General features: G+C 43.5%; 6 protein-coding genes across 7 annotated transcripts; 2 read left to right on the top strand and 4 right to left on the bottom strand.

Annotated features, from left to right (window-relative positions):
- The first annotated feature begins 10296 nt into the window (after positions 1-10296).
- On the top strand, positions 10297-34897 carry LOC129591437 (RNA-binding protein 25-like). 2 transcript variants are annotated; one of them, XR_008690837.1, is made up of 3 exons: positions 10297-11165; positions 30543-33344; positions 33435-34897. XR_008690837.1 is itself a non-coding variant. In XM_055487091.1 (2 exons), exon 2 carries the CDS (start codon positions 30722-30724, stop codon positions 31898-31900), a length of 1179 nt encoding a protein of 392 aa, XP_055343066.1. In that variant the 5' UTR covers positions 10297-11165; positions 30543-30721; the 3' UTR covers positions 31901-34897. The 2 variants fall into 2 exon arrangements, 1 of the variants encoding a protein (XP_055343066.1); XM_055487091.1 differs by having other exon boundaries at positions 30543-34897.
- A 3190-nt stretch (positions 34898-38087) lies between these two features.
- On the bottom strand, positions 38088-40016 carry LOC129591515 (uncharacterized). Its single transcript, XM_055487184.1, has 2 exons — positions 39998-40016; positions 38088-39447 (listed from the first exon to the last, which is right to left on the bottom strand). Exon 2 carries the CDS (start codon positions 39415-39417, stop codon positions 38380-38382), a length of 1038 nt encoding a protein of 345 aa, XP_055343159.1. The 5' UTR covers positions 39418-39447; positions 39998-40016; the 3' UTR covers positions 38088-38379.
- Positions 40017-42133: 2117 nt separating this feature from the next.
- Positions 42134-43183, bottom strand: LOC129591449 (DNA-dependent metalloprotease SPRTN-like). Its single transcript, XM_055487108.1, has 3 exons — positions 42924-43183; positions 42520-42790; positions 42134-42229 (listed from the first exon to the last, which is right to left on the bottom strand). Exons 1-3 carry the CDS (start codon positions 43181-43183, stop codon positions 42134-42136), a joined length of 627 nt encoding a protein of 208 aa, XP_055343083.1.
- Positions 43184-50915: 7732 nt separating this feature from the next.
- LOC129591418 (echinoderm microtubule-associated protein-like 2) lies at positions 50916-62186 on the bottom strand. The gene is given in 17 exon segments (XM_055487053.1): positions 50916-51445; positions 51847-52058; positions 52505-52690; positions 53216-53381; positions 53448-53579; positions 54041-54166; positions 54230-54384; positions 55051-55150; positions 55227-55297; positions 55300-55366; positions 55967-56179; positions 56864-56911; positions 57284-57350; positions 57781-57930; positions 57997-58126; positions 59306-59547; positions 62011-62186. Coding segments are annotated over 17 exon segments (2256 nt in total). The 5' UTR covers positions 62049-62186; the 3' UTR covers positions 50916-51292.
- Positions 62187-67204: 5018 nt separating this feature from the next.
- On the bottom strand, positions 67205-69004 carry LOC129591480 (uncharacterized). The gene is made up of 2 exons (XM_055487149.1): positions 68624-69004; positions 67205-68146 (listed from the first exon to the last, which is right to left on the bottom strand). The coding sequence occupies exons 1-2, from the start codon at positions 68705-68707 to the stop codon at positions 67484-67486; spliced, it is 747 nt and encodes a 248-aa protein (XP_055343124.1). The 5' UTR covers positions 68708-69004; the 3' UTR covers positions 67205-67483.
- Positions 69005-69897: 893 nt separating this feature from the next.
- Positions 69898-71420, top strand: LOC129591467 (uncharacterized). The gene is made up of 2 exons (XM_055487130.1): positions 69898-71170; positions 71274-71420. The coding sequence occupies exon 1, from the start codon at positions 70019-70021 to the stop codon at positions 70964-70966; it is 948 nt and encodes a 315-aa protein (XP_055343105.1). The 5' UTR covers positions 69898-70018; the 3' UTR covers positions 70967-71170; positions 71274-71420.
- Positions 71421-72089: the final 669 nt, after the last annotated feature.

The raw sequence follows: 72089 nt of genomic DNA, 5'->3' as shown, positions 1-72089 counted from the left end.
AGGTTGACAATGTAATGTATGTATGTATCTCTTCCAACATGTACTTAGATATGATACAGAAATGTGTTTTTTTAACGATTTCATTATTACTGACCACTAATCGTCTCGATGACCACCGCGCTGTCGAAAAAATGAAGCGCTTTTTGATACCTTTCGTTTAAGTAGTCGCCCCTCACCGTGGGCAGTACTACCCTCCATAAGCCTTTATAAATTTCGGCGTGTTACCTGCCGAAGGGCACGATGCCCATTTCTGTCAGTCTGGCAGGCTACCGCCCTTCTTAATCTATGGTTAAAAAGTTTCCCAAAAAATAATAATTTTCCTCCCTTGAATTATCTTATTATAATGAACCAATTTTACGTAGGCGCTGCACGGTTGAAACCGGCAAGCCTATGAAGTACAAGATCTATACTACGCGCGGCGCCCCATGGTTTTCAGATCTCGCTAACCACAGAACTTCAGAAAAAAACGGACAACGCCATTAGATCGAGTATAGTCCGAAAGTGGCTCACATGATATTTTTTTTCGACAACGTTCGATCAGAATCGTGCCGGCACGATGCCGCAAACGATCCAACCCTGTTTCAAGGCGACCTTGAAACTTATAAAAATTTTGCCTGGATACAATACTAACTTGAATTATTAAATACGCTAATTGAACGGAATAAATTGCCTTATTTTCGAATAACACCGGTCTGTCACCAACGCAAAATCTAATAAGTAATCTCAACTCTCAAGTTAGTTTCTCGGCTATTGTTGTCGGCGAATTTAATTTTGTAGAAAATTGAGAGGTTCTAACTGCATACCGTATCTGTACGTATTACGAAATATACGCACGGACCGTTACAAATACTGTAAGTTTATCGAGCTCTTGGATTTTCCTAGAAGTTAGAACTGCTCGTCTAAACACTTACCATAAGCTTATAGCCACTGTAAGTGACAGAGAGACCAAGCTACCACCACTGTCCGGTAAGCAAAATCTTTACGTTAATGAGTGACCAAGCTACCACCACTGCGACTGCCTAGTGAGCAAAATCTCTATGCGAATGGGTAAATAAGCTACCACTGCCGAATAAACAAATTAATACACTTTGAGAGTGACGAGTGACCTCTGGATGAGTGAGTGCTAGAGCTACCACCACTGTCTAATGAGCAAAATCTCTAGAACAGTGAGTGACCGAGCTATAGTTACTGTCCATTACGAAAAAGCACTAGATGATTGAGTGCCCCAGCGATCACCAGTGTCCAATGAGCAGAATCTCTAGGTGAGCGAGAAACAGCGCTACGACCACTGACCAGCAAGAAAAATCACTAGACGAATGAGTTACTGAGCTACCATCACTATCCAGTGAGAAGATTCTCTACAAGATGAAAGAGTGACCGAACTTCCACCACTGTCCAGTCAACTGGTTCAATTTATAATTTTTTGGTAAGAGACATCAGCAACCAATCTAGAGTTTTTCCTGAAGACGTTTTGCAATAACTGCTAAGGCTGTTAACACATTTACTGTACGAATGAACCAAACTCTCCATTCAAACCGGCCGCGGATCCCAAGAAACGCGGAGGCGAAGCCGAAGCTTTTTCTTGGATAACATATGGCAGACGTAGTCTGTCTATCAAGGGAAATAGATCTATATTATGATCGGCCGCCCCGTGGAACGTGGCTAGAAAAAACCGCTAAGCAAATCAAAAAACTGATTTCACCAATAAACTCAGCATGTTCCAAAAGGGACCCACATGCATTTATTTTCCAAAAAATTCTTCCCTGAGACCATCGTTCGGATGCCGATACCGGTACAGACATGAGTTCAAGGTGACCTTGAAAGACTTTCTAATAAAATACTGATGCGTGGAGCAATTAATATTCCAATACAAAGTAGTGTAGTAAGTAATAAAAACTGAATTTTTTTAAAAACTGAAAAACTAGTGAGAATTAAGCTCGGTGAAATATTCTGCGTCATTTAATCGCATCGTTCGAAAATTTCCAAGACGAATTGTTCGCGACTAGACGTCCTGCGTCGAAATGTCGCAAAGGTAAAATGTCTCAAAGCACAATGTCCCAAACCGAAGCGTCCCAGCGTCCGAAAGTCCGGCGGCGAAATGTCTTCGCGGCGAAAAGTCGCGCGTCGAGTTGAGTGCGGTGTCAGCGGTGAAATGTCACACTCCCAATTGTCCGGGTGCGGACCGAAAGTTGTATTTCCTGGTCTGATTTTCTTGATACTAAATAAGTATGGTTCCAAAAATTCTGATACGAGTGGACCAGATTTTAATCAATTAAGCGGAGTTTGCTTGACGACTGATATGGAAAAAACCCGAAGGATGTTTTATGAAACGGCAAATACAAAAAACGGCAATTTTTCAGGGCTATAAAGGTTATGCCTGCAGCGCACTGAACGGAAAAATGTTAATAAAAAATGATCAGAATAAACGATCGGTAGACTGTGAACTCAGCTACGTGCTTCACTCTGCTCGACGAGTGCTCGTAGCGTTAAGTGCGCTGACTTTTTAATTAGCTTAATAATTATTTTATCTGATAGGCGAATTGTCGCTTCGTCGAGATATTTTTACGGCGAAATTTCCTTGCGTCGGGACGGCTATGCGACGGAAAGTTTCGCGGCGTAAATTCCTAGCGACGAATTCTCCTGCGACGAAACGTCGCGCGGCGAGATAGCCTTGCGGTGAAATGTCCGCGACCAAAAGTCCTGCGACTAGATGTCCGCGGCGAAATGTCGCGGTGCCCTTCCTGTCAGGACGGCGAGTTTGCTACAGTGTCGATTTCGAAACAATCGGTAGCTTGGGTACACCGGCGAAAAGGAATGGTAACGAGATCGGAACGGGAATTCGGTACAAACAGCCAAGTGTAGTTGTCTTGAGTGTTTGAAGCAGAATATTCGACATGGTAACGCGGCTTCTGTGATTGGTACCGTTGAAAATGTTGTTTTGTTAAATCGTTTCTAGACCTCGTTATGCGCACGCCGCTATGCGCATGCCCCATTTAACTTCATTATTTATTTTGTCCGATACAGTGTCCGATCATTCTGTCCGATCCACGAGCTCCGCTCGCGCCGCAGCTCGGCGTCGCCCGCGAGTTCGCCTTTAAATACGACGGGTGTGAACCCTGTTCGAATTTCATAAAAACCTCGTTGCAAATACTGAAGCATTCCAGCATTTGTGTAGTACCCTGTCTATGTACGTACATCGTACACGTACAAAGGTTGTACGAGTATCTCGTGAAGCTGGATGTTCTACGGATAATGCGCCGTAACAACGGGGTAGCTATGTCCAGTGTTGTTGTTTTGTTTAGAGTTTAGTTGTATGGTTGGCTCGGTAACGAGCAGTCGTATTAACAGCGAACAGTAAAGGTCTCATTAAAAAAAATCTGGTAAAAAGTGTATAAAAGGTTATAAAAGGGATGCTCGTCGGTAGTGTCACAACATAGGCATAAAACATTCACCCAGACGTAGAGGGAAAAGAAACAGCGGCGTTTTGTAAAATTAACCACCCCCACGACTGTCTCAATTTCCCTAGGTTTTTGGTTTTAGCTTTTCTTCACGTTTTCTCTCGAACTGCAGATTTTTCCTCAAAACTGGTTCTTGTTGCGGTACAAAAGTGAGATGTAACATATAATGATGCACAAAAGTGCTACGGAATTTCGGAGTGTGCGAAAGTGGTTATCGTACATGTGCACGAATTTGGCACCGGCACACTTCCCTTAACTCGTTGCCTGCAATCCCTGTCACGTAACATGGTGTGAGACTTTTTTTCTACAACTGCGCGTAATGCATTCAGAGATGGTACCTTTATTCGTAATATCTGTAAAGGGGAGCATCGCTCACAGCAGTACCTATAGCATTACTGCGCACAATCTCCAAGTTAGTCAAAGGTTATCCATATTTCACAGTAGAGATGTTAAGGATCATTCAAAAAATTCGGCTTTCAGATACGGTGTGGCCGCGGCTTACAACAAGTGACCAAATGTACCAGAATCAAGAATTCTGAGTTCGGGTAGGTCTTCCCTTGCAGCCTTCCAGCATAAAAAAATTCGAAAATAAATTAGCCAAGGCAACCTAGCGGACCTTATTGCAAAATCATTAAATTAACAGATAACTTAGACAGCGGACAAGCAGTTCATTCTAATATTTCCTGTCATGTTTGGCAGGGATGGACATGGTGCTACTTGTTCGTATTTGCTGTCTGTCATCTGATGCTTAAACTCAAATGTTGTGGGATTTTTATTGGTCAAATCAAACTCATACAGAACTGTTAGAGAAAAAACACAAAACTACAACAGCAAAAGTTCATGCAGTTTATCCTGCCCTTCCATCGTGCCAGCACTGACGCTGCATTCCCCCTTTGGATTTCTATCGACAACCGCTGCCGCAGAAATTCATGCGAACGTCCTTCTCCCGTTTGATGTTTAAGTCTTTTCCCTAGCTCTTTGATGAACTCAAATTAAAGGGCGTTTGCTGCTTCCGACTAACAATAAGTTCGAAGCATGTACTGTACTGTACTGCCAAGTCGAGTAATATTATGTTGGTGGATAGATAAATAAGTAACTGCCTCCTGATCCCGTATGATTAACTTATACGTAACAATCCGTCCATGGGATAGGACAGTGCCAACTGTTGTAGTATCTGACTGCTACACACGAAAACAGCTGTGTTCTGTGAGCGTGAGGTTACCGTGAACGAAGTTCTGTGGAAAAATCAAAACTATGAAATTCTGTACGAGTTTCTCAGCATCGAAGCCAGGTGTATGGCACAATATTGTGATACTGCACATATTTAATGCAACCATACAGTTTGGACTGTACAACATTTATTCCGAAGTAAAATTTCGCATTCATTGTAAAAATTAGGTGTATTATAGAATTTGCTCAAAAAAAACCTTGAACAGATAGTTCTTAAATCACGGAAGCAAGGTAAAGCCTTCCACGTGTCTCACTTCTTCCGCGCGGTTAAACTTCCTCACAAGCGCAGAACTTTCTCATTTGTTGAGTGGTAATTAAGTAGCTACGATGTACGTTTTGCAATTTTCTTTATCAATACAATCTCACAAGCAATTCCCACCACAAAAACAAACAAACCTAAACATGCAAAGCCGGCCTTCAGCGTTTTCTCCTCCCATTCTTTAGTTCGATCAGGGTGCATTTTTTTGAGCCTGCGGTAATAAAAGACGGCGCATGCGAAACCTGTAAAACAAAAAATTTTTACTAATGCACAGTATAAGAGCTACGTAATTTATATATATTTTATGGATCGAGGTAATTTACAGTTTCCATGCGAAAACAAATAATTCGGTTATGATCGATCGGTCGATTCACCCATGATATTTATTACTTGCACATTATCGACCGAAGAGAATCTGTGTCACGCATTGATCACGCATTGACTGTGACCGTCGAACACGCTGCTTTGCTGTATTGGTTGCATTACATTACATTACAAAATTTTCTTACCGATTGCGGCCAGGACAAAGCCTCCAACAACGATTCCAATAGTTATCTGCCCAACGTCCGAGGACGATGATTCCTGGGCACTTGCCGCAGTCGTTGCACTACGGTAAGTTTCTCGGTTTTCATCTAAGATCCATTCGTTTTTCTACAATACAACGACAACACACAATACAATACAATACAATACAATACAATACAATACAATACAATACAATACAATACAATACAATACAATACAATACAATCTACAATTTTCTACAATACAATACAATACAGTTTTTCTACAATACTATACAATATTCGTTTTTCTACAATATTCAACACAGAACAGTTGGGAATACTGTAAGCAATTTTCCCAGTAACATGCCTAAATTAAGAGAAGCTGATTAAAGCTGTTTTGGCTACTAATGACAATATTAATGCTATCACCATAAAATCACATGGTTGCAAGTTGAACAATAATATTGATGAAAAAAAATTTATATATATTTTAATGTTGTTCCACACGGTACCTGGCCAGGGCGAGTTAACATGTTCCTGCATAAGAGGGCTATTTCGTAAGCGCAGATTCTGTCAGTCTCTGGGGACAAATCACGGGTGATAACCCGCCAATGCATCTTTTCACGGATGTTGCAGTCGCACTGCACACACAAAACAATATTAGCAGTGTACCACTCCACAACACCGCACGACCGGCAGTTATATACGCATCACCTCGAATTCTGTATTGTCTGGTGATACTTTAGTTTGATCCGAGCCGTGGATAACTGCGCGCCGAAATAGACACTTTACCAGGGGAACGGCAGCCGACACCTGCCACCGATTTCCATCCGGTAGCGTCAGCAGATCATCTTTTAAGCCGCACGCCCTTTTATTGAAATCATTACAGTCGAATGATAGTTCATCCTCCAAACCGATGTCCCGCGACCAAGATTCTTGCAGTTCTTGCAGATGCTGCTCGCAGTCCATCGTAATTTCTTGGGCACTTTTGTTTTCGATCAGACAATAAATTACACTACGACAGGTACATAAACTATTATGCAATTCATCATTCGTGAAAAGGCTGACTCACTTTCCAGTTGGCGCTTGCTTGATTCCTCCGCACCGGCTGTGGACTATGTTGGCACACGCCTACGATAATCAGGGTGAATCTCGGCTGACATGACAAAATTTTCAATGGAACAACAAATGCACATGTATTATAAATGAGCCTTTTCCCCACAATGAAACCAATTGTTGTAAATGCGTTACTGGTACTATATTGTGTAAGCATAAACTACTTGGTGCCGCGCTAAACAGCCATTTACGGTACAAAAAAATCCGCGCAAATGTTATGGTTGCCAAATTTGCCAAATTTACCTGATATAACAGCGGATCTACTTTCTTGTCTTTTACTCGCTGGCAGACAGGGCCTCACTGGCTATGATAAATATGTTGACCGGCGCCTTGGATATACACCGGCGTTGGCCCTACACATATCTGCACGACCAGCCAGAAAAATATCATACCATCCACTGTCCGCGGTAAGAAGGGCGACTTCATAAATAAAGACAGCATTATTGAAATATTCCCGTTATACTGTAGAACTACTAATAAATGCGGGTTAATTTATTGTCGTGCGACAGAGCAGTAGTGCCCTGCAACGGAGTCGAAAACTTCGTCCAGTCCGACCCGAACTAATAAATTTTTCTCCGAACCCAGTCCGACTCCGAATTTTCAAAATCATACTCCGACCACTCCGATCCGTAAATGTTTTTTACAAATCCGAATCCAGTCCGATCCGCTCCGAAAATTTTTGTGATATTTATTTTTTATTTCATTCCAGAAAAATCCATAATACCTATACTATCCGCTGCAACAATTAAAGATAGCGCACGCCAAGTTATCATCGAAATTTTCAATTTTTAAAATCTTCGGAACGTTTGATTTGATTTTTATACAATCTCCGTTTAAATTTTGCGTCGTCTTAGCCATAGATTGCTCATACCTGAGCGTTTTTCGAGTTGCGAATTCCGAAAATTTTGATCTTTTTGCCATCGCAAAAACCACAGTTTCTGACTGGTGCTTTCACGTGTTAGTGGCATCTCTTTTAGTTCTCAACAAAAGAACTCATAAAAGTTGTAATTCGGATTTTTTTTTTATTGAACAAGCTTCGCTTCTAACAAAGGGCACAGAGTAAGTAACTGAAGTTAACGTAAGTAATAGAAGTAGCTACGTTTAGTGCTTTACCGAATCACACAGAAGCCTCGCGCGGAGCGCGAAGCTGGCGGTGCTTTTTGTCCTAAAAATTATGGAAATTCTATAAAAATCAGTTGAAAATATAATTTTATTTCGGATAATTCGGAGTCATAATTACATCCGAATCCGATCCATTCAGGCAAGCCTAAACTCCGAAACCACTCCGATCCGAATTTTTTTAAAACAACTCCGTCCAATCCGCTCCGAAAATCGGAGTGGATTCGGAGCGGTTCGGATTTACCAGTCCGTTGCAGGGCTCTACAGAGCAGAGCCCGTTTAGCAGCAGTGGACAACGGTCAAAAATTACAAAGTAAGAATTGCCACGGAAATATGCACAATATGCTGCAAAATTCACAATATGCTGCTATTTAAGTACTACAAAGCTAACAGAAACACGAGCAACATGCAGGCATGAATAAGAAAAATAGCAACTACTCTGTCCTGAACAGCTTTATTTTTCGACTGTCGAAGCAAGAAATATGGTAATGTACGAGTACATTCTGCTGGGAGCACTAAGCACGCTACAGGAATTAAAGTGCTTTCTGTATGAAACTCATTTACTTAGCCCAGTGTTTCAGCCGATTAATAAGTTAATGGTGTCAAGAAATAGGCCACAGCATCTTACCTTTTCTTGCTCATCCGCACAGCAGTTAATTTCGCTGTATGGACGCAAAGTGATGTCAAATTTGAGCGGGGTGATTGATGTCAAATCTGAGCGGAGGCGCTAGTCAAAAATAGGTGAACCCTCCATACATACTCAACAGTTTCTGATTTCCGTTGAGTGATTTCTGCCAAGCCGAGTGGTTAAGTAAATTTTGGCTAAATCTCGTCTTATTACACATAAAGGCAGTCTTGACAATACATACCCATTGGCATCGCACTACGGTTTCTTAATGTGAACCCGCTACGATAATGTTTGCCAAATGCCAGGTATGATATCGCAGTCGCTGGTAGATTCGCGCAAATGCGCGGAATACATGAACAGCGGAAAAAATTAAGAAACAATACAAAATGTTACAGAAACTGTTGTCAGTTGTGAACTGTGTACGTAGTTTGCAGTTTTTTTATTATTTTATGGCTTACTGTCTGCTTAAGTATGTTTAAAAATTCCAACGTAATTTACGAGTACACATAAATGATTTTTTGAGATAATCTCAATTAAGAGTGAAATCTGGGACAGTGATCGCGTAGCTCGGTGGTGCATTCAGTATGATTCAGCCAACGCCCACCAGCGTTCTACGACCATAGCGCCACATGCTTCTCATGCCAGCGCTTTTCGGCGTCATAACAACGGAACGGTGAAAACTTGTGCAGCATGGGCAGGGCACCAATTTGCCTACGCAAAATTCCATACGCATTGCTCGGTGTACGAGGCAGCGTGTGCAATGCCCAGCAGGGAGAAGACAGCGTCCGGATCCGTCTGTGGTCTAACTTGCAAGCGCCGCTTAGCACCTGTCAGTAACGTAACAAGAAAGTTGGTCCGCTGTTACAACAGTCTGATACAACCCCAGGCCGCCTTTCTTGTCACTGGCTCGCTTGCAAAACGGGCTTCCATTGGCTCACATATCCATGCAGACCGGCGGGCGTCTCCTGGTTATAAACCGGCGTAATCCACGCACTTAACACCAGCCAGGGAAAAAATCGTATTTTCCAGTGTGACACTGGATAATATAATTCTCCCTGGATGGCACTGGTAGTGTCCATGGTATAAAGTAAATATATAATTAAAGAGTGAATTATCACAATGCCCAATGTGCTATACCGTAGTATTACGATACTGTTATTTCAATTTGCAATCCTCCATCACATTTGTACATTTACCGAGTGTTGAAATAAGATCTGTAACGAACAGTGTGCTCGGAGCACTCAAGACACCCCCGGGAATTAGAGTGCTTTCTATATGAAACCCAATTACTTACCCAGTGGTACAGCAGGTTAATCAGTTAACTAAGTCAACAAGTATGCCACCGCCAGATCCTACCTTTTCTCGCTCATTTCCAAAGTAGGTCACTTTCGCTTCATGGACGCACAGCGGTGTTAACTGGTGGTTGACCCCAGATGTGAGCGGATGCGTTAGTTAGAAATAAGCTGTCTCTTAAAGATTACGTTAAAGATTACGTGAAAGATTACGTGAAATGTCCATGCTCAACAATTCTGATCCTTCAGGCTAATCCGTGCCAAGCCAAATGTGGTTCTATCCAAAATTGTGGATCTATCTCGTCTTATTGGTTTTTATGCATCTGCACGAGCATCGTACCGATATTACACAACAAAACAATTTTAGCGATGGATGCCCATTGTCATTCGTACCTGCAAAGCACCACGGGTTCTCATGTAAACCATAATTTATGATGCTATCACCAGCAGGCCTCGCGCAAATTGCGAAAAATAAATAATTATTAGAAGTGGCAAATCGAGACAAAAATTACAGTAATAGTTTACTACTTCACGTACCTGTATAAATAATTTTGTGCGAATTTTTAATTGACCGGAGCGTGGCGACGGTCTTCCTAATTCCAATACGGAAGTTACGTTAAGGAATTTGTTTTGCGACTTTTGCCTATTACAGTGTGAGACGAGGCTTCACTAGCGTTCACGCCCGTGGCGCTAGGCGCTACGCCTTTGGATTACGGTCTGTGTTGTGTCTCGCTTCTGATTGGCTTGTGTTCTGTTAGTGGGCGCGGCATAGCACGTGCTGCACAGTGTTACACACTGTTGAATAGGCTCCACGTTTTACGATCGAGCTGCGCCGATCACTTGTTGATTTCTGTTCTCCAGACTTTCAACATTATTAAAAGTCAGCGATTACGGTGCGACGTTTTGTGTTTCCGCATAGCTCGCGACCCAGATCGTGTCGCTCACTCCACGGGATAGATTCCGTTTCTGTCTCCGTCTGTGGATCCATCCTGGATCTACCATTAGATGGTAGCAGAGCCGACAGCGGTTCTCTGATTTGATCTGATTTTTGCCAGGCAAAGTTGGCCTGTTATTTGATGTGATATCTGACCAGTAAGGCACAGGTCCTTTGAAAAGCAAAGCGCACACCACAAGCGGTGAACTGCCTCATCTGACGGGGATTTCCAGCTCTGGTTTTCGGTACAGCGTCTTCAGCGAAGACCTGTGCTGTTTCCTCAGCTGAGCAAGAGTCCAAGAGTTCAGTCGTCAGCGTTCCTCGGTGTAGAGTCTTCAGCGAAGACCTACACTGGTGTCGCTGATACTCGGCAAGGATTCAGCGAATCCTAAGCCGTGGGCCACAAGCGGCGAAGCGCTAAAAGGGGCGCACGGGAAAAGACAGATCAGACTCCTCCAAACTGGAGTAGAGCACCACTACTGTTGCTACGGCAGTCAGCCGGCACAGTAGCATACAAAAAAGCGGGCGGCACAACCGCTACGGAAAAGCGGCAGCGCGGGAACGGACGGTGGAGAAGAATTGGATCATCTGGATCACTTTCCCGTGGAACGGACGGTTAACAGGTAGAAAAACCGTTATTAAGTACGGGATTGGTTAGACGGTAAAATTATCAATTTCTATTGGTCCGTTCTGAGCTGAGCGTAGATGTAGGCGGAGTTTTGCACGCGGCACGCATGTCTGGCCGTTGACCGTGACGTCAGGCTAATATAAAATTTAAATGGTGAAACGGGATTGGTCAGTTATCTGAGCTGTGATTGGTCGACATTTGAACTGAATATTTTGAGCTAGCGGACCAATCAGAACGAAGTAAACAACCCGAATGGGGATTTTCCGTTGAACTCGAGTCGTAATGGGAAACTTGATTTAAGATGAGATAACTGAGCGGGAAAGTGACCTTTAGACTTGAATTGAGTTGAGAAGTGACCTTTTGAGTTGAGACGAAGGAAAAGTGACCTTTGATCGAATTGAGCTTAAAAGTGACCTTTAACTTGAATTGAGCGGGAAAGTGACCTTTTTAACAGAAATTGAGTCGGAAAGCAACCTTTTGAGTTGAACTGAGAGGGAAAGTGACCTTTGAGATCAGAACAGGACTTTTGACCTGAAAAGTGACCTTTACTGAAAAGTTGGAATTGTCCTAATTGACTTATTTAAGTGACCTTTGTGATCTGAAACTGACGAAAGGTGACCTTTATCGAAGTGAAATTGAAGTGAATAGTGACACAGCGATATCAGCAGCTGTAGGATTTCATTTGCTAACGTGTTTCAAACTGTAAAAACGGTTTCGAAGTTTTGTCCGAAAGTGACCTTTTAGGGCAAATCTCTCGAACTTTTTATCGAAAAAGTGACCTTTACACGGGACTTAGTCGAAATTTTTCAGTCGAGAAGTGACCTTTAATAAGGACTTAGAAAAATTTCGGAGGTACAGAGTGACCTTTAGGAAAATTGAATGAACCATATAATAACGTTTGCGTGAGAACAATTGGCAGGAGCGTCCAAGTTATCCGATCAACATGGACAAAGACAAAGAAGAACCGACATCTACCAGCAGTCAGGGAAGCAGGAGCTCCCGAGGATCACAACAAGGCACAGTTGATCCTTATAAGAAGGAATATAAGTCGCTCGCGCGTCCAGTCGGACATGACAGACAGACCCGAGCGGCTGTGACCTTTGCAAGAAAAGACAGCAAAGGCAGTGATAACACATACCAAGTGGCGCTCGGAGCAATACAGAACGAAGAGAGCTCCAGCGGTGACGGAAAGGAAACCCCTGCATCTGCAGCGGGAGGCAATCCGATGAACTAGATAAAGGTCACCGGGGAGGATAAACCCACAGAAAGAAGAGAGGAACTAGCTGGAGCATCACAGTTGGATGCTACCACTAGCCGAACAAAGGAGCAGGATAAAAATGTGAACCTGACTCAATCGGAATTGGAAAAGACAAAGGTCACCGAAGAGGAATTGGCTGAACTGGGATTGAGTGACCTTTCACTGAACGACAAAGCAGCAGAGGATGACCTTTGGGCAACTCCGATGGTCTCAGATGAATCGAACGAATCGTATTTCACGGATGATGAAACGACGATGAACATGTCCTTCAACACCGCGATGAAGGAGGCTGACCGCGCTGAAGGGATAACACCTTTCAAAGATATACCGGAGCACCTAATCGAACGGACACAAACAGGAAAGGTCATCAACGTACGACCGCCCTCACCGAACAGCCCCACGTCAACTTTGAAGAGACGTGTGAGTGAACTGGAGAATGAACTTGAAGCTAACGAACGCCAGGCGGACAAGCGGAAACAGGAATACCGAGAAAGACTGACCACACTTGAAACCCGCCTCTTCGACCTGGAGCAGCAACAGGGTGACCTTCAAAGTGCCGCAGACGGTTGGAAAGTGAAATACGAAAGACAGAAGGAACTGGCCGACGAATACTTGAAAATGGTAGATGACAGAGAAATGGAAGGTCATCTTGCAGTCAGTGACCTTAACGAGAGCATGTCGGAAGAGTCAGCGGAAAGGTCACGGCACTTAGCCGAATTGAAGGACGAATGTGACGAGTTACGCCAAAAGGTCATCGAAGCGGAGGCAAAGCGGGACGAGTATGCGGCTAACCTTGCGGGGGTCACACAACGATTGACAACGCTAGCAACAGAGACCTTCAAACTTAGAAACGATTTGAAGCTACGAGACGAAGCCATCAGCACTCTGCAAAGCGAGTCAAAAGGTCATCAGGAACGGGCGGACGAAGCTGAGAAGCTACGCAATGACGCAATCAAGGCGATGCGTGAAGCGAGAGACATTACAGCAACAGAAGGAGAAAGGTTGAAGGAAGAGATTACAAGGGTCAACGATGAAAATGAAAAGGTCACCGCGGAAATTCAAAAGGTCACCAAAGAGGGGCTCAAATGGCAAAAGGAAGCACGGCGACTGGATATAATGGTCACAGCATTGGAGCTGAAGGACAAAGAATGGCAACAACAGGTAGCTCAAAAGAACCAAGAAGTCACAAAGCTGAATACTGAACTGCTCGAGATGACAACTACAGCACTGGCGAAAGACGATGAGTTGATTGCAACCAAGAATCAGCTGAAAGCAGCAGCTGAGGAATACATGACATTGGAAAGGGACGTGACCCAGTTGGCGGAACACATCAGGAAAGTGGAAAATGATACTGAAAAGGTCATTCAAGACAAAACGCTTCAACTGCATCAGCAGATGTCGAAGGTCAACCAAGAGAACCAGAACCTGAAGAATGAGAAAGAACAATCCGATTTTAGGATTAAGCGCCTCGAAGATGAAAATAAAGCTCTTCAAATGTCCAACAAACATAAAGATGAACAACTCCTACAATACGGAGTTAAAACGGCAACAGTGGAGTCTCCTCCGCCCAGTTACAGCAAGGCGCATGAAACGGGCACGGGCAAAAGCTTCCACTTTGATATGCCATTACGAACTGGTACCGGAAAAGGAAGCGTGAAAACGGAACGAGATGGCGAAAAGGTCAAAGATGACAAAGAGCCACCCTCGGAAAGTCACCCGCATATGAGTCGAGGTGACCCTTCACAATTCCCCCCGCACTTTGAAACAAATGTGTTCATCGATGAAGGGCGACGGGACAGACCCTCCAGCCGGCAGGAGCGTCCAAGGAAATCCCGTTATGGAAAAGCGAAACGAAATCAAAGTGATGATGCAAGTAGCGAAGAAGACGAGGACCAGAGAGCAGAAAATACAGCGGTACAATTGACAAAAGCACTCAACTCGATGGCCAGGAAAACGCCCCTCATGACCTTTGACGGCAGCCGCGACACAGTGAGTGGGTGGACACGACTGGTGAAAGAAACCCAAAGGACTTATCAGTTGACGGATGACCAAATCATGATTGAGATAGCCAGTGCAGTGAAAGGTCCCGCAAAAACCTGGTTTGAAGGAGAAAAGGACATTGCAGCAGAAGACGGAATCGAATACTCGATAACTGAATGGATGGAAAAATTTAAAGATGAATATGGCGACCGAGATGAGGAAGTCCTAGGCTTACGCGAGGCCTACGCAAGGAAATTCGAGCTCGGAAAGGAATCGCTTGACCAGTATTACCAGGCCATGATGCGATTCAAAGCAAAACGGATCATCACGGAAAAGCAAGCAGTGGGCTTCCTAATCGAAGGATGTAGAGTGGACAATGAACTCTACAAAGCATTGCGTATACAGAAGTGTAAGACGCCAACGGACGTGAAGGACTTCTTCCGTCATTGGGCAACGGGTGAGGAAAAGTATAAAGCGCCGAAAGGTCAACGCAATCAGGAATACGTGACCATCCGGCAAGGCCAAGTCGAAAACGTGCCGCAACCTAGAATGGCAGCTGCGCCAGTCCAGCAGCCGGTTGAATACCGAGTGGAGACTCCGGTTAGGGAGGTCACAGAAAAGGTGACCTTTATCGACAGTCAGACGGGACAACCGATAACATATGCGATGGTGGCGGCGATACAGGCAGCAGCTCAAGTGAGCCCAGTAGCCCAAAATGTGGCTCCCCAGAATGTAGCCCCACCTACACCACAGAATATGGTCCCTATGAATGTCGTGTTACCACAACAAGGAGGGGGTAACGGAAACTTTGGCGGAAATGGATACGGAAATGGAAACTGGAATGGAGGTCAGGGGAACTTCCAGAACCAGGGACGAGGTCAAGGTCAAGGAAACTTCAGAGGGAATCAACAGCAAAATCAAGGATCACGAACCGAATTCAAGTTCCAGATGATTGATGGATGGGTGGCGAACAATGTGCAGATGTGCCAGTACTGTATGTACGGCAACCATCAGACACAGGGGTGCAAGTTCGCCAATACACCACCAGAACAGAACCCGAATCTGTTTGCCTTTAACGAGTGGCAACGCCTCCGAGCTATAGGTGGCTGGCGCCCAGCGGTCGCAAACGGATATGACCTCATCACCCAATGGTACCAACATAAAGCAAATTTCCAAAATCAAGGGAATGGAAACGGGAATTACGGAAATGGTAACGGCGGTGGCCAGAACAATGGCGGCTACGGCCGTGGTGGCTTCGGCCGCGGCGGCTTCAGAGGAAGAGGCAGAGGCTATGGCCGCGGGAACTATGGCAACAATCAAGGCGGTGGAAACGGAGGCGGCCAAGGAAACTACCAACAGGGTGGCGGACAAAATATTGGTGGCGGCCAGAACATGGGAAACGGACAAAACCCTAACCCGGCAATTGGTAACGGACAACAACAAGGCAATGTGCAGGGCGCGCAACAAGGTGGGGCGCCGGTTCAGGGAAACGGGCAAGATCAAAAGGCACCGGTGAGCCTACTGATCGCCCCGACCCTAAACCACCGGATAAAAGGGAAAGGTCACCACTGCAGAATGGTACTGCAGTGAATGTGACCACTGCAACGGCTATATGGATGCCGTCAGCGCAAAAGGAAACGGCTAGATGGATGCCGCCACAGCAAAGAGAAACGGCTATATGGATGCCGTCATCGCAAAAAGAAATTGGAACGGTTATAAGGATACCGTCACAGAATCAAAGGTCACCGCAGAATGGTACTGCGAGTGGAAATGTTCAAGTGGACAAAAGGTCACCGCAGAATGGTACTGCGAGTGGAAACGTTCAAGTGGACAAAAGGTCATCGCAGGATGGTACTGCGAGTGGAAGCGCGCAACGGGACCAAAGGTCACCGCAGAATGGTACTGCGAGTGGAAATTGTCGTGACGGTAGCGCGACACTGCAAAAAGTGCAGCAAAACGAAAGGTCACCGTACTGTAGCGAAGAAGTGCTAGCGCAACGACGTGCACAACGAAATGCAAAGATTAAACAGGCGCTGCTGAATCAGAAGAAACCGCAGAACGATACTGCGCAAGAAAACAATGAGCAGCATGAGAAATTCCGAAAATTCCTGGCAGAAAACGACAAAGCGAATGAGCCATGTTGTGACTGTCACGGGGAGATAAAGCCGAAATTCTGGAATTACTCAGAAGATGAAGAAGAGGAGTTGATAAGGCAACAATGGATTCAGTAGAACATCACCGTTAACAGTAAGGATGAAAGGTCACCCTCTGTTGGAAAAGTTCAAGCGAAAGGTCACGGAGCGAGTGCGAATGTGAAAGGTCGCGGCGACAGCGTCGTGTTAAAAGGTCAAGAAAATGACTTGACACTGCGAACAGCGCAGCAACAGAATAACGAACCGGCACAACAGAACTCCGATGACTCACTTGATGATGCAGTAACGTTACAACAGAAGGAAAGGTGGCAAAAAGTGGCCTACAGACCAAATGGGAATCACGGGATGTGGATACCCGTGACGCCAAAAGCAAAGCAGAAAGCGAGAATGTCACAAGAGGATTACTGGGACATGCAACAGTTGCGAACGCAATGCGAAAGAAAGCGATTAGAAGAGTTGGTTACCGGGAAACCAGCGCAAAGGTCACCGAACCAAGTCCCAGCATTTGACCCAGCTGAATACAAGAAGACACTCGCTGACTGGAATCATTCACGTAATGCCCCGCCACAGGATAAACCGCCGAATTATGGAGAAAAAGTCCCAATACAAAAGTTGACAGGCGGCGGATTTGTCATGAAGCACAATGAAAGATCACAGGACCTAGCGCAAAATGAACAAAAGGGACGGTCAAATGAGATAACGCAAATGCAACAGAGTAGCGCAGTTGAAAGGTCACGGGACTTATCTCAAGCACTACAAAAGGATGCCAATGACAAGTCACCAGCCCGAACAGACGGAATGTCTTCACAAATTGACCCGACGAAAACAAACAATGAAGTGTCTGCAAAGGTGATTGAATGGATGACCGAAAAGGGATATGATATGGTTACATATGAAAGGTCACCAGATGAAACGAAAGATAACGAAGAAGACGAATTGAAGCGAGCTGACAAAATAACAAGTGAAGTCATTGAGAAATTGCGAGACAAACGAAATGAAAACCGTAAAGAGGAATTGATTCATCAGGCAATAAATGAAGTGACTAAAGGTCACGCGGATGGCACAAAAGCAAACGAGCAAGTGCAAAATGCCGAAAAGGTCACCAGCAGTAAAAAGACTCCTGAGAAGCTGACAGACAAGAAAGAGACACGGAAATTTTACGATGTCCGAACTGACGTGCCACACAGGATTGATAAGTTGAGCGAGATACTGAAAGGTCACAGTACCCCAGCGAAAGGACAAGCGCTTCCCGAAATGGATCCGGGACCAGTATCGCTCATTCCTGTGAAATGTAAGATTCATACCCTGAAGATTCAAAATGGAAAACTGCCCAAGAGGATCGAAGCGTACACACATGAAGTGAAAGTGGGAGACATAAAGGTCAACGCAATGTTGGACACCGGCGCTGAGACGTCGCTGATCAGCAAACCGTTTTGCGAGAAGAATGGACTCCATATGCTCCCATTGCCACCAGATAGATTGGTGAAGATTAATGGAATCAGCGGAACGTCAGGATTCCTGGTGACGCACTACTGCGTAGCACCAGTGACCTTAAGGAAGAAGACAAGTGAACATTCATTCTACGTCCGACCGAAGTGTGACGACGTACAAGTGTTATTGGGATTTGACTTCTTGGAAAAGAAATTCGTATTGATGGACAATGAAGGTGAAGAAGAAAAGGAAGATGACTCGAAACCAGTTGCCAAAGTACAAGTCGGAAAGGTCACCGAACTTGCAAAACAGGAAAATGTTCCAACTGTTAATAAAACGCTAATCCCAGTACCAGAGGCACCGGGAAACATAAAGAAAAAGATGGCGCAAAAAGAATTGTCACCAGTTGAGCAGTTGCAAATGATTCGGCAAGAGATCGAAAACACGTTAAACCGGACAATGCCGACAAAAAAGGGAAGAGAAAAGGTCATCCCAGTACCAGAGGCACCGGGAATGACAAAAGCGCAGCAGAATGAGATTAGCCAACGGATAATCCCGGTACCAGAGGCACCGGAAAAGAAAAGCGATAGCGCAAACGTCAAAAAGGTCAACGAAAGGAAAAAGGAACTGCTTGCGCCAGAACCGGATGAGGCGATCATATTTCTCCCGGACGGGAGAAGTATGATCGCAGATGACCGTGAACAAGGAGCCACAGAAGATGGAAATGTCGAAAAAGTTATCCCAGTACCAGAGGCACTGGGAAAGGAAGATGAAAGGTCACCGGTCATAAGAGCTGAGAACTTGGCACCAGAGCCCAATCCTGAAAATGAAGCTGAAAATGAACCAGAGCGTAATCCGAAATTTTTCGAACCACACTCTGCTATCAATGACGAAAGGTCACCGACACTTGAAGAGATAGCTGCCACACAGAAAGAAGCAGCAGCTGCGGCGAAACAATCGCTCGTGCCAGGCATGGAGTGGGCAAAGCCTATCCCAGTACCAGAGGCACTGGGAATAAAGACGGCCAAAGTGTGGAAAGATAAAAAGAGTGAAAGGTTACGCGTTTTAAAACGAATAGCCGAAGAGGAACAGATGTTTACAAGTGAAATTCGTCACAAGGCGCTCGAACAGTTGAGAGGTCACCGAACACAAAGAGAACCAGAGGTCATCGAAATACCCTCTGAGGACAAAAGCGTGACCCCAAATGTAAGTGAGGAAGATACTAAAGCACAGGAAGAGGTTAAACCGCAAGCGGGTGAAAGGATATTAACTTCAGACGAACGGGCCAGGAGTTGTCACCACGGCTACTTTGAAGACCCGTGCAGAATACAACCACAATGGGAATGCGCAGAATGTTGCGAAAATGCCTCTCAAGATGACCTTTCACAATGGCCGAAATGCAATGCCGCAATAGCAGACCTTAAAGGTCAAGCTCAAAAGGAAGTGAAAGGCATTATGCGGACAAACGAAATGTGGAAACCACACATCGAACGATATCATTGGAACAGATATCGAACGTGGCTATCATGTGTGGGAAGCTTTATAATCGGGAGAGGCAAATGGCTAAATCATTGGTTAAAACGTGTCGAAAAGGGAATCCAAGATCCTCTTGATCCGGTAGCAACCGAAAAGAGATTCGAAAGAGAGATAGAGGAGATGAACGAAGAAGGAGAAATGTGGGAAGAAGCAAGAGTTGACCTTTTCTGGGACTTTCGCGTAAACCACATGTATAAAGGCGAAGGAAGAACGATTATTTTCCCAGCAGGACTTGGCACACCCGTTTACGAATCGCTTCAAGTATACTACGACGCGTTAAAAGAGGGAAACGAAGAGAAATTTGAGAGATACTGGGATAAATTTGAAAGAGAAATTCCCACATTTGATGTCAAAACATGAGAGAATTACAAGTAACTCGGAAAAGAAGCTTACCGGGACTGATGCAAAAGAAAAAGGTGACCTTTGCACCAGACCCAGATGGAGTCGAATACCCTGAACGAGGCGGCGATAGATGGTGCATGTATGAAACGATTCCCGATGATGAGTGGGTCACCGAGGAATTGATGGCAAATTGTGTCTTCATTGGCCCAAAACGACCTAAAGGTTATGAAACGGTCCAACAGGATAAAGCCGACAAAGAAAACGAAGCTGACAAAGGAACAGAACAAGAGGAACCAATTGAAGGAGGCTCGAACGAAACAGAAGAAAGCTCAAAGTCGGCTTTTGACATTGCACAGATGTTAACGGACAGAAGAGAAATGTGGAAGAAGTTTAAAGAGGAAGTTGAGAGGATATCGAATGAACAAAACCCTGTAACTGAGACAAAAAACGGGGAAAGGTCACTCGATAACGGTGAGGAATGTCCGCCGGTCGAGTTGACCGAAAAGCCATTTACGAGCCTTGAAAACATAAATGAACTGGAAAAGTCAAAACCGGACGAAGAAAGGTCAAACTCCGACCAATCAGAAAGGTCACCAGCGAGAATCCGAGTAGCAAGGAGTCACCCGAGAGTCGCCGCACGAAATGGGCGAAAGGCAAAGGAAGGGGACAAACCCCTGCTCAAAAATTCGAAAGCGAAAAAACTTAGCGATTCACGGGAAAATGAAAGTGACCTTTCATCAGAAGACGAAGGAGTTGATGAGCGCCCACTCGAAGAAGCTGACAAAGGTCAAGCTACCGCGCAAGAATATGAGAGCAGTAACTCGGATTCGGAGTGGACGAGTTCAAGTGATAACTCAACAACTTCGGAAGATTCAGGAGTAAGTGACCTTTCGGAACAAGAGGACTTATTGGATTTGGATGAAGATGACGAAGTAGATGAAGAGAAAGAAAAAGACATTAAAGTCAGAAGACTAAAAGTGGAAAAAGCCAGAATGTCGAAGGATGTGATCAAAGTCTACAGCGACCAGCGAATTAAATTGAAACCGTCAAACTGCACACGTGTAAAGGTTAAGATGGGAAAATATGCACCGGCCCAAAACAAGTTGATGTTTACACCGGTCCCACAAGTGGAAACTGAAGTACAACCGTTGGCAGGAGTGACGGACCATAGAGGAAAATATTTTGAAATCGTCATTGCGAATCATAGTAGCAAATACCGGATCGTGAAGAAAAATCAGCTTCTGGGATACGTTGAACCGTATGAGCATATGGAAAATGTAAAGGTCAACGCCGGGACAGTAAAGAACGTACTCGAGGACCCGGAGGTGGATGATACAACGAAAGCTGAACTTACAAAGATAATCGAAAACTTGAAATTGGGACCTGACCTTACCCAAGAGCAGAAAAACGACGTGTATAACGCGTTCTGGGAATTCTGGAAGGTCTTACCCACATCGAAGAAACCATACGGAGATGTGAAAGGGGTCACTCACGTAATCGATACGGGAGATGCGAAACCAGTTAAATGTAACCCGGCCAGAACGAGTTGGACAGGCCGTGAGTTTATAACGAAGCATATTGAAGAAATGTTGGCACAAGATGTAATTGAGCCGTCCGATGCCGACTGGAGTTTCCCAGTCGTGCTGGCAATAAAGAAAAACGGCGACGGAACAATGGGAACAAGATTTTGCGTCAATTACATCATGCTTAACAAGCTAACGAGAAAGAATAACTACCCGCTACCGAATCCAGATGAGTTGCTCGATGCGTGCGCAGGCAACAAATACTACGGAAAAATGGATTTACAAAGTGGATTTTGGCAGATTCCAATGGATCCGGCGTCAATCAATAAGACGACCTTTGTAACACAAGATGGAATGTACCGGTTTAAAAGAATGCCATTTGGAGTTTGCAACGGACCAGCAACATTTCAATTGTGTATGGATAAAGTACTCTCGAAAGCGAAAAGAAAGGGCTGCGTTTTCGGTTACATCGATGACGTAATCTTCGCCGGAAAAACTTGGGAGATTTTCATGCAGAACCTGCGAAATGTCTTAATGAGTCTGGTTGAAGCGGGATTCACGATTAAACCAACCAAGTGCGAATTCGGAATGAGACAAATGGGATTTCTGGGTCATATACTCAGCGAAGATGGAATTCGAATGGATCCGGAAAAGGTCACCGCGGTCTCAGAATTTAAACGGCCTCAAACAGAAAGGCAGTTAAGGTCATTCCTTGGACTGGCGAATTATTATCGCAAGTTCATAATGGGATACGCACAGAAGACTTGCCACTTGTACGAGTTGCTGAGACAAGATCAACACGTGAAAAAGGACTGGACAGCAGTACATGAGGAAGAGTTCAATAGCTTGAAAAAGTTGTTGTGTGAAGGTCCAGTACTGGCAAAGTTTGACCCAGCAAAACCGACCGTTATTGAATGCGACGCGAGCAAGGGAAGGAATTGGAGCAGTACTGTCACAAGATGGACATCCAATCGCATATGCGAGCCGCGTCTTGCATGGAGCCGAGAAAAATTACGGCGTAACGGAATGGGAATGTCTGGCAGTAGTGTTCGCTGTCAGGAAATTCAAGCCGTACATCGATTATGCCGAATTTACCGTAAGGACGGATCATCAGGCGCTGACTAACTTGCTGAGGTCAGAGACGAATAAAGTTGGGATGAACCCACGTCTGACGAGATGGGCAATGGCATTACAAGGTCACCAGTTCAAAATCGAATATAAACCGGGAAAATACTGCGACAACGCGGATGCATTATCAAGAGCGCCAATCGAAGGCCCGACGTGTCAAGAAGAAGAATTTGATGAGATTCCAAACTTCGAGGATTACAAGAAGGAATTTGACACGAAAGAACCAGCAATCGAAATCGGTCAGCTGTTCCTACAGATGGTGGAACAACGAGAAAAACGATTAAAGGTCACTTCAGCTACGGCGAATGAGTCAACTGAAAACGAAGTCCAAGTGAACCGAGTTAAAAGCTGGTTGCCCGCCGTTAGTGACTTAAAGGTCACCGGACTTGACGCGGAATCTAAAATGCAGAATGGAAAGGTCACCGGACTTGATAAAGCAGCGGAGAAGGGAGATGACCTTTGGGAAACGGACAAAATCACACAAGCGTTGAATGAGTGTCCGATTAAGTTGCTGAAATTCCCAAAACAGACGAAAAAGAGGTACAAACCGCTACCGCGATGCAAGGTCATCAAGGATTGGAACGAACTCAGCACAGCGACAGTCCGCATTGTCAACCTGCAGGGTGACGAAGAAGAGGTTGATGACTCAAACTTGCAATTGCGGAATAAACAGTTGAAAGATCCCCATCTGGCAATGATCATAGACGAATTGGAACATCTACCAGACGCGGAAACAAGATCGAAGTTTGAAGTGCATTACCAGTTGTGGAATGGTATATTATACCGAGTAAAGGATAAAAATGGAAAACTTGAAAGGTCATATGTCGTTCCGTTGTCAATGCGAAGAGCGATAATCCACGCATTGCACGACGAGAAAGCAGCGGGACATTTGGGATTTGAGAAAACATTGTCAGCAATAAGACTCCGATATTACTGGGATAGGATGAGTACAGATGTGAAGAATTACATACTCGCCTGTCAAGGATGTCAGTTCCGTAAAACACCGAGGAAATGCCCACCTGGAAAATTGCAAGAGATTAAAGTGGGACATCCGTTCTTCCGAGTATATGCTGACTTGAAAGGGCCTTTGTTACCGACCAAGAAACGGGGATATAAGTACATAGCGGTGTTTATCGACCAACTGACGAAATACGTGATTGCGGTACCAATGAAAACGGCGACGGCTAAAGAGTTCGCTAAAGTGTTCGTGAAGCACGTGATATTGGTACACGGAGCACCGCACATCCTACATACGGATCGCGGACGACACTTTACAGCTGAAGTATTGGCAAAGGTCACCAATGTGTTTAAGATTAAACACACATTTGGAACGGCGTATCATCCAGAAGGTCAAGGCCAAGTAGAGAGACAGATGCAGACAATTGCGGATGGCTTGGCACAATACCTGAAAGCGGGAAATGAAAGAAAGTTTAACAAGTATCTCCCATATGTTATTTCGGCGATGAACAGAGTCGTACACGCTACAACGGGATATTCGGCATATTATATGCTACATGGCGGAGAAACGACAATGCCGGAAGATGTGGTTACGAAAACGAATATACCCGATGATTATGGGACTCCAGACGAATGGGTGGAGACTATGAAAAAGAACTTGACCTTTGCAGAAGAAGTAGCCAAATGCAATATTAAAGATGCATACGAGAAAAATGCGGAAATTTATAATAAGAAGAAATCGGAACCGAATTTCAAAGTGGGTGACTTGGTACTTATACGACTTCCAAAAGATACGAAACAGGGGAAGAAAGAAAACCAGTCGGACTTCAAGTCGAAATACGATAAAGTGTGGAAAATTCTTAGCTTCCCGCGAACAAACGAAGCGGAGGTCATCGAACAGAATCCGAAGAAGGAAGCGGATCTAAAAGTGGTTTCGATTGATCGGTTAAAGCCGTGGCACCCACTATTACCCGAAGAGAAAGATCCGCAACGAATGTCAAACGAAAAGGAAATGGTAGAAACCGAGCATGCTTCAAAAAATTGTACCAATCAATTTTTCGAACCACCTCTGCTACCTGAAATGAAAAAGGAAGACAAACCTACAAAGAAAAGAGGAAGAAAGCGGAAAGAGGATAAGGATTTCGAAACAGCAGTCACAATCAAGTTGAACGCAGAGGCTGGTAATTTGGCAGAAAGGTCACTGGAAAAAGACAACGAACCGACCTCCAAAGTACCAGAGCGTACCCCCAAAAAGGACTTGCAACAATCCTTTTTCGAACCACGCACTGCTACCGAAGATAAGGATGACCCTTCGAAACAGCGTACGGAGGCTGAGATATCAGAGCGTGACCCGAATTTTTTCGAACCACGTGCTGCTACCGGCAATGAGAATGACCTCATAGAAAAGCGGAAAGAGGAAATAGAGGCGGTCAAATCAAAAGCTGAACAATTGGGCCGCGATATAGCGAAAGCAATCAATGAGCGAAAGGTCAAACAGAGGAAGAAGAAACCAACTCCTACGGAACTGTTAACACAGAAAGGCGAACCTGAGGATGCAGCCGAAAAAGAACTTCTTGATCGGATAACTAAAGGACGCGAAAACAAATAACCCACATAAATATGATTAAGGAAATTTTCGGCAATAAAAATAGGAGTTGGGAAGGTGTAAAAGAAAGGTCATCACCGTGCAAAAAGTTAACCTTTATTGTTTCACTTTATAGAAGGTAAGCACAGTTAATGAAAAGATTGGGACGGCAAAATTCCGATAATTCCGATTCGGAAATAATTGGAAACCCACTAAAGACATCGACACCAATAAGAATGGAAGGGGAATATGGTTACGATACCTCATACGGTGAAGGGTCGACGTCGTCAGTGGGAACGGCCCAGAATGAACCCGGAACAGTTCAAGGAGGCTACTACGGCAGTCCAGGGTATTACGTGTATCACGATCCAGGACAGCAGACGAATTATCAGGACACGGTTAACTGGGTGCACCACGGCTCACCTGCCGGAACCCAGTACCCGGGACAAGCAACGGGCGCTCCCTATCAACCGTATCCGGGATCGTATACCCCACCAGCGGGACCCTCACAGGTGATAATGGGACCGGCAAGAATGTTGATGCCGCCACCACAACAGACTACACCGAGCCGATTTACGGGACACGGAGGATTCGGCGGAATGCTAGCGACTCCGGTACAGTCACAAAGGTCATCTCCGATATTACCGCCTTTTCCGGAGACGGGAGGCTTGTCACTGTCAGACATCGGAGCGCCTCGCATGAGAACACCGCAGCAACTTGGAGCGCAGCGCCCTCATCGTAATTCGCCACACAGAGGAGGAAGGCGACCGAGAGGTATCTTACCGTCACTGGGTCCCAATTTGGATCAGACTGGACCAGATGGTTTACGGCTTACGCCCCCAGGTGAACCTTCAATACATGAATACGCACCGAAGCTTCCGTTGGATTTGAGAGATGATGACCCGAACCTGAATTTAATAGTGGATAAAAAGGAAAAACTGACGGAAGCCGACTTAGAAGCCATTCGCGACTTCAATCGGAAATGCCGTGACCTTTATAGAATCCACATGCGAGTTGAAGACGAACACGCATGGTATGGAAAGTTAATCAGCTTGGAAGCTGTTATCAAACCATGCCACATTGCCATGAAAGACAAGACGAAACAGGTTGAAGCAAAGCGCAAGGAATACGCAATCCAAGTTGCATCGATGTGGCAATACCATCCGACAATAAAAGGTAGAAGGTGGCCGGAGACTGTCGAAAAGATCCTTAGATATCTCAAGGTGTTCCCAGAAACAAGACAGACGCCGACTACCAGCGTCGCGGGACCATCCAAACCAATAGCGGAAAGGGACGCCCCGGTCGATGAAATGACGGATGAGGACCTGTTGGCAACAAAGAGAAAGATTGATGCCGAGTTAACTGAACGAGCAGAAAGATCACGGGCCAGCTCGACTGCAGGATCAACACGAGGACGGACCAGTTCGGTTACGGAACCGTCTAGCGGGACAGCGAAAAGTGGAAAAAGAGTACGATCACCGACGATAAGCCCAAAAGAAACTGACAAGAAAGGGCAGCGAACGAAGAAGGCCACGTCAGGTAAAGCAACACCAGCTGAGCCGGCAAAGCCACAAGGCCCATTCCCAGTGGGTAGAAAGAGTGCGCCACCCACACCGGCTGGAACAGGAGGTCAGATTCGATTCCCGAAGTGTAGAAGTTTCACGGCCAAGTACACTGGGGAAGACCATAAGGAACGAAAGGTTACGGCACGTATAGTCGATAAGAAAACGAATAAAGAGATCGACTCGTATAATCCCCTCGCGGATAGGTCAGTTAAGGATGCCATTGGGGAAGAGTCAAAAACGGTAGTCAACGAGGCGCTACAATTTATTCCCCCAGAAGAACGTCACAACCCAAGAGTTCTCATTCAGATGCTGAAACACGTGGTATCTAAAGTTGCGACTGAAGAAGATGCATGGATCCGTATTAAAGTGGGCACAAATGAGGACCACTTGGCATATACATACACAACGGATGGCAAATTGTTGACCAAAGAGAGAACTCGCTCAAAACCGACGGCGGATCCAGACCCTAAGAAACGATCGTCAGATGATTATGAGTCGATCCCAAGATATACAGAGGCGACAAGCAGAAAGGTTACCCTCAGACTTTTCGCCGGCAACGGAGAAGTAGTGGAGACTATTACGGCAGTGATAGTTGACCCAGTAACAGGAGATCCGATTCCGTATGCCCCATGGGATGTATCAGAAGAGAGCGAACGAAATGCGAATCAGGCAGCCATTGAGCAGCTATGGGATCTGATACCTGAAAGTGACCGAACAGATGCCGTGGTTCAAGCGAGCACACTGATCAGCATGATGCGGCATCGAGCGGAGATCGACGAAGCACATTTCCGACTCACAAGACGAATGGAAGACGGATCGTACAAAACGGTATTTTACGACGCTAAGAAGAACCCTTTGTGGGAGGTCGCTTCACAGGGACAGCTGAAAGAGACAGCGCATTTGGAAATTCAGCCCCCGGCACAGGAAGGTGGAGCCGGAGAAATGGAAGGGACTCCAGTCACAGAAGTCGAAGAAATTGGAGGCGCCAGACGTTCATTACAAAGAGTACTTGAGATCGCCCAAGGAAGTCATGATCACCTTCAGTGTGATGAACCTAACTGTGCCCATTGTAATCCACCCGGTGACGATGAACCAGAGTCGGAAGATGAGGACTCAGCTGAGGAAGAAGAAGGCTCAGACGAAGAAAAGGCCGACAAGCATAAAAAGCCCTCAAAAGTAAAGCCCTCAAAAGCCAAGCCGAGGGATGCACCCAAATTGGAAGAAGCTATGAACCGCGAAAAAACGGTTAAGAAAGGTGATTTCCTGAAAAAACGAAGGGAAGAAGAAGATAAGAAGAAAAAGAGCGGTGATGAAAGCGATAGCACAAGCACCGGGAAGAAGAAAAAGGAAGGGTTAAAGAAAAAAGATGAACCAGCGCCTCATGATGTTGAGATACTGGACGAATCAGTTGGTGAGGCTCAAGAAAGGTCGTCGACACCTACAACTTCAAGGAAAGTTATCCAGTCGGCTACATCAAAGGTCACTGAGCCTGACTCGCCAAAACCCAAAGGAAAGGTCATAGCGGTGAAACAAGTTATCCCCATTGTTATTTCGGCATCCACGCCAAAAGAGCGCAAGGATAAACAAATTCGTGAAAAAGTGAAGCGGGAGACGTCCCGTGAATCAGAAGCATCGGAAGTGAGCCTCCCAAGCACTTCGACGGTCAGTGCGAGGTCACATACGGATTCGAAGACAACCCGGTCAAGGACCACAGAACCAAGAAGCCTAGCGGAGGCCCTGGACAAAGGAAAAAAAGCAAAGAGCGAACCCGTTAAGACCAAAGGAAAGGGCAAGACAGTTACGAAAATCGATGCATTGGCGCTGGTTAATTATACTGAACCAGATGGAGAGAGCGAGCTGGACTTCACCTCGGATGAAGAATTTGACGGTCCAGATAATGATAACTTGACCACGGTCGATGAAATCATTAACGCGTATAACGGAGCGGAGAAAAATTTCACACGGATAAGAACAGCATCGGTGACATCGAAATTCAAAGCGGGCCTGAAGACATATTTGAAGAAACAGCGTCGTAGCTTCACTAAACAAAAGTTCGACGTCGTATTGGAATTCGCGCGGAACGCAGGAAAACTTATCCAGAAGCACCCGAGTTTTTCGTATGAGGCCAAGTTGTTCAGACCAGCCAGTTCGGATAAAGCGTTGACAACTCCGAACGAAGCCGTCCCAATGCGAGTAGAAAGGGCAATCGCAGGGATGACAAGCCCGTTAGGGTCAACGAGTCACCGGATCAGCCAATACATCAACGCAGTTTGGAACGATGGAAACGGAATGATAAAAGAAATCGATACGGCAACTGAGCGTGTACTGCCGAGACTGATTAAACAGAATGTCCTTTCTACAACAAACGCAAATAAAGGCCACCCAATTCGATACACGAGAGTTGGTTTGATACCACCGGAGAGGCAGATCCACTGTCATATGTCTGACAGTCAGGATATGGAAAAGGTCATAGTTCCATTAAGCGGAGACCCGTCAACTCCGATATTGAATCAGATTGCACAGAAAACGGCCGAAGAAGAAGCGGCGAGGCTGAAATCACAAGCCCCGAAAGTGTCGAGAAAAAAAGGACCAATGGACTCGGAATCGGGAAGTGATGACGATACTACAATAACGGCTCCTTCTGGACCTGCGACAGAAAAAGACGAACAGTCGAAAGGTCAAAAGACATCTGGAACTACCGCAGAAGTTCAACCGAAAGGTCATGAGACTTCAGACAAACGGGAGAAAGAAAAGGTCATGCTCCCGATGGATAAGGCAGCGGCAGAAGCTGTAGCGTATTCGGCGCGACAGGTGTTTCACAAATCACTGTTCATACCATTAAAGGAGGCCTTTGAGAAGGAACGATCGAAGTCGGCTGGCGATCTAAAAGGTCAAGAGACTTTGCCGCAAGAGGAGAAGAAGATAACCGAACCAAAATCAGCGGGGTCATCATCAGGATCATTGGCAAAGCTGAGGATTGACGAAACAGCGACAGCTGACCCAACGGACTCGGCATCCTCCCAGAAAAGTAGCGGTACACCAGCAAAGGAGGCTACAGATTACACGCTAGGACCAGCATTGGACGTGAATAATCGTACATGGAACGAAGTCCAGGCTGCGCTCCAGATCATTCGAGAAAAAGAAATGCTTGGTACAGACCTGAAAAGACAAGTGGCAATGAATACGAATGGAAGGTCGTCACTTAATATGACCGAACGAGCCTTGAAACGAGCATATAAAGAAGGAAAGCTGGGATGTAAGTACAACAAGGACAACAAAGTTGTCTACTACCTTCCGAAACAGGGTCAGGAACGAACACCCAGACTGAAAATGGAACTGGAGGCCTGGAAGATAGCCATCACAGACGTGGCCTTGGACGCCATCGGTGGTACCAATGGAGCGTCACGGAATGACCTTTCGAACTTCATGGCCGTCACTTATGAATTGGGAGAGCTGAACATGGAAAGCGATAAGGAGTGGATTAAGAATGCCGTCGAAGCCCTGATCGCAGAAAACGTGCCCCATATTAATCCAGATGGCCGAATTGATTTCAAGCCGTATAAACCACCGACGAAAGAATCCGAATGAACTAATCGATTGTAATATGCAGCGAGTAATGAACCCTGCATATTACAGAAAAAGCATAAAATAGTTTAAAACGAAAGAGAAAAAGTGTTATGAAAGGTCACCTGAAAGCAGTACTAGGACTAATAGAAAAGGTCACAGTAGTCAGAGAGCGCTGATAACGTGAGAAAGGTCACCACGTTACAGTGATAGAAAAGGCAGCAGGAGCTAGGAAAGTCTCAGCTCAGTAACGGAATAGGCGTAAAAATGATAGAAAGCCTTGATAACGGATAGGAATGGAAAGGATTAACGTGGAGAGGTTAATATGACGGATTGTTTTATAATTGCAGATTGAAGAAGAAAGATGGCACAAAAAGGTCAAGCCACTCCTAAACGTTCGGGAATGGCGGCAGACATCGATCAGTTTACGGGCTATAATTCAAAGTGTCCGGACTGCTGAAGGAACAACAAAAAGGTTGATAAGAAATTTCCTTGCTACACTTGTATTCACAAGCTGGATGACCCGCATATGGTTTCACTCGTTGGGGTCTCGGAAGCCAAACGTGGGAACTTGGACGTTTTTCGAAATCTCATAAGCGCAAGAAACTACGGCAGCATCCCAGTAGAAGAGCGAATGCTATTCGAAGATCGTTATCGAGAAGCGATCCGGAACAATGAACCTGGTTGGGATGACACCTTGGAGCCGTTGAAATGTCCACAAACAGACGCATATCGGAAGAAGTTCGAAGAAGACCAAGCGAAGATGCGAGCTCAGCAGATGGAAGACGAAATCCGCGCGAAGATTAATGCGGAAAATAAGAGAGCAAGTGAACAGGCTGCACGAGAGGGGTTGCCCAGTACGTCGAGTTCAACCGGACCCACAGCCAGCCTAAACGAAGAAGAAGTGCAGCTGACACGTCAGTCCCTCATCATACAAATCGAAACGTTAACGAAAGATCCAGCTGCTATGCCAGACGAGTTATTCAAAACGCTGTTGCGGGAGAAGAAACGACTGCAAGACGGGTTCGCGCCGGCACCATACATAAAGAAGGAAGTGGAAAGACGTATGGATGAATTACGTAAATCTCGCCGAACCGAAAGCGATGTGCTGCAAGCACTCAGAAGCTTCAAACGGGACGAAGGCTTCATACGACCACGGTCGCCTCCGCATAGAGAAAGGTCACGCGGACATTCACGAGAACATGAGCGGACTTCTGAACGACAGAGAGAAAGGTCACGCGAACACTCTCGTGAAAGAACACGTGACTACCGCAACGAAAGGTCACGCGAACGTTCTCGCGATAGAGATTACCGCGGCGGAAGAGGATGGGTGCGCCATGGAGACGAAGTTACAGAAATGAGTATTCAAAGGAAAATCGATACGGCGAAGATTTTGGCGGCGACGAGAGGACGTGAAGAAAAACGGCGTGCGGAGACATTCCGTACAGAACCTGAAAAGCAAGGGCATCAGGTGCCGATGGGAGTTGCATTCCGGAATCGCAATGTCAGAATGTCAACACCTGAAAGGTCATGGGATAAAAGACGCGAACACACGCGGAATCGAACGCCCGACCCACAGGATAAAAGTTGGCAACAGAGAGCTGCATTTTATGCGACCTTTGACTCGGGTGCAAGCAAAAGGTCATCAAGCGCAGAGCGGGAAGATTCACCCCAAAGTATCAGCGGGTGGAGTCAATGGTTCACGTAGTGGATCCAATTGTGAGTGTCGTACAAGAGGACGATGCGATGGAAGGGACTAGTTCAGTTATGGAAACCGCATCTCAAGAAAACGTGACCCATCGACGAAATGTGATTTTGGATAGTGACCTTCAACCGGCTACACCGGCGAGTAATGAACCGTCGCAGCCTGAGTCAGGAGAGCGACGTGAACTAGAAGGTCAACGTGAACCGGATAATCGTCAACAGGCTGATCAGCGACAGAACTCCAGATTCGATAACCGACAACCGGATACCATCGATATGGAATACAATACGACTGATATTGATGAGCAAACGGTCGAAATTTGTCGATACTTTGGACTCGAATCGGACTCGGTTGAAGCCAACAAAATCAGCACAATTCTGAGACAGTTGAGCCAATTCTTACTCGACTCGGGTTATGCGAGAGAGATTAAACAGGGAGTGGAACAAGGAACTTTCCGTCGATTATTTATCCACCGCGATTCGGTAAGGGACTGTTATCTCCCTATCCGACGGAATGGGCTACACAGTTTGGTGGATTTGAGTTTATTGGATGTACCGCTGGATACAACTGACCCAATCGGGATGACACAATTCTACTACGCAGATTATCCCGAACGACAAGAATACGTGGCTCAGTTTGTTTTACGACATGTGAATCCAGCCTTTAAGTTGCTCGCAGCCAGAGCATCGATAGGATTACAAGTGGATCCTACAGATTATGCCGCAAAAGAATGGGGCAAAAGGTCTTCGCTGCGAGACTGGCGCATTATAAGACGCAGAACCAATTGGTATCTAATACCATGAGAGATGACATTCCACCATTTTTCCGAGCTCATGTCGCTAAATTGGGACAACCAATGGAACATATCAGCATAGCGCACACAGCTCGAAAGGCGCTGAAGAAGTGTAAGACACGGATGGAAAAGGGCAATTTGACACAGCGTCATGCATCCCAAGTCGAAGAAAGGATCAATAAGATCAAAGATTCTCTAGGAAGCGACTATGTTGAACCGGTGGACGGCATCGAAACCTACATCGATGAATTCCTGGTGAAGAAAAGCGACCGTCGTCCAGAACGTGCTCCTAACCAGATGGGACGACGCGGTATACGGAACCAGCAACTCCGAGATAATCTCGCTGACGTACAACGGCGACTGGCAGCTGACCCTAATAACCGGAGACTGCGGTTAGAGGAGAACGACGCACGGCACCAACTTGAGAGAGTCAAGCGAAGCCGCCAAGGGAAAGGTCGTGGCCAGCGCGAAGTTGACCCGGCAAAGGTCATGGAAGTTGATTCAACGGAACCAATTGACCGGACATCTGATCGTAATCAACCCGAAAGCGCTAAGAAGCGTCCACCAAGAGATGGCGAGGGCGATTCAAATGAAATGGAATAGTGCTGATCGTTAGGATCACACTATTAAAAGGACGTCTACGGCACTTTGTCGGTACGTCACAAAGATGAAAATGGTGTTGTATAAAGGGCGCGACATGTGACATATTAATATTAACTGTATTTGTGTATTTGTTGTTTGCAGCGTTTATAGCACAGAATTGCCTAAAGAAATCATGTGGAATCCTATTGGGGTTGAATTTGATTCGGTTTATAAAGCCGGCCCCAAGGGAGTTGCTACGGCAGTTAGCCGGCTCTCCCCTCTAAGCGACTCAGTGTTATAAATGCACAAGAGAAACTACGGTAATCAAGCCGGATCTCTTGAATACGAAACGGGGCCACAAGCGGTGAAAAAGAGAAAGACAACAGGTGGAATACTGATGAAGTTAACTTAATGCGGCAACCAGCCGGCCTCATTAGAGTTGTTACGGTAAAACTGTGCCGGCACTCTCCTTAAGCGATTCAGTATTACAATTGAAACGAGAAAAACTACGGTAATCGAGCCGGATTTCTCGTAATAATACTAGCCACAAGCGGCGAACAAGAGCTAAAGATTAAATGTGGAAATTTCATGGGGTAAACTCAATGCGGTAACCAGCCGGCCCCATCGGAGATGCTACGGTAAACTTGCCGGCACTCTGGCCGTTCGAGGCATGTTGAAGTTGGATGTGCGACGCAAAGGTCAAACCGAAAAGTCTTACCAGGGAGGCAAGCAACGAAGTGCTTGAAAGCCGCAGAAAATTGGCTAAGTTCCTCCATGACCTTTAATGGAAGTTTTGAAGAGTTGGATGACCTTTGGGATCATTACCGCCCAACAGAGTCACCGCATCGAAAACCAAGTCGCATGACCTTTTGGGACCATTAACCCGAACGTGTCGCACATCTCAACGGATCATCTTCATATGGGATGACCTTTACCAGGGAGGAAGCGAACTACGCTTGTCTACATGACGTCCTCCATGACCTTTATGGATCTCATTTTGAAGTCGTACAATTGATACGCACCATATTCCAAAGATGAAGCAGTATTCCTAAGTCGTACTTGATACGCACCTGATTCTCAAGCGGATTGTGATGAAGTCGCATTACGGATGCGCAGGATTGCTCAACAGAGCGGAATGGGCCAAAGTGCAGAAAACGGTGGACAGGACCTGTGACCTTTACGAGTCAGAAATGGAGGATCCTAGTCTACATTTGATTAATACTTTTGTTGATCTTATAACTGTTGATCTGTTTTATGATAGTATTTTTGTAATTGGATCTCTTTATTCACATCGTGTTAAATGGAATTGTGCCTTATGGAATTGATGTGATATGATAAATGGAATAAGAGAATTTGATGTTTTCGAGCACACAGACACCGGCGACCGTCTTTTCGTGGATTCGGGAGTGTGTCCAGCCTCACAGGAGCTCGGCATCCCCCCAGAGGCATGTGAGACGAGGCTTCACTAGCGTTCACGCCCGTGGCGCTAGGCGCTACGCCTTTGGATTACGGTCTGTGTTGTGTCTCGCTTCTGATTGGCTTGTGTTCTGTTAGTGGGCGCGGCATAGCACGTGCTGCACAGTGTTACACACTGTTGAATAGGCTCCACGTTTTACGATCGAGCTGCGCCGATCACTTGTTGATTTCTGTTCTCCAGACTTTCAACATTATTAAAAGTCAGCGATTACGGTGCGACGTTTTGTGTTTCCGCATAGCTCGCGACCCAGATCGTGTCGCTCACTCCACGGGATAGATTCCGTTTCTGTCTCCGTCTGTGGATCCATCCTGGATCTACCATTAGAACAGGGTGGTCGCGCCAAGTGTGGGCAGTGACAACAATTCCTCCAGTGTTACAGTTGAAGTCTCAAATTTTTGTATAATTTTTTCATGACATGACATGACATTTTTTCTTGAATTTTTAGCTCTATGCCTCCTGGTATACTGCAGCTTCCTTACTGGAGTTTATATGGAAAAAGTAAAAGAGCAGGCAACGGGATCCAAAATATTACTTTTAGTTTTTTAGCAAAAATCGGGCTGCTTAAAAAGAAAACATCGTGTTCAACCAATAACATTTAAAGAATATTAAGCGTATAATAACAGACAACAGATAACATAGTTTTTTTATAGTGCCTTCGCAGTTTCGTTTTAAGTATAGCTATCTTGCCCCCAAGCGATCAGTGATCTAGGCAACCAACCACTTTCTTCAGATGGTTCTTTTTTAGCATACATGTCTATGGGCGTTACATTTTCCTTCGAACGTACCACCGGCACTGATGGCGAAAAATTTTTTCGCTTACCCACAGAGAACATCCTTTGGATCACTCAATAGTTCTCCAAAAAGTATGTTAGAAAACATCACGTGAAATTTTTTTAAAACGGCTGGTATAACTTTATAGGCACCCAAAAAATGACCGCTATTCTTCCCCCTTAAGCTAGACTCCGCCCCTTGCTAACCCGTTAGAAGATTTTGTTTTTAATATTGCTGAATTTCCAATGACAATTTACCCAAGAAAAATGCAAAGTAAATATCAAAACCATTTACAGAAATATTTTTCAGCTTATTTTATGCAACTGCCCACACTTGGCACGACCACCCTGTAGTATTGCACAGCACTGTTTAAGAGCTATGCCAGTTGCTAAAGGATTGCGCTTTAGGCTGGCAGTTTTCGTTTCGACCGCACATTTCTGATCTGCGCCGGAATGGCAACCCCCGTAGACGTTGTTTCGCACGTCACCAATTACAGGAATTACACAGTGCGCCAAACTACGCATACGCGAGGCCACTAACTGACCGCAGATTTTACCGAGCACACTACTCTTTTTTATCATGCATGTGTCTTTCGCTTTGTAGACCTTGGTTTTCTGTTAATTTTTCATGTGCCACCGGTATTTGCAGACAGCACGGTTTGCAAACGCGCCCTAATTAAAAATTACAGTAGGAGCACGCGTTGCTATGGAGCAGCCACGACTTCCCGGCTACTTGAAGGCTACTGACTTCCAACCACCCTCGGGCGGCGTAGCGGCGCAGATCAGAAATTTGGTAAGGCATTAAATAGTTTACTTTTTTGATAACGTCTCTGTTTGTCTCATCGCGCTGGATAAGAATATTCCATGCCTTTTGTCAATAATCTACAGTCTTAATCCAATCTCAAGCATTCAAAGATTTCGGTTCTTCGAGTAGCTTTTAATAACAATTCGACGTTTTTCAAGGCGGTAACGCCAATCTGTTACCCCGGCACGAAGACATTGTGGATGACTATGGCTCTATGTGTATCGCATTCAGTCAGGAGCGACACTGGATAACGCCTGGACTATGCCTCACCAACCGGCAAAGATCCCACTGAAATTCCCCCAATAGACGCCAGCGGCCACGCCCTATTTTGCCGCTCCAATTTTCGGCGACGTATTATGACGCCTCCTCAAGTGGTGACATTGTCGTTGTAAACTAATTAAGATGATGAAATTTAAACATAAAAAAGCAACAGTAAAGTAATTTATAAGTTACATAGCCATTTACCACAACCCAGCACCGCACACTGCACATCACCGCATAGCAGGCGGCACAGCAATTTAGCATTGCGTGGCCACTCTCCGGTTTGCTCCCGTTTACGTGATTATGATCCATACGAGTCATACAGTATAGCGGCGGAAATTTTGTTTTCCGTCATTGTGTAGAAACCAATGGCTTTGTACTCGTCATTATTATAAGCAAATTTAAAATGCTGCCAGTCGTTAACGGAAAGCGCTTTATTCTGGCTGTTTTTCTGTGCGCCGTATACTCAGTCTGATACTGATAATTCTCTTAAAAAGATCTCTGTTTATCTCATCGGAAAATACAATGCCATAACCTTTGTTGATAGCCTTTTTTGATTTAGTTTTAACCCAATCGCAAGTTGCGATTCGCAACTGCTCAAAGAGTGATCAAAACAAAACCGTTTTTTGCGCTTGTCGTTCCATGATTTCTTTCAAGAAGCTGCTGTTAAAAATTCGACTGTTTTCCAGGACGTTCACTGCTGGACGCGCCAATCTGATGCCGCGGAACAAAGACGACATGGAAGAGTATCGTATTCAGCCAGGAATGGCGCTAGGCAACGTCTACTTGAGTCAGTTCAGTGCCCATTAACTGGCAAAGACCCCATTGAAATTCGCCAGCGACCACGCCCTATAACGCCGCAACAGGTTCCGGTGACGGACAAGCATGTTGACGCGGACAGCACGAGTGCACTCCGAAGAGCACCTGCAGCCCACGCCCACCAGCAGTTCCACGATCGCAGCGCCCTTTACTTGCCTCGTTAGCATTCACTGGCGGAGAGTCACCGAAACGTTACATCATGCTTTTCCCTAGCTACTTTTCACTGATAAAGTCAGCACACTCATACTCGGGTGTTCTAAAAGAGTTCACTTACTCTTATGGATCGCCAGACACGATAATGTGATGCATGTAAGTAATAATGTAGAGCGATCCACATAATGCAGTGCAAACTCGAATTAGTCAATCTTCATTTAGTGTAATAAGGGAATTAAAGCTTATTCCGTACATGGCTGTTTCGCGCTTCTTGTTGCAGACAATAGGATGTCCCATCCAGCAGCATTAAAACTGATTCTGGACCTCATCAAAAATTAGATCAAAACTGCAAAGTATGTAAAACTCAGTAAAAGTACGTATAATATATAATAAGTAACTTTAATAATACGGTACAGCATGACGGTGGCTGCTGGTTGGCCAGCAGCACAACTAGAGTAAATTTAGGAATAAGTAGAACAGTAAGTAACACAACAGGAAGTTGCAAGGACTTTAGCGACAATGAACGGAAGTACATATGACAAAAGGGGTTCACGAGACACCACCAAAACGATCAAAACTTTAATGTGTATCTGAAGCAAACATCTATCCAATTCAATACGGGTATCGCTGCTGCTAATACGAGTAATACAGTTCCTACAAAACGCTTTAAACATTTAAACCGCAGTAGCATAGTGCACGATTCCGCGCCACAGATCTCGTGAGTATCCGGCGAACACGAATTTACGATAAGAATCATCCAAAACTATCAAACAGGATTATGTCGAGCCAAGTACAGTAAAGTTATCCGCTGTAGAGTCGTCATTAGAACGTGCAAATTGTCCCGCTGGATGTAATCGGATCCAGTGTCGCCACCGAAAGATCAGTGTTAACAGTGGGAATGCCGTTTTCCGAAGTTCCAACACACGGGCCATAGGAGGTCACGTGCACGTCCAGAGTGCAGGTGTCGCTCTGCTGCACGGTGGGGGTTATGGTGATGCTGTAGCAGGGATTGCCATCCGACGACAGCGTCACACCGCCGCCCAATGCGGGCGTCTGGATGCCAATATTTCTGCAGGCTGATGTTGCCACTGACGAGCTCACCACCGTCGTCACATCTCTACGATGTCGGTGAAGGATTACATCCTCGGCATCCCGCAGGTCAATAGGTTGTGGCGCGGGAAGCGAGAATGCTCGTTCTGCCTCTTTTACGGCGACAGCGCTGGTGCCTTTCTGATCATCGTTTTCCGATGTGGCCACCGACGATTCTACCGTCAGGTCTCTGGGACGCCGAGCAACGACAACATCCCCGGCAAACAACTGGCCCGGCCGTTCTGGCGGGGATCGCGTCGTCGTCAGGGCTCGGCGGCGCCGGTCAGTGTGACCATTCCCCGAATCCGGCACCGACGAAGGCTGGGGATTCTCACCATCCAGCTTTGTTGTGTAGGTCGTCTGTAATGTTCGAACGCACATGGCATCCACGACGGTCAGCGGCAACGCCGTGGACAAGCTCAGGCAGGTTGGTGCGCAGACCATGCCGGCGCAGGTTGTCACGGTTTCAGTGATCTTGCGCCAAAAAGTGCTGGCCTGGCAGGCTGATGGCGCTGCAGCTGTGGCACCGCTGGTAGGCGTTGGCTGGATGCAATAGTTGCAGCTGCTCTTCGGAGTGTAGACGTGCTGGCCGCGCCACGGTGCGGGTCCGTCACCGGATCCAGGAGCGGGGTGGTAGGGCGCGGTTGCCGGCGTCCATTGCGGAACTTTTACTGGGTTCTTCGCTGACTGTTGAGCGTAATGTGGGCGGGTTTTCAACGATATTCCCGGTTGGATGATATAGTCCACGGCTGTGTCACTGTAACGGGCCATCAGACTTCCTTGTGCTCCCTGTAATCCCAACTGCAAAGCCAACAATATAATTTATACAGTAAAATAATAATTCAAAGAAATTAATAAATAAATCAGTTAAACAATTCAGACTACAAAGTTCGTTATTGTCATTCATGGTATTCTATTTAGGTTTGTGAATCATTTGAAGCCAATTTTACCTTAAGAAAGTGCGAATTCTGTACTGTAACTTTGCTAACGCACCAAATGCGGCTTCTTAATTTGATGCTGAAGTACTGTATCTCTTCGAAAAGAAATAACCACAGATGCAGCTTCGCCGCAGTGCGATGGTTATCTGCGCTACTGTATACAAGCAAAGTCCAAAGTTTGCGCATAAGTCGCACTTGTGTATACGCTGGCATATTAATCATTTCACAACGAAAACGATTAGTCCAAACTTCAAAGTACTTGCATCATAATAAGGATAAGTTGACTACTGTTGAAGCGGTTGAATACAGAAAATCTGCAGAAACTTACTAAAAACTGCAACGTATATAAAGATTGTCATTTTATTTGTTTGTTTTGACAAGCTATCACAGAAGCAAAATTGGGGAAATCTTACCGGAGAAATTCCGACAATAAAAAGGAGAATAATAAAGCCATGTGTAACGGACAACATTTCCCCCGAAATTTAATACGAGAAGTGACAAAACTGGCGAACAAGACACATTGGCAAATAACGACAAGAATGATCTGCGATTCCGGTCATTAGTCTCATTAATAACGCTATGCCGTTTAACTCACTCAGCAAACGGTCTAAATATGCTACTCGTATGCTATCAAATTAGTATCAATGCTGCTGTTTCTCTTACAGGGTAGCCGGTATTTATATACAGTAGACTGTGCGCATGTGGCCGTTTTTTTGCCTCGATACACAATAAAGTATGATTTAATCGGCGCAACGTTTTCGCGGCAGTAGGTTGCTGCCATTTTTTTGCACAAAGCCATAACCAAACATTCATTTGAACATCCAAACAACACAAAACAGCTTATGCAATACAATGTATTTCCAAATTGCTTTCAGTGCTTTTGTAGTGCCAGTTTCTAAAAAAAACGCAACTTAGGCACTTCCCGTTATTTTTTAGCTGATCAGTAATGTGAGTAAAGCCAGTTCGCAAAAAATCAATCAGTCGTTTTTCGTACGAAGCCGTACGAAAAGAAGTTCGAAGAATATGATTAGTTACTGCGAACGGGAAAGATAGGCTAAAGCCATACCCATTAAAATGTGCACGTAGTGCCGCTTGAAGTAACCAAATTAGACTGCGGTGCTTCACCAACCAACGGTGGAGAACCCTTCTCCTTAGCGCCAACGAAATCACCTCAAGATGTCACTTGCTTCTCCAAGGTGCAGGTCGTAAATGCTTACCGCGGCGGGTGTGACAGTGACACCATAGCAGGGATTCCTGTCGGTGGACATTCTAACACCGGTACCTGGGAGGATGTCTGGACTTGAATATACCGACAAGCTACCAGTCCTACAGCCATCACCGTAACTGGGTTGCTGTTGATCACCCGGACGGTTGTTTTGTAATGGGTTATCGTTGAAAGAAAGCACACAGAATCCACAACGGTTTCCGTCAGGGCTGTTGAGGGTGTGAGAAAAGTCGGCACGCGGACTGTAGGTGAGCAGGTTGTCATGATGGCCACTTCTTTTTGCGCCAGTTCCGGCATGCGCGTGAATATACCGAGTGTCGTGTACTGGATGCTGATAGGTTATTATACCGCAAAACATTGTCGGTGTACGAGTACCGAAGGCGTAACCATATTGAGAGTCATTTTAACGAAGTCTTACGGTTATCCATCTCGTCAAACGGTTCAGTATTGGGAACGGTCCTGCGCTGAAGCATTGCGCATGCCGGTGTATTGTACGTATCAAGAAACTGATAGGAATTAGATCTGCAGGTGTGGAGAGGTCTGCAAAGCCCATATTGCCCGCACAACAACATCAACGTATCGAAACCTTACAAAGTACTAAGCAAACACTTCTGCGGGCCGTTTCATGTGTCAGCGCTGACTGTTTTATTGTTCTCTTTTTACACGACGTCATAATAACCTCCATGTTTTTATGTTACAACTGCTGATGTGATTATCATTTCCTATTTGTGTTCTCTCGATGTTGTTAAGCTGTCTGAAGCCCAGAAGGGGCAACCGCTCCTATGCAAGGACAATAAACTTCGTTATTATTATTATTAAGCGGACCAAATTTGCGCTGAAGATGACTTCATAATTGTTTCCATAATTTCACTTGCCATTCGACGATCCACGTCATTTTTTTCCCAGCAATGACCACAAGCGTGCACATGCGAGATGTTCTGCAGAAACAGAAATCACAGGCAATTCCGTAATAAACATAAACTTAAAATGCAGAAAAAACCTGTCATCATTTACTAAACATGCAATAAAGTTGGAGTTCAAATTTTTTAGAAGTGCGGAATATCTGTACACCGCCGACCTTAGTGTAAATAAAAGATTTAACAGAAGCAGTTAAACAATATTTGCACGTTTGCACTGATACCGACTGCGGTACGGAAATCCTCGCAATCCAGTTTCCATAGCTCATTATCGACTTTAAGCGCTCTCATTATCCTAGGCTAAGTTTCCCATAAAGAATTCCGTGCAGTCTTGCTACAGCTTCTGGAGGAGACAGGCAAAGAAGCTCTACTGGTAGACGGTGAGATGATTATTCCAGACGACCCAATCAACCAGGAGGTTCCAAGTCAAACCGTTCCAAACCCACCGCGATGCGGCAGGGAATAAGCCTCCCTGTGGAAGTGCCGGTGGAGGTGCTGGAGCTCTAACCGAAGGCATTAGCACACCCGCAGCTCCACTTGACGAACGCTTACACGGCGGAGGTCCCGGAACCGCGCATGACTCACGGAACCCAGAATTTTCCTCCCCATCGGTGTGTTTTCGTTTTCTGCTTGAGCACCCTTCAGGCTCCTTGACTTTAACAAACACTCCGCTGCATCTGGCAGCGTGTCGGGCCCACCAATCGTCGGTGGGACCGGGCGGCCGATGGCGCGGCCGCCGGATGAACCCAAAATGCGGCGCTTCATACCGGCACGGACCACTGCATCGCCATACGTGCTGCAGATAGTGCTCGACTTCGTCGTTGTAAGCATGGTAGACCGTTACGCTGGCACCCGTTTGCGTGTTGATGCGAAACATGTGCTCGTGGAAGGCCACTCCATGCCAGTCACCATCGCGATTACCATTGGTAACACAGAGATACGCATGGATCATCTCGTGCAGCAGTGTCTGAACCAGATCTCGGCGCGGACGGAATTTCAGCAACGGTTCACTCAGCTCAATGGTATGGCATCCTGTCGGGCGTGGGTGGAAAGCACCAGCAGGTCTACAACCACTTTGAATTAGAAGCATCACGAGTTATATGTTAACCAAGCACGCAAACGGCAAACTCAAACTTCTGCTTCTAGAAGCTAACAAAATCAAGGTATACTTAAAAGGTGGAGCTGGATAGAACTTACAATATCAGCTCTTTGCTCCACTTCACGTCCACATTTCCGATAGTATTCCAAAAGTAGTCTCGATTGAACTGCCTGAACAAGGCACGAATGTCTGGATTGGGATCATGTATCTCCCACCACGGATCTACTGGCGACAGTACCGAACTGTAATCAGGAGCTACTTTCGGTTTGTCGGACTGCGACGATCGTAATTCAACGGCAGGTGGCCGTCGCTTGTGGTCCTCACACGGCATGCCAATACTTCTTCCTCCGATTCTCATTTTGAATCGATCGTAGCGTAATCTTAAAATCCAAATTCCATGACTGACAACGTGCAAAGCGTCACCGTTGTAAACTGTAGTTCTTTCTTTATTTCAGGATCTACATATTTCGGAGTTGAACACTTGAGGCATAAGCGAACTGTGCAGCGGCTAAGGAAAAACGTTCACGGTTGAACCTACAGTCAGGCTTGAGTCAGCTACCTCTTACATACCGCAGAAAATACCTCTTCCAGTTGGAGAGTTGGTAAATTGGAAATTTTCCGTTTGGGAAAGGGAACACTTTGCGTTAATATCGGGTATAAGAAATTCTGAAGTCGAAAAGCACTTGTCGTGAATCTGCGTCTCCTTTTCAGACTGGTTTGCTATCTGCAGTTCGAACTAAAAACAGCGTGACCAGTAACTGCAGACCGACCTTTGCGCTCGCGACTGAATAGAGCACTTTCAAGATACCCGCTCCACTGGGCGGTCGGGTTATCTTACCAAAGGTTTACGGGTTCGGCAAGCCGCCGAGATTACGAAACGCTTTTAGTTTCCGCTTTTCTTAGCTATCCTCCAGTTTTTCTTTAAGGATCTTCGAGATTTTAGTATTTTGATCTTCCTAGCAGTACAATTGTTTCCAAATGCCAAAAAATAAAATGATTGTTTTGCCAGTCATAGATAGGCAGTATTGTTTCTAGCTTTCAGCGAGAACACTTTTGTTGCTCGCTAACAGCCGTAGTTATACTCGTAACTACACGGTACGGCAGCGTATGGCGACATCATCAAAGCATCGATGCCCGCGTGCGCAAGGAAGACGATGGACCATACAGGTTTCGCCCGGCTGAACTACCACGCAATGGTTTCCGAGACCGAGCCGAAATGCAGTTTGATTTTGACCTCTCTTTGATCTATCCTCGTGTATGTTCATTAACCAGGCTTGTTTTCGCTCGGTTAGACGTAATTGGCTGGCTGCCATTGTCCTCTCAAAACTATTACATTAATTTTAATATACTGGTGATCTTTGAGCTAAAATAGTGTACGATGACAATTTCTCTTGGCCATACTCTAATCCAATAATTATTAATTTTTTTAAACGGTTTTCGTATTACTTTGTATAATTATGTTGATCTGGATTGATTGCTTAGTACTACTGTTACTTAGTTTTACCAGTTATCTGACCAATCAGCACACCACTAATACAAGCAAAATATGTCGAATGGAACTTTTGCTTACATTTGTTAAAACAAATACTGCAAAATAGGTGCTGGATTACTTTTATGCCAAAAGTAATTTATTTCTTTGCACTGCTCAAAAGATAAAATGCTAGCAGTGTACTGGTAGGGAAACGCTTGCGCTGATTAATTCACTCCTCATTGTTTGTCCAGCAAAAAATTTGAACAAAACATGTCAGCTAAGCAAGGCAATCGAACTTCAATGTTACCAAACCATTCACTTGGTTTAAAAGCGGTATATTACTAGCTGTCCTGTTCTACCTGGTGACGTAAGTATTGCAGCTAACTCGTAGTCAGGCACTGCTTTACTGTATCGTCGACTCAAGTTGGCACTATTTTTAAAGTAAAGTAAGTAATGTACCAGCGCTTGCAACTTTTGTTAACTTGGTGGGTACTTACAGTAAAGCATTGGACACAAGCTCAAAGCGATTCTAGTGAATGTCCACACCTTTGCTCAGAAGATGCACAAACAGGAACACAGGAATGACCGTTAACTGCACTAGTAGAAGTATACACGCATAACACATCTAAGTGATGGCATAACGGAAAGTTAAATGAATGAGCTGCTAATACTGGTGACAATTTCGATAACAAAAATAAGTCGATTTTCTTATTCTGTCGCGATTTACAAAATAGAGTGTACACACTAACTATGAGGCAGCACTAGCAGTTTCTGTCCACTTGTAGCTTCTGTGATGCAGCAGTCCGTTTACTGTACAAAAGTACACACGAAGTTGCATGCATTTGAGTTTTGCGTTGTTACCTGACAGTTTTACACGTAGGTTAACATTATCCGGTGCTAAGTACCCTCACAACTTATTCCTGAATCTTCAGGAGTTTGTACCTATTTCTTAGTTCCACGTTTCGGGATATCATAGAAACCAAAACTCGTGGCGAGCCGCGGCGTGTTTTCTCACAATGCCGCTCAAACTGTTTTTGTGCATTAAACGAGCAGTTGTCGCTGTCATGGAGAGACATCTAGGAATATTATCGCTCCGGCGGCTGAACCTGACACCAAACAGAAAATGCATGTCGGAAACTGTATACCCGGCTGGAGTATAACTTTGCGGCAATACATGTGGTTAAATCAGGCGCGGTACATAAGCGCCATATTTTGGCACAACGTAAAACACCAGCCGGATGACGGCAGCGAGTACATGCAGGGAGTGCTGAAAAAAAAGCCATGGTCATCCCCAACGTACTGTATAAGTAATTCGCTTTTTCTGTACGCTTTGATACGCGCTTTGCGTCCAAATACAATTACAAATAGAACATCTTACTGTAATCTGCCGGTTGGACTGAAATTTGATTGTTAAACGGAGAAAAAAGGTCGAACTGTGTTACAGCGTGTGGAATTAATGCGATAGTTATGTTTCCGTGCATGTGCGATACACGGCGACCTGGTGACAGGAGTAACCCTAAGCCAGTTATCTGCCAGCACGGTGCTGAACTCATCGGTTAATGCCGGCTTAACTTTCTGCTTTGCATTATAATTCTTATTTCAATTCCATTTTCTCCAGTGCTTTGTTACTTGTTGTGCAGATAGCAGTCTTATTCCAAGTTTCTAGTTAAACATTAGCCCACTCATTTGTAGGGAAGGCGGCGCTATTTTCAATCACGCATACAGTTTACATATCTGTACGTACACTGATACACATACCGCAATATCCTGGAGTGATGTTGTGTACTTTGGCATTCTGCTCGCGGGTGTGCTGCACACCATTGCCGGCCATGTGGTGAATCGTTATCGCAATGATGCCGGACGATGACTGTTACATTCACCCCGGGATGTGGCTGAGGCACAAGTCTCCTCGCTGTCCGCCGGCATCAGATCCCCGTAAGGTTCCCCGACTGACGCCACTTCCACCGTTGTACGACACTACCACGACAGCCCAGGAGCCGGCGACAGACCAGCGCCATGGAAAGGTCAGCATCAACATGTAACCGACAAGGGCGCTATTCAGTCCAGTCCCACCAGGTGTCCCTCGCTGGTGCAAACCGTCTTCGTCACTACTACCAAGAAGACCGTTAAAAAGATCACCCACACCAGCACTGAAAGGATCACCGAAACAACAACCGCAAGTACTACCTTGACAACCACCAAGAGTACCACCCCACAACCACCGAAAGTACCACCGTGACAAGCACGTCTACAATCACCGTGACAAGCACGTCGACATACACCTTGACAATCACCGATCCGGAACGCGGAAATTAGTAAGACTTATAAACCTTGAAACCCGAAGACTGCAGCGTGGAATTGTGGCGGAGAGTGTGCTATGGAAATCTTACTCGTCACCTTTTTGTCAGCATAATGCTGCATATAACCGTTGGTTACTTGCATTTTCTCTTGGGTGTTGCAAAGACTTCAAGGAAATACGACATTATCATCAGAATCTCGAATAAAGTAGTAATGATCAATACATAAGGTGCACCAAATTTCTGTGCATGGATGTTTCGCGCTTCTGGCTGCGACGTCCCCCAAATCAGTAGTAAAACTGATTCTTGACCACATCGAAGAAACTGTCAAAACATAGACCATCTAAAGCAAACATCGACCAACTTCAGTCAATGCATGTATCGCATGCACTTTATTGACTTTAATTGCTTTTCGAACGTAAAACAAAACAAAGCCGCTGCACTATCGTTCAATCAAATAAATCTGCAAAATTATGTAATTTCATAAATATTACCGTAGCTTTCTGTCGCATTCTGAGCGTAGAATGTACCACTCGGAGCCAAGCAGGGCTACTGTTGTTTTCGGGTTTCGAGGGTTGGCCGATTGACTTCGCTCATTTGCTGCCGCTCTTCAATGGCACCGCGACGTACGTTTCCCGATCGAAGTCGACTATCTCGCTGGTCAGTTGGGCCGGTGATAGCCAGCCGACGGCCGAAAAGACGGGAGAGGCCGAAAAGGCAAGCTTCTCAAGGCACTGAATTCCGAGACCGCCCCGTGCAACCGGAAGCGACGCTTGTAAAACCTTACGTTATACCGGCTTCGTTGATTATAATGCCTGTAAAGCAGGATACCATCCAAGAGTGACCAGAGCCAAATTTCTTTTTCAAAAATACAGTAGTTCCCGGCACTGTACATCCAGTTCATGGTAGGGGACGAATAATTTTAAATTCAAAAATAAAATGCAATTTATTACTGCGATATTAGTAGCCTTTTGTCACGGGTATGACTGGTTGAAGTACAGGTTGTGTGGACAGTCATACTATGAAGCAGTTGGAAAGCAGCATGAATCATCATCATATTATCGATTTCCATAAGACAAGTACACGATGGAAAGGCAGCAGACAGCGAATTTGCCGGGATTATCCTATGAAGAAGTGGCCAGAAAAACGTCAACCAATTAAGTGGACTTTGATCCTCCAAAAAACAATCAATAAAATGAAGTCTCTGTCTTGGCTGTGAGTGCTTTTGAGTCCAAGGCGTGTTCTCTCATCTTTCATGATGTTGTATCAGAAATCACTGTCAAGTGCTTGAGGAAGAAGAACTTCTTGTGAAGGATTTAGTATCATCTTGCATGGCTAGCAGCTCTGGAATATCTTGTCTGGAAAGTGTTCTCGGGAATATCTTCTCAGCCTTGATGTTGTTGCACTGTTAGCTTGAATGAGTTATATAAAGGTCATCGTGATTAAGGTTGATTGGGTTTAGCGTCACCTTAATTTGTTATACAGACTGTACAGCCATAAGGTCATACCACCGCAAACAACCCCTACTACCAACACCTAGTTGACACTGTAGTTTTTGACTGTTATTAAATATTATTAAATTATTATTAAATATCAGCCTTTGATCTGCGACGTACGTGTGCGGCCACGGCAAAGCCGCCGGTCTTGCGTGTCCTGCAGAATGCACCTGCGATTGGGTCCGATCAGCCCTGGCATACCTAATCATTTTGTTATAATTATTCATCTCGTGTCACGGAGTCGGGCAGAACGACCGACAGAATTTGTAACTTGTTCATCATATTCGTTTGTTTGTTTTTTTATTAATTTTATGATCGTGAAGGAACAATTGTCTAACAGACCATGGTGAGTGGGACCGTAGAGCGAGCAGAACCAAACATGTCTTTCACAGAATTCTACGGTAGTACTGCGTGTGAATCCAGTTCATTAATACCGCTTGGCTTCGAGCCGTGTATGCGTAGAGCAGAAAGAAAGCCACAGAAGTACTCCAGAAATTATAAATGCAGGCCATTTCATTAACCATAAGCAACACCATGAGGATTTGCGAAAGCAATGGAAACGCATGGCAAACGCAAAATGATTACGGGACGTTTGCTAAAGTAGATGGATTTTGCTTTAGTTGCACATCAAAGCTTTTATCGTCTCTGTGATGAGGCCAAGAATGAGTACTTTTTTCTGATTGCTGGGACATATCGCAGTAAGAATCGGCAAACAGCCATGCGCAGATAAAAATGCACCTTAATTTAATCGTATTGGTTATCACTTAATTCGAAAATGACATCTGACAAGATCGAGGGTGTATGCAGGCTTTAAAAAACCCAAGGAAACGACGAAACAGCAGCTCCATTGGGACACCGTGCCGACCAGCCCAACGAAAAAACGACTGAAATTTAATTTCCATAGTGCAGTCTGCGGCAGGCGTCAGGGTGTGATTCCAACAGTGACACAAGTCGAAGTGGAGCTTAATACGCCAATCGGCGTGGCCAGCCCGCCTCCGGGCACATATGTGGGAGAGTGATTAGCATCGGTCGTTATATCCCGTCCGTACAGAGTTGTAGCCAGCGTAACTCCGCAGGACGAACGATCTTCGATGGTCGTGGTCACCACTATGGTGCAGCAGCCATCGCCCGGGACGGCCTCCGTAGCTGAGAAGGTCCTTACGCTCTTAGTATTAGCAAACACGCAGTTTACCGCGTTAGCTGCATAGACGGCCTTCGCCGTTGTGACACCGGGACTGCCGCTAACGGGAACCGCTTCGTACAGTATCACCTGCTCGGCACTGCAGAATACGGAGGGCTCCGTGTTCACGATAGTCGTGGATGTCATGGCGCACCGGCACACAGACTGGGTGCTTGTCGAGGTGCTTGTCACGGTGGTCCTTTCGGTAGTTGTCACTGTGGTACTTTCCGTCGTTGTCGAGGCGGTGCTTTCGGTGGTTGTTTCGGTAGTCCTTTCGGTGGTTGTATGGTCGATCTTTTTGATGGTTTTCTTGGTGGTGGTGACGGAAACGGTTTGCACCGTGGAGGAACACCTGGTGGGACTGGGTTGGATGCAGTCCTTGTCGGGTATATACTGGTGCTGACCCTTCCAGGGCGCTGGTCCGTCACCGGCCCCCGGACTATCGTCGTACAACGGCGGAAGCGGCGTCAGCTGGGGAACTTTGCGGAGATGCGGCGACGATGGATAGCGATGAGCGGCGCGGCCCAACGACATCCCGGGGCGAATGTAATAGTCATCGGTGACATCATCGCGATAACGATTCACCACATGGCCGACGACGGCGTGCAACACACTAGCGAGCAGAGTGCAAACGAACACAACATTATTCAATGTAACCGGCAACATTATCGCACGTGTAAGTTTAATAATTACAGGAATTGGAATAAGAATGTTACAGCACGTAATAATGTACTCTGTACCGGTAAAAATGGAAGTACTAAAATAATAATTATACTGCAAAGAATGAAGTTAAGACCGATAAAATTACGTCGCTTTGTTGCTGGCGATTTGCGGACCATTGTGGTTGCTGAACTCCCAAGTTTGCCATTTGTAAGTACATACAGTGTATGTATCGTACGCATGTACGGAAAACATAGCCAACGTACTGTATTAATTCCGTCACCAGTTGCTTTCACACTGCAGCCTAATTCGACGCTTTTCGATCCAACCGGGAGATTACAGTAACGTGTTCTACTTGTAGTCGTACAGGAGCGCGTATCGTAGCGTAAAACGCAACACTAATAACCTAACAGTTTTTTGTTTTGCACTGGTTTCACTGTTTCAGCCGCCGGAGCGATGATCCTCAATGTCTGTCGATGGCACCCATATATGCTGCTCGTTAATTCATACAAAAAAAACAATGGTCACCAATGTTGGAAAAAAACGCAGGAGTGAAGTGCATGGGCATCTTGAAAGTGTTACTAACTTTCAAGATCAGCCTGCTTAACCAACGTCGTAGTACACTAGTAATTAATATAAAATAAATAATAAGTAATATAAAACAAAGTAATTTAATGTGCGTAAACATAAAGTAATAAAAACGTAACGTATGTAGTACAGTATGTAATCATTGTTATGTATTTATATAATAAAGTATGTAGTAAATGGTAATATAAAATAAGGTAATTACAAATCAATGTAATTATGTATTAATTATTCAATCAAGTAAGCAGTTAATATTTAATATGGTAGCAGTGTAAACTGTGTAATCCATGTAATTCTGGGCGCGAGATTTTCTTGAAAACTTGGTTCAACTTTTAATTTTCAAATTTTATTTGCACAATTAATATTCATACTGAATTATAATTTCCAACGTGTACAGGTACAGTAGTTTTATTCCTGTTTTTGTACATTTTTAAACATATTTTCTGCCAACGCGATCACGCCGTACTCAAGCAGTGTACATAAAGTGTAAACGAATAAAACATTTGTTTGTCAACCGAATTCAAACCATCAAAAAAGGCACCTGTGACCTTTCCACCAACGGACAGACTACAAAAATCAAGCCGAACAGCACACAATTTCCCGACCATCATGCACAAAACAAGGTGAACGCAATAAAAACGATAAAACCAGGAAAAATCTCTGCATCTTCGTCATGGCCGTGATTATTGCAAAACACGCTCCTTAAAAACATCTGCAGCACCGCAACATCAGGCAACAGGATGAAGGCCAAATAAATAGAGGGAAAAGTGGGGATTAATCAGATGAATCCCAGATCGACGCTCTTGGACTCGCAGATCCACTGCAGCACCGACGCGTCCCGGCCGCCGCTGCTGATCAGCCGGCTGGCGTCGTGCAGGAAGCGCACACAGCTGACGTGGTTGCTGTGTCCGCTGTACGTGTGACATGCCGACTGCAGACAGACAAAAAAATTCAATTCCAAAAAACGGTCACCAAAATAGTAATTATCTGTATAATAAAGAAAACATACGCCTGGACATTTATTAATCGAACATTTTAAAAAAGGGACTATTAATTATTACGATAAATAAATAAACATGAAAACTAAACAAAAAAACTCGATAAAAGTTTTTGGATCAAAGATTACAAACTAAATTTTCAATAAAAAAAATTATTTATTTAAAAACTAGTTCAAGTATTTATACAACATTCAAAATCATAACCGTTCAGATAATCAAAGACTGTTTTCGGTTTTATAAATTTCTTAAAATTTAAAAAAATTTTAAAAAGGTAACTGAAATGGTTACTAGAAAGCGGGAATTTCTAGCGCAAAAAAATGGAAACTTCTCGTACCTTTTGCGACATGGCGGGGAAGGAGAAGAGCTTAACCTTGCCGCCGTCGTCCCCGACGGCCAGCACGCGCTGGGCGCAGTCGACGCTGAGCGCCTGCACACTGTCGCTCCAGACGCCGGCCACGCCGTACTCCAGGATGCAGTTGCAGCTGTCCCACTCCACGTCGCGACACAGAGTGGGATTGTTAATCTGCTTCAATGTCGCTGGATTCCCTAAGCAATATCACAGAAATATTCCTATCAACGGATCCTCAAATGTGCCAAACAAATTTTCCTCAATATTTCCAGCAATAATTATTTATTAACGAATTCTGTTGATTTTTTCACCAGCATTCTTGGAAAAACTCTCTGGATACAAGCTGGAATTTTTCATTACAACAAGTAAAAATAACCGCGACAACATTCGAATTTGTCGCATTTAATCGTTGCACAGATTTTTGGAATAATCAATTTCTTCGGTTTTCTTAATAATTGCAAATAAAATAATCTATGAAAACCATTTGTCGATTTTCCATTAATTTGTACTTTCCCGAAAATTTAAAGGTATCACACACCTTAAATAATTTCTATTTTTAATTTTTAAAAAGTTCTGTTTTTGATTTTTTAAGATTTTTTTCTGTTTCCATTAATTTATTTGTTTATTTTCTATTTTCACTTACAGTAGATGAGTTCGAAGTTGTCGGAGTTGCTGCGCAGATACTGGCTGTCCACGGACCAGTCGAGACACAGCACGGCACTGCTGTGCCCGAGGCATTTGCCCAGTTTGATGCACTTACTGCCGCCGTCCATCACCTGGTACACGTAGATGGCCCGGTCCACCGACGCCACCGCGATAAACCGCCCATCTATGCCACACAAAAATAATTGCAACGCTCCTATAACTAACCGATATTGATTTAATTCCAGTAACCGATAATCAATGATTTAAAATTATGCAACGCAAATTCTGACTGAATTTATTATGTGCGCCGAATGCAAATCGAGAAAGAGTGATATCGTAGAATAACGGCACTGACCAACTTTTCGTCTCTGCCAGCCGCTTTAAACATTAACAAACTTGTAAAGGACATTCAAAACGCTGGCTTTGGCAGTATCAGGATAATGTTGATTTAATTATTTTTCCACTATGCCGTTTACCATCGCCGTTACCAAACATACGAGTACTAGTACATTTTCTATATACACTAGTACATACATTTTCTTCACCCTATTTTTCACAAACGTTATTATTAACTTTGTCACCGAAACCCTTACCATGAAAGTAGAATTGTTTACTATCTTCAGTTAGAAAGTAATATTCCCATCAATAAAGAATTTTTCAAACGTCAACATGATAATTATTATTCGATAAACAATTAAATCCGACTGACCGGGGGAATATTTGATACAGGATAGAAGATCCTGCCCGTCCTCGGCGACGGCCTGCGTGTGCACCACATCGCGGGAGAGGGTGTCCAGGACGAACCAGCGCCCGGAGACGGTGGCAATGGCGATCAGGTCGCCGTCGGGATGGAAGCACAGCGCATGGATCCCATCCTGCCAAATATTCTTTATTTATTAGGAAATTATTTTTTTAAAATGCTACAATAATCCGGCGCATACCGGCAGCTCCGTCGTCCAGATGGGCACCTTCTCCTCGGCGCTCCACAGCGTCAGGGTGTGGTCGTAGGAGGCCGTGACGAACTGGTGGTGGTTGGGGTGGGTGGCCAGCGCCCACACCTCGTCAAAATGGCCCTGCGGTAGAATTATTCACTTAACTCGACGATTAAAATTTCACACTTATCCATTTTATTGCGCTGAAAATCATCCAAACTGTAATGAATTCCCAAGTAAAAATCCGATAGAAGCATGATGTACTGTATCGGTAATAATTATTATTTGTTAATTCCGCGTATTTTTTTAATCTTTTTTTAATTTTTCAAATTATTTTATAATCTTTTTGTAATTGTGATTTGACAGAAACAGTTTTTTGGTTTTATCTTCGCATGAAATAATTTACTAAATGCTTTTATTATAAGCAGTATCTCGACTTACTGCTGCGATAAAATTCTAAAAAATAAACCCCCCGAAAGCCAAAACTGTTTTTGAGTTTATTTACAACTAAATTATTATTATTCACTATAGTTCACGTTATGACTGAAAAATTAATTGAGGTATTACTGCGATAGAAATTAGGCTTTTAATCGTGGACGTACGTGTACGGCGACAGTGAAGCCGCCGGGCAGCGTGCCCTGCAGGATACAGTTGCGATTCGTCCCGATCAGCAACTCCCCGTCTGCATCCCGGCATAAAGCGCGCGCCGTCCCCTGACTGTCCGGCAACTACATTAACAAAATCAATATTACGCTTATTTTCTATATAAAATTATTTATTTAATTACCAACCTCCATTTCCTGCCCGGTGCGCCGCAGTCCCTGATCCCACACGACGATGCGCCGGTCCTTCCCGCCCGACACCACCTGCCCGTCCGCGCTGGACAGCAGCACGAAGACGCCGCCCGGATGGGCGTTGGCCACCATGTGACGCATCCGGTTGCCCGCTACAAAAACACCAGCAACTAATGCAATAAATAAAGAAAGGAAAAAAATGCTATTATTACGCATAAATAAATCATTATTTATCAATAAAAAAATTAACGCAACCCTCAGAAATACAATATTATTTGTGATTATTTTTTTTGTTTCGGTAGTGTGCACTATTTCTGGTTTGAATACTACTGTAAACAGTGCTATATTATTAAGACGCATATATTTTTTTAGGAAAATGAAATATAATTGTAGAAAACATAAAATACGGTTTTAGAAATAAAATATTCACATTACGCAATTATTATTTCGCAGTACTGTTCGGCAGTTAATTGCTTATGAAAACTATGTGTGCCGTTTGTATAAGCAAAATTCAGAAAAGTTAATGTTACAATTTGTGAAAAAATCTAATTATTTTTAATTAAAAATCTAATTAATTAGATATTTTTCGGAGAAAATGTAGAAAAAAAATTATTATAAATTTTCGTTGCAAATCTGCCGGATATAACATTTGCAACCTCGAAATGATAGCAGTGGCTGAGTGCACTACACTACATTCTCTACGCGAAAGCGATTAAATGCGAATACGTCCTCACCGTCACAGCAGTAAAACAGCATCCTTGCACAAAACATCAGTATTAAAATATTCAGCTTTTAATCAACAGTAAACAAATATTTACCGCGTCCCCAGGAAATGATATTGCCATTGGAATCACCCGTCAGGATATCACCGTTCTCGCTAAAGCACAGGCACAGCAGGAATTTCGGTCGTTCGATCTTCTGCAACCACATTATCCTCGGTCAATAACGCAGCAAATTCTACAGAAATTACTGGGAAATTTTATTCTACTGTTACTTCGAAAACCCCGACGATCCGGTTGAGCGCCAGCGTACTGCCGTCCAGATTCCAGAAGTTAATGTGACTCTTCCGCAGGTCACCAGCAGGTTGGGCACGGACGGGTGGAATTCGCCGGCGAACACCGGGTCCGATCCACACTACACCGGCGAACAAAAACTTATTTAAATTCAACTGAATTATATCAATTACCCAATTAATTTAATCAATTTTACTAAACGAACTACTCAATTAAATCTTGCGAAAGCTTGACAGAAAACTTATCTACATAAAATTAAGAGCATGCTACGGAAATATCGAGACAATCGGAAAATAAATCCGGAAAATCAGGAAAAACAAGAATAAATTTTAAAAAGATACAGCAAAAAAATTAGGCACAACTACTTGGAAAGATGAAGAAAGCTGGAGAAATCTGTGAAACAAAATAAGGACCAACTAGAGAAAGAGAGCGAATATAAGGAAATGCACATAAAAATAAGAACACAGAAGATAAGAAAAACAACAGAAAAGCTGATTAAAACCGGAGAGCAAACAGGAAACGTTATTTAGCAATTTAAGCAAATCAAAGAGGAATCGAGAAAAATTAGAAACATTAAGAAGACCGGAAACACTCTTTAGCAACAAAAAAAATCCGAGACAAATCGAAAAAATATAAAAAATCAGGACAAATAATTAAGTAATTAGACGAAGACAACCGGTCGAAGAAAAACGGAAAATTTCAAAAGAAAAGGGCGACGTACAGCCACCATGGCGATGCGATCGCCGCGGGATCCGGCCTTCTGCCAGTCCCACAAGCTGAGCAGATGCTCCGGCGACTCGTCGATGACGGCCAGCAGGGTGCCCTCGTCCATCTTGGAGAAGGCCAGCGCGCTGAAGCCCCGATCGAATTCCCCGTTGACGCCCAGCACGTGCAGCGTGCTCAGCGTCACCGCGTCCCAAATCCGCACGTGGACCTGCCGGGATTAACGGTTTCTTGCAACAACTTGTATTGCACTAACACTTGGACGAACCGTGTTTACCGATATATATCCACCATCTGTCTACTATCGCACACAGCTACCGGTAAGTCAAGAAAAAAAAAGGATTAACAGAAGTGACAAACATATACTGTAATTCACCGTATATCCACAACAGTAATCGGTGGTGTCAGGTTTAAAGTAGCGTTAAGACAACTGCCTTGTGCCCCATCTCTATCGTCGCCGTTGCACTACGATTTTCAGTTACGATAACCGCTCCCTGCATCGTGATTATTAATGTAAGATCTTTGTTTCACTAAATGCTATTAATTATTCTTATTTATGTTACTAAAAACTATTTATTATGCTATTCATTAGTAAATCCTATTTTTTATTTTTATTTGTTCTACTAAATACTTAATAAATACATACTGTTTATTATTGCCATCCGTTCAGTATTTATTACTGCAAGATATGCAATACATTAGGATGCCAAGAAAAAATAATAGGGAAACTTGAAGAGTAAACACGGAACATTTATTTTCAGCGTGGACCACCAGTCCATTACTATCCCAGCCGTGAACGAGTTGGCGACAAGCGGCCACTGCACTACACTGTGACTACAGTACAACCATCCGTGGTTGGAATTAACCGCAGCACACTTTCTGTACCGGTACTTACAATTTTTTCTCCGTCAATGCTGTTGGTGGGTGACGTCGCACCGCGTTTCTACAACACACAGAACACTTGGTTTCCGCTCCGGCGACAACAGACACCATTCCAACAGCATTCCCATTTGAACATTTCAACTGGTTTGAATTCTGTTGTTGTTTAATAAATTTCATTAATACAATAATAAATTGCTCACTAAATTAACATAGACGATAAATTTTTTTAAGTTGTTTAATAAGTTTCGTTAATGTAATAAAAAGCTCACGAGATTAACATAAACGATAAATTTTTTTAGAACTGATTAATAAATTCGCTGTTTAACAAATAAACGTTTACCGATGTTTAGTAAATTTGTGGTTTAAAAATTTTATCAGTTTTCATACTGTATTGAATTACGAGTACTTTGAATATAAGACAAAAACAACTCACCGGCCGGCGATCGGGATGGCCGGTCTGGCCCGACGCTACCGTCAGCTTGTTCGGATGCACCGCAATACTGAAAGAACAACATTCTTAAAAACTGTCCTCATGAGCACATATTCAGAATTTACAGAGTAGATACGCAAAAATACTGAATTAACCTTATTATTTTAGAACGGATTCCACAATGGGCAAAAATTATTTACTGTACGAACCGGATACGAGACTATAATTATACCACAACCGGGAAATATTCGAAACCATCAGAAAAATTATAATCTGACTGAAAACATTTTTCAATCATTATAAACCGGAGAAAAAACTGATACTGAAAATCTGAAACTGAAATTTCAGACAGTATCCCTAGGCATTTTGTCACACTGCATTCTTAGCGATAATTTAATTTATTAAAAAACAGAAAAACTCAATAACTATTAGACAGTAACTATTCGATGGTAGCAACGCTACTGGAGCGTTTCATAGCAAAAAGAAAATTAATTTTTTACCAGCGAATATCATCCGTATGGCCAAGGTAATGCCGTTGTAATTCCTCACGAAAGTTGACCAGCACCACCACGGAGGCGATGAAATACGCGCACTCCCCGGTGGCGACATAATGCAGATTCGACCGGCAATCGCGTCCCCGATAACCATACCTACACATAAAAAATTAGTATTAATGAAATTTTTACGGGAAAAAATTGGGAAAAATTCGGGCGTACACCCATTCCAGTTTGAGGCGTTCCGTGGGCGCCGGGTTGGGTTTGGCCAGCGACTGCGTCAGGCACTCCTCCGAGGGGACGTAAAAGTTCATGGGCTTACCGCGGATATTCACGCGCAAATAACCATCATCTACACAACGGGAAAATAACGATGTTAAGGTAATTTCCAATCCAAAGACAGAACAGTACGGAACAAAGGCGTATTTTATATATATTTTCATTTTATAAAAATTTTACTTTATATTTTTTTCTAATGTCTGTGCCGTATAATTTTTTAAGAAAAAATACAGTTCGTTTATGTACAAAAAAATCGGTTCGGTAAAAACGCAAGCGTTCATATCGCAATTCACAAAAAGATGTATAAAGAAGCCTAAGAAAGTTTTTGAAAAAATTGAATTTTATATGTTTTATATGTTGTTTGATTCATTAATGGTCTACAAACAATATCCGAATCATTCTCCAACAATCACCATGACCCGTAACCACTGCACTACGATAATCGCTTCAAGATTCGTAATGTGCCACCGTTAAGCAGACAAATTAGTTACCAACCTTTCCAAAAATCATAAAAATCAACGGCAAAATCGTCGGTACAAAAATTTTTGTGAACGAGAAATGTTTATATTTTGGAAACCGTTATATGCACCCCCTAAAACCCCCGTTTATTATAGGCACCCCTTTTCACACCCCGTTTATTAAAGGCACCCTTTTTAATCTAATATATTATATGTACATACAATGTATAACAGACTTCGTATTCGGATAATAGTACAACATTTTTTTAAGTAAGTTTTTACGGTCATAGCCACTGTACAAAATGATAAACTAATTTTTGTGAATTATATTCCTTTCACATAATATTATTTCTACTTTTAATTTAAAAAAGGGTGCCTATAATAAACAGGGTGTGAAAAGGGGTGCCTGTAATAAACGGGGATTTTAGGGGGTGCCTATAAGGGTACCCTTATATTTTTGATAAAAGAAATTTGTAAAATAATAGTGATTTTGGTAAAATACCGGACGTTCCCGACCACTAGCCCGACCAGTTTTCTCTTTTTTTGCGGATAAAAAAATTTCCAGAAGCAACAAAAAAACAGGTTTCGAACGACAGTTACGTAAAATAATAACATTAATTCAATACTACTAATTAATTAAATAATTAAATAAAAATTTCATTGTACTTAAAATAATAAAAATAAATCATCTTTGCAAATATTGTATTTAAATACAGTAATCATCATAATAATAAATAACACTCGAAATAATAGTAAATAATTTTACTATAAAAAGCGGAAAAGCCGGCATTTACCTGGATTGAAAACGGGTTCCTTGAGGGCCGCCGCGGCGCTGGAGGTCTTGGGGAAGCCGGTGGGGGAGGCGGCATAGGCGGCGGCCGCCACCGGGCTGTGACTGTGCAGCGGCACATCCGTCAAGTGCGACTGCGAACCGAAACGGCTGCGTGGCTGTTGTTGTTGGTGTTGCGGGGGTGGGGCGGCTGAGTGGTAGGCTGAATGGGAGGGCGGGGCGTGAGAATGGCTGACCGACGTGGAACTATGAAAATACAGTAATAGAATTAAATTACAAAGCGATCAGGTTAAATCAATTCTCAGACAAGAAATTAAACCATGGAGACAGCAAATAAACTATACCACCGAAGAATAATTAAGTTAATATACCTATGCTATTAAATATTAATAAAATAAATTACAACTGAATAGATCAATACACGATACATAAACTATCAATAGATTCATATATCCTTACGTCCTTATTTTTTGGAAATTATCTCCTAAATCAAGACTGAGTTTTTCAATAAGTCGATGATTTTAAAAAATGGAGCATCGCACAAACGTTCCTACCTTTATATTTAAAAAAATCTTAAGTTTTGGAGAAGGTCTAAAAAAATTTTTAGAAGTTGTAGTACTTAAAGGTTGTTAGTACTTAAAGGTTGTTGGTTTTGGAAAATATCTCCTAATTCGAGATTCCGTTTGTGAAGCTTTTGATAGTTTTATAAAATCCAGCATCTCCCAAAGCTTCCTACCTGCTGCTTGGAAAAAAATTTTGGTTTCCGGAGAGCTTTCAAAAACCCTTTTAAACTTTCAGTACTTAGCGTTCAAAATTCATAGAAATTTCCAGTAAATTCTGGAAACGTCTCGAATGAGCAAACACTGGTTTTGCAACTTAGCAACCTAAACAATAGTTATTTAAAATTGTCAATTACATCAAACTTTTAAATTTACTTTTTTAAATTCTTGAAACCTTTAAGATGTTTTTAAATGCGTTTGAGTACCTCAAAATAACTGTAAATTTATTTAAAGTCGGCTCCAAAACTTTTACATTTCCAGAATTTCTAAATATTTGACTCGCGCAGCGGGCCGTTACCTCTAATTTTCTGAGCCTCCAGAGTTTCAAAATTTTAAAAATATCTAGAAATCTGAGTATCTCAATATCCCACGGTTCAAATTGTCTAATTTATATGTAATTTCTAAATATCTAAAAGCCGGCCCGCGGCCTGTTTACCGTATTCACTCACGTAGCGGCTCTGTAATTCTGGTGGTAGCTTGGGCATTCCCTAACCTACGTTGCTCTGTAATACTGGCGGTAGCTTGGGTATTCATTAAGCTCGAAATCGAATATAACATATGTATTTATTTTATTTTAGTATAGCTTGACTGAAGGCTGAAAATCTCGCAGTCTTACATGCAGCCTGCGAGGTCACCTTGGGCAGCCGTTAATCGTTTCCCACAAGTTTCCATTAATTCTGCGCTGAAATATCGGCTTAACGGTTTTTTATGGACATCGTGTAAATGATCCCACTCTATCCATTTTATCACCGTTTAAATATTATCTGTCGTACCAAAAAATACAGGTTTTCAGTTCGTTAGAATCGACAATATAAAGTTACATTAAAAACGGGAAAAAGAACCGTGAAAAAGGCAAACAAAAAGAAAAATTACGGAGGCTTTCAGTTTTTATAAAACTGGTCGAATTTAAGCGGAAAACTTGAAAACTGTCCGCATTTTCACATATTTATAATATTTTCGTAGCTGGCTTCGCTGGGGTTTTATATTTGAAATATTTCTCAAACTCGTTTTTATTGCTGTACAAGTGTATTTTGTACTGTATTTCTTTCATTTTTCCATACCTCGAACACAACTGGTCGCGCGCTAGCGCGACCGATACTTGTAATACTAATAATGTGACAGCGATATCGATAGCAATAATTTATTAATAGTTAATTCCATTTATTGAACAATAAACCACAGCTGAACAATACGCGTACGGCGTATTCATAACGCCGTGGTTAAGTGAGTACAATTATTATTTGTAACGCGAAAGAAGCCACTTTTCAGCGGTTAGAGTGATCTTCAGCGAAGCAAAAAGCAGAAAATTTCATTAATTTTAAATAATACTCACATTAAAGTAATTATTACTTTATTTGCAACGGTATCGCAAGCTGTATCGGTATCGCAAGGTATTGCAACGCTCTCACAAGCCAGTATACTACAATATTGGCATTACTACGCTCTACACTGACCGATGCGATTTTGCTATACATACATACACAAGATTCCGGGATATTTCTGCTAGAATTTTTAGTTAAACAAATAAAAAACAATCCCCTTAGTCAATATAAAATTAACACGACAACAGGAAAAATTATCGCGGTGTAAATACAAAGTATTAATTACAGTTCAGTTATAGCTTAACCAATTTCCTACTAATTCTTACACGGTTTTCCCGAAAAATCCCGAAACGAGATCGAAAACATTCAGATAAAATCCCAAAAAAATCCACTACGGTTATTTTAACGTATAAAACAGTAAAGTTTCAATTTAACGGTAAAAATATTAATTTTTCAAATTATTAAAAAAATATTGTAATACATATTTATTTATTATTATTTTTCCGTATTAGTTTTTATATTATGAACCGTATTAATGGTTCATATTATTTTAAATATATAATTCAAAATCACGAAAGCACTTATCAGTTATCCGCATCGTTCCGTACCCGTTCTGAAAATCCGAATTGGATGTCCACTTGCGCATGGTCCCGCCGGCGGGGGTGGTGCGCGCCGACACCGGGGTGGTGGTGACCTTCCCGGCACTGCCCCGCGGTGCTGAGCCCCAACCGGTCCACGGAGGGGGAGGTGCGCAGGCCCCCGGTGGAGTGCCGCGGGAGACTGCCCGACTGCAGGGACTCCGTCGACAGGTGGTGGCTGGGGCGTGCCGAGGCGGGGGTGGTCGTCGGAGCGGTGGAGCGCGAGGCGGACCGGCTGGCGGAGGCCTTGGTGGGCAGGGTCAGGGTGCCGTTGCTGCCCGCGGGGAGGCTGGCGCGGCCGCGGGACGGCGACGCTTCGAGGTCGCTGATGCGCTTGACCAGGTCGGCCACGATACTGCGCAGGAAGGTGATCTCGTCGGCTGCAGAGAAACGATTTAACGGTTAAAATTGGAAGAAGAGAATTTAAAAATTAACTAAATATTTTCCGATTAAAGTGACATAAAAAATCAAATGTTGACCAAATATTTTCGGAGTAAAATAAAAAGATTTAAAATTAACCAAATATTTTCGGTTAAAATGGCAGAAAAAAATTTAAAAATTAACTGAACATTTACCGGTTAAAATGGCAGAGAAGATCTAAAAAATAATTATTTTTACTAAATCTGATTTCATCAGTTATTGCGCAGGAAGGTGGTCTAGTCGGCTGCAGAAAAACGATTTAAAGGTTAAAATTACTGGAAGAAGAGAACTTAAAAATTAACTAAATATTTTCCGATTAAAATGGCAGAAAAGATTTAAAAATTAACTAGATATTTTCCGATTAAAATGTCGGAAAAAATTAGTGATAATTAAACTCTTAATTATTATGCTGGGAATTAAAGATTATGATTAATTAAATTAAAATTATGGCAATTTTGATTATGATAAGCAAAATTAAAACTGGGAAATTTTAATTATGCTCCAGCTTAATTAAAATTGTTGAACTTTGATTATGCTGATCATTATTGAAATTGATAATTTTCAATTATGATAAGCTCAATCAAAATTACAAGCAAAATAATTATGATGAGTTTAATATTCACTAGAAAAAATGTAAAAATTAACTGGATATTTTCCGTTTAAAATAACAGAAAAGGTTTAAAAATTAAGTAGATATTTTTCGGTTAAACTGGCAGAACAGATTTAAAAATTAACTAAATATTTGTCGGTTAAAATGGCTGAAAAGACTTAAAAATCAATTGTATATTTTTTGGTTAAAATGACAGAAAAGCTTTAGAAATTACCTAGATATTTTCTTGCTTTAAAATGGCAGAAAAGAATTAAATTTAATAAATCTGATTTCATTAGTTACTGCGCAGAAAGGTGATCGAGTCGGACGCGGAAAGATATTTAATTTGCTTAATTAAATTCAAGTCAGAGTGTAGGTAGCCCATATGCGGCTAGGCCCCGCTAGGGTGACAATCTACACGTAGACAGCATGGGATTTTAAAGCTGGCTGGAAAATTAACAGAAAAATTACTAACAGGAGAAAAATCGAAATTTTACGGTTAAAGCCGAAAAAATTGTGTTGCTAATGTAAAACTAATAAACAGCTTCTTTGTCGTAGCGATGAATTCCCGATATTTCGATTCACTTTTATAACGCACCCTGCCGGTACTCCAATGAATCCCGTACACTACGACATTCACATTTACCACATTCACAGTCACCACATTTTCACGGCAAAATTATTAGAGCAGTAATTAAAATCTGTAACACAGGAAAAAAGTAAGTAAAAAACACACAGAAATCTGTCAAAAATCTCTCGAAACGAGCACCTACTACCCACCATGGTTTAATGTTTGAGAAAAATAACAGTACATAAATATTACAAACAAAATATCAAATATAAATAGTTCTGTAAATACTGATGAACATAAGTAACTCAAAAAATAAAGAAAACACAAATAAATACGTAATAATTATATTTTAAAATCTATGTCCCTCCTGCGCACCTTGGGAATTGACTCGCCGTTCCAGTTCGTCCAAGCGATCCTTGTCCCCCTCGGACAATGACACATGTTCGTCTGCAACGAGCGGAACCAGTCAAAAATCACAGCTCTACCCGTTTTTACCTGTTGCCGCACGCCAACTATACCGCCATAAAACCGGCCCGATCAAGATCATTAATCACGCCACAGAGCGCGTTTGCACCGCGTTACGATTATCAATAATACGAGTACGATGCCGATAAGAGCGGAACAATCTGGCGCTATTATTTGCCCACACCACTTCATCTCACCCTTCGAGACGGAATATGCAAAAAACCGGCCAGACAAATTTATTCCGCCAACCCGGTGATTTTTAAACACCAACATATCGTCGTCAAAATTATTCGAAAAATATTCGGAAAAAATCCGGGGAAAAAGTAAAATTTATCCGCGGCCGGATGTCAGACCACACAATGGCAAAAGATTTTAAAACAATTTTTTTCTAAAATTTCATCTAAGTCCAAAAAACCTTTGTTGTTCCAGGATATTTCACGTACTCATGTATCATAAAAAAAATGGTTACAAAAAAAATGGTTACCACTGCGAAATAATTAGAAACATTTTTTTTAAATTTACTGCAGAATTATTATTTTTTAATTCGGCATGCTGGCCACCTTGCATAAAACGTTTGGTCTCCAGTTTAAAAAATACAGCAGTAAACTAATTATAAATGATGTAGCTCTTTAAAAATGCACTTATCCTTATATTCATGTCACTGGCTAAAAATTTCCAAAAAATATAACAACTAGTCAATGATTTCACGATCCGAGATTTACTGTACTGGTATCAACTGGCCATTTTCAAATCTTCCAATCTGCGACAGTCTGCTGTGCCTCTGTACTACAACATTCCCCATAAAATTGTCGACGCATGTCGGCAAGATCAGTCCACAATCACAGGCAAAATTCACAAGCTCAACATTCAGCCATTCTAATACGATGTCACGCTTTTCCGTTACTCGAATAAACACTAAACATAAATAATAAATTTAAATAAATTCTGTACTGTTATATTGTCTTGTGCAATCTATAATTCAATAATATTTAATGATTATTATTATATAGCGTTATACATCGGCAACGACGTACTTTTTGCCGGTATATAAAGTGTTTTTTTATGCAGAGTAATTATGGATAACAAATTGTGTCGTTACTCGTTACATAAATGGTGAAATTCAAAGCATGCTCCACTTGTTGAACAAACACGCACACTTTACATAAACACTTCCGCTGCACAGCACGGAGAACACTCTGCTGGCGTACCTGAATACAATGATCCGTCCATGCTTTCCTTCACACACCCGAGACACCGCGTCAGCCGAAAATGCTCATTAAATTCCCCGTTAAACGGCCATCAAACACGCGGGCGGTGAAGAAATTCGCGAGAAACAGCGCCGGCGCGCCATTGCGCCAATAATGTCCGGTTTGCGGCGTTACTGCATCCAAACAATTATCCGGATATTTTCTCACCGCTGAATTCGAAGAAAACTAAAAAAAAACGATTACGAAGTCAAATAAAAATGTGCAAATTATGACGAGTAATTCATGATTAATTATTTTATTAAAAAGTTAAATAAATTATTCTATTTTTGATATCGTCTATGAAGATGAGAAATAAATAAATTTAAACAATAAAAACAAATATATAAGCAGCGCTATGCAAATAATAATAAAAACGTACGGTGAGTAAACAGAAATAATAAATATAAAGATAAAAGAAATTCCAGAAACCTGGTAAAACAATTTTTATAAATAAGGTATTTAATATCAATTTCCATTTATTTTATCGCCAACCTGATCACTAGAAAAGCGATAATAATGTGGCATAATTATTTGTATGCCAAGGAAAAGTCGCGAAATTTGTTTACCGATATAATTCGGCCCGCAGCAAGATGCGAGGCAACCTTGAAGTTCACCTGGCATTTAGCGCAATTACTGTCGATTGTTAAAAATAGCCCAAAACGACCTTGGCGCCGAAATTGAGTAAATTCTAATTGAGCGTCACCAGAAAACACTAAATCCTTGATTAACCTGGATCCGGGGAAAAAGTAAGAACTGCACAAAAAAATAGTTCTTGAAAACGAGAAATTATCTTTTTTTAGACTTATATTACCAACATAATCTTTTACTTCTCTAGGGTTAATTTTTCAGCAGTATTTTTATTTTTTCAGGTTTTAAAATTTTTCTTTGATTTTTTCGCGGCTTTGGAGAGTAAAATTATTACTTATCTGGTAAAATATTTTATTCTAAACAAATTATTAATTTGTTTATAAATTACGATCAAAGCATTTGTAATCAGCTGTCTCTGAGACTTGTGAGAAATTTCATGAAGCAAAACACAAACATGAAACACCAGAAAATCTGTAACAAATTTATTTTTTATCATTTATTTACAACTTGCTGCACTGCTATTAATTTTCAAGCAAAGAACTCACCGATTTCGTAGAGTGCTGGCACAAAACTCAAAAATGATCAATCCTGGCGTTACTCCAACCGCATCAACGGGAAACCGATGGCCAAGAAAGTACACAAACAGAGATCATCGAGTCAATCCAATTCTCACCGGAGAACGTACGCCAAGAACAACCGCGATAAACCTGGGAACACATACACACACGGTACCTGGCACACTACACCGTGCAGGCAGAGAGTTCACAGTGTGACAATTTGACGGTGCTTTATCGTCTACGCTCGTTACCTGTGTCAACGTGAAATTATCGGCGATGACGTGCACTCACTAGGCGAGTACACCGAGTCGCGGCTGTTGTGTGAGTGTGCATACAGGTGGCCCCAGTTAATTGCTGTGTGACTCATGCCGATGTCACGGCGACTCCACGTCGTACGCGTTGTAAAGAATGTGCTCGGCGCCCGCAGGCGGTTGCCCATAGAGTCGAGAGCAATTCGCGCTTTCAGTTTATTGCGAATTTCTCCATAATCTTTGTATTATTCACTTTAAATTGCTCTAATCCAATAAATATTTGGCAGTGCATCAAAAATATTTCTAATAAGGAAAAATTTCAAAATGGTTTTGTTTTGCAAGTACTTCTACACAAAGAAAAGTACAAACTGTGTATATGTAATCATTTGTCGAAATATTAGACTTTTTTAAACGTAAAGCTCGATCGATTTACCGTATGGAAATAATCCGAATGTGTAACAGAAAATTGAGGAATAATTTGGATTAAATTCAGTAAATGAATTTTATTTCATCCGTACACCAGTTTTTACTCAAAGTACTAGAACGTACTTTTAAAAATTCATATACATTTAACTGTCTGACAGAGAAGACAATAAATTGCTTAATAACAACGCAGAAAAAAATTAAACGCCTTAATTAACAGCGCGTTGGATTGCACCACTTCCAAAGGTCACATGCAATAACAAAAGCTGCAGTTAATAATCCACCAGTATGAAGGAATAAATTTAGCAATTTTTGGCACAAGACCCGTTAGTTCACGGCATCGCCACCGGCGGGGCATTATTAACCGGCACCGGCGCCGGCTTGACTTCCGGCGCGACCGGCACATGCGACGGCTCATTCCCGAACGGGTTCGGCATCATCTCTAGCGGCGGCAGCTTCCCCTCCGCCTGCTGCACCGTCGCCGGACTCAACCCGCCATTGGCCACCGGCCGTCCCGACACCTCCTTGTTACTATCCCCGACAATACTCGGCAGCATGTCCCGTCCCTGGGCGACGGCTGGCGCCTTCTCCGGGCCCTTGGGCTGGATGTGCATGGAGTCGGGGTCGGGGACGGGCTGGTGGATGGCCTCCATCAGAGCGTCAATGTGCGTGGCGTTGGGATGGACCAGGGCGGTGTCGTTGGCGCCCACCGGGTGGGAGGTGTTGATGCTGGGCGCCGCTGCCGCTTGGGCCGCGGATTTCTCCAGGGCGATCTGCATCGCCGGGTCGGTGGCGATGGGGTGGTTGGCCTCCAGTGAGAAGCCGTTGGTGGAGGTGTTGGGGTTAGGGAGGAGCACCGGGTGGAGGTCCTGGTGGACGGCTTGCAACGGCCCCGGAGGGTCCTTGCTGGGGATGGAGATTACGGGTTCGGGTGCGGGGATGAGGAGGAGGGAGGAGTTTGTGAGATCGGTAGTGTTCTCGCTAATATTATCACCCTGGAATAAAAATAATAAATTATCTATTATTATCATTCAATATTATTATTTATTTTTATTATCAAATTGTTTATTAAGCTGTCCGTATTACATACCTTGACGAAACACGCAAATTTAATTAAGTGCTGTATCACATTTATTATTAACTAAATTTAATTTGATATATAATTTTATTTATTCATAAATAAAAAACTGTCTCTTCCTTTCTTTATCGAAAAATGCATGAAATTCAGTTTTTCGGTTAATAAATAAAACAAAACCAGTTTAATCCAGTTTTTTTTAAATAGCTGGTGCTGTCAGTGGAAAATATTTCGTTATTTAAGTTATACTCAACCAAAGCCCAAGAGTCACCTAACAATTCTAAAGCATACTTATAAGTATATAAAAAAAATAATAAACGGTATAAGTATATTCGGATCATGGGAACGAAATATTGAAATTTTATGTGCTTCCTATGTAAAGACTGGATTTGCGTACCATATTTAAGAAAGGCTTGGCATGACAGTACGACGTCTCCCAAATGGCCAAAAACAGTGTCAACAAATTCCTTCGGCGCAGCATCTTCAAACCACTTAATAACCGAGATTATTATCTTATCAACAAAAGTGTTCAAAAGGCGATTACGGATAACAAGCAGTCATTCAGTCGATCGCCGCAATTAAAGATAATAGCCCTGCAATTATCTTATACAGCAAAAAATATCAACAATGCCACGACGTTTAACCCAAGTACAATTTAGACTGATGAGAGATCTCACAGAGAAAATACTGCAATGTACAAGAAATATGCCAATTTCTCAAGAGACAGAGAGAGTATGTCAGCGTTGTCACGAAAGCGGAAATATCGCTGAAAGTTCAAGTACACCTTGAAGACGGTGGCAGTTGTACGCTGTAAGACGCTTTTATACATCGTCCATTTGGACCACTGCAAAGCCGGTTTTTGCCGCTCGGATGCGAGGGAGATAGATCGGCGGTGTGACATTGGCATATACCGGTGTTTTTCTTGAATCCGACTGCATACAGTGGCTACGTAATCTTCTTAACACACACGGATAATTGAATGTTGAGAATTATTCGGCTTGAATAATAAATACCCGGTGAATAATCATTGAAATGGAGCAACGAGACAAGACAAATGCCGGCGTAACCAACCGCGTATTGTTCGATACGGCAAATTCCGCTGCATTATGCAGGCGCGTAATTTGGCTTTACCAGAACTTCGATAAAAAATACGCATAAAGAATGAATCTGGCAGGTTATTTAACTCTCAACGTTATTCTGGTAAAGGTTTTTATACGGTGTCTATAATACGGCGAAAATGTTGCAGTGACTGAACTCAAAAAAGTTCTACAATAAGGTCACTTTTATACGCTCATATTGATCTAAAAGACACGCCCAACTTTTTACCACAAGCGTTCGTATACTTTAACCGCTTACAAAACAAAATATGTATACTTCGTATCACACTATTTTTTAAATATCTGTATATTAAAGTACTGTATATATAGATTTGCGTTATAGTAGGTTGTGCAAGCTACACCTTTGTGCAGCGGGTCAGCGACTCAGCATCGGTACAATAGTCGGTTAGTCACCGATAACAAATTCTTAATTGTATCAGTTTGTGCCTTAATTAATGGAGATTGCTTATTGTTCTATATCACCGCTTCATTAGCGATTAAGAGCTGCGTTATCCGCCAGATGTACAGCTTTCTATAGCTCGGTAGAATAACTTATGTACTGTCAGATCAGCAACATGTACTTTCAGTATTTGTACAGATCTGCTTCATTTTGACTGCAAAGTTTGTTGCTACTGAAGTCCACATTTGTACATGTTCGTGATTTATGTAAAACCGCTTTGGTTTTGCACAGCAAAATGTGCTCAACCATTCCGGTTTCCATCCTAATGCCACTCCTGATGGGCTGGCGGTCAGCATCAGCCGACCAACCATCTGGTTGCGGTAACCCGCATCCCGTCGGATTCAACGACGACCGAACCATCAACCATGTAGTCTCCGGAGGTCTCGACCGTTACTACGCCATCTATGTTCCTCTCAACTATAACGCCGATACGAATCAGCGGCGACCTTTAATCTTCGACTTTCACGGAAGCGGTGGTTCCCCGCAAAAACAGTACGAGAACTCCATGTACTACGACAACCCAAAGGGCAGCGAGTACATCGCCGTGTACCCGACCGGGATTAAGAAACACTGGCAGGGTCCGTCCTACGCCGATCCAACGGTCAATGATCTGCAGTTCGTCACGGACCTCCTCGCCCACATCGAAGCGAACTACTGCATCGATCCCAACCGGATCTACGCGTCGGGCAAGAGCAACGGAGGCGGTTTCGTCGACACCCTGGCCTGCTCCGATCACGGCGACCGGTTTGCGGCGTTCGCCATGGCCGCAGCGGCGCTTTACACCGACAACGAACTGAACGGGTGCCCGAAGAGACGAGCGATCCTGGAAGCCCATGGCGAGCAGGACACTACGATCCTGTATCACGGGAGCGATGCGGCCAGTGGCGGCAGCGTCCCCGATATCCCGACGTGGGTTCGGTGGTGGGCGGAGCGGAATGGCTGCGATCCGGCGGTGGATGGATCCGTGTCGGAGGACCTTGGCGGTTATGATGTGACATCGTATTCGTGTGGCGGTATGGTTAATATTGTACAGCACTATAAGGTCCACGAACTGGGACACTGCTGGCCCAGTAGCAATGGAAAGAACTCCGATAGCGAGCGAGATGTCTGTGCTGATCGTTCGTTGGATTTTACGGCAGCGGTCGTGGAGTTTTTCGAAAAGTGGACATCGAGTTATACCTAAGAACTGCAGTACGGAAAGATTCAACCAAATAATATTCTTGTGAGATCAGAAGTCGTCAAGCCGATGGAGTTTTTGTTGTCACATTCTTGTAGTGGAGTCGCGGTAAACGTTTTCATCATGACCAAAGAACCCGCAGTATCGATATAAAAGGTTTTGCCGGTGTTAAATGACGTTTGTTTGAATATGCACGACACCTTTGGAAAGGTAAAAACAGCAGCACTGTTTTTGTCACCCGTAATATCGTAAACTGATTACCGACGCCGGTTATTTATCTGTGCACTTTACCGACGCCCATTTGTTGATCTAGAATCAACCTGAATGCTCGCGCTCAGACCGCTTTCGTATTTGGTGGAGCTACGCAAAAGATAGTTGTTCAAATTTAATTTCGAAACCCACTGGTCATCATTTTATACATCTCTCGCATTAATGAGACGCGCCACGTGTCGTACTAGTCCCGTGAGCCATCAACATTACGCAACAATTATCATGTTCACATTTCGCGAATATAAAGAAATTCTATTCGCTCATGGTAGCTACTATAAAATATCAATCATACATTAATCATATGATTAATGTACTGTAGCCGCTAGATGAAATGGCACCACAGAGTCTGGTGTACGAAAAACAGCGCACACGCTGCAGTGACATGTATGCTGTCCGGCACGGGGCAGGCAACGGCCGGATCTAAAAGTGGTGCCATTTCATCTAGCGGCTACAGTATGTATCTCCGAACGTGTAAGTTTTTCAACGGCCACTGCCGACCGACGATTGCTGCGGCTCAGCGAAACTGTACTAGTAGTTTACTTTGTGATTGCTTCATTTCGCATCAACAATTTAAACGATATCTGATCAAAATATCCACTGTAAGGATAATCTGATTAAATGTTAAGTGATTATGTTTTCGTGGACTTAAGACGGTTATTGTGATCTAGTAATCGTGATCTAGACGATGCCGTGGCGATTATTATATAAACAGTCCGTCAAGCGATTCTCCCGGCAAACCACATTAAAATGTTTTTGGATCTACACAAGTTTTTAGCGCTGGCGCGGCCCCCTTCACCAGCTGTTATTTAATTTGCTATTTTGTGTGTTTAAAACGGCTTCGTGGCGGATACCGCATTGT

This window comes from Paramacrobiotus metropolitanus, unplaced genomic scaffold (assembly GCF_019649055.1).
Source record: "Paramacrobiotus metropolitanus isolate TYO unplaced genomic scaffold, Prichtersi_v1.0 Parri_scaffold0000046, whole genome shotgun sequence".
In the NCBI taxonomy this organism is placed as follows: Eukaryota; Metazoa; Tardigrada; class Eutardigrada; order Parachela; family Macrobiotidae; genus Paramacrobiotus; species Paramacrobiotus metropolitanus.
This window is presented reverse-complemented; position numbering and strand designations above follow the sequence as displayed.

Excerpts from the sequence above, each read along its gene's own strand:
- LOC129591437 (XM_055487091.1), top strand. The coding sequence starts at position 30,722 with ATGGTTTCACTCGTTGGGGTCTCGGAAGCCAAACGTGGGAACTTGGAC.
- LOC129591515 (XM_055487184.1), bottom strand. The coding sequence starts at position 39,417 with ATGGCCCGTTACAGTGACACAGCCGTGGACTATATCATCCAACCGGGA.
- LOC129591449 (XM_055487108.1), bottom strand. The coding sequence starts at position 43,183 with ATGAGAATCGGAGGAAGAAGTATTGGCATGCCGTGTGAGGACCACAAG. Across the intron at positions 42,791-42,923 it reads TGGAGCAAAGAGCTGATATT|ACCTGCTGGTGCTTTCCACC; the intron begins GTAAGTTCTATC and ends AAGTGGTTGTAG. Across the intron at positions 42,230-42,519 it reads TCGAGCACTATCTGCAGCAC|AGCTCCAGCACCTCCACCGG; the intron begins GTATGGCGATGC and ends GCCTTCGGTTAG.
- LOC129591480 (XM_055487149.1), bottom strand. The coding sequence starts at position 68,707 with ATGCTGCGCCGAAGGAATTTGTTGACACTGTTTTTGGCCATTTGGGAG. Across the intron at positions 68,147-68,623 it reads CCAAGCCTTTCTTAAATATG|GGTGATAATATTAGCGAGAA; the intron begins GTACGCAAATCC and ends TTTTTATTCCAG.
- LOC129591467 (XM_055487130.1), top strand. The coding sequence starts at position 70,019 with ATGTGCTCAACCATTCCGGTTTCCATCCTAATGCCACTCCTGATGGGC.